The sequence below is a fragment of the Nelumbo nucifera genome, chromosome 1, assembly GCF_055504915.1.
Source record: "Nelumbo nucifera cultivar China Antique chromosome 1, China Antique-T2T, whole genome shotgun sequence".
NCBI classification, from domain to species: Eukaryota; Viridiplantae; Streptophyta; class Magnoliopsida; order Proteales; family Nelumbonaceae; genus Nelumbo; species Nelumbo nucifera.
Window position 1 is genome coordinate 192847551 of NC_142649.1, and position 71234 is coordinate 192918784.

A 71234-nucleotide genomic window follows, 5' to 3' on the forward strand; every position below is an offset into this window, starting at 1 on the left:
CTGCCTAGCTCCTTGGCGAGCTCTTTGGTGAGCTACCGAGGTCCTTGGCGAGCTCCTTGGTGAGCTACCGAGCTCGCGGGCTATGCCGTTATGGTTCATCGATGGGCATCTTATGGGTTGCCAAGTCGGCCAGGTCGGATCATGTGCCGGGCTGATCCAGGTCGGCCAGGTCACGCAGGCCGCGCGCAGGCCGCGTGCAGGCCACGCCAGGTCGGTGCCCCGGCGGGACACCGACTTGGTAAGTTGTTGCCTGGGTGTCACCTAGTTGTCACGAGGTGCCATGTGTCGCAATTTCACTGGAGGGCCAAATCTGCCCTCATCATTTTCCCCCCACTCCCGAGCTGAGAGTAACTTAGCGAAGGGAGTAGATTTCTTTTGGCTCGTAAGTCGACGAGCTAGTAAGTGTTGATCCAATTCCTTAGGCTTTGGGAGTTGCCTGTATGTGGCGAGCTGCTAGTAAGGATAGGGGGTTTCCGCCAGTTCTTAGGCTCTGGGGCAACTTATAGTTCACTTTTGCTGATTTTGCTCCTATTGAGGAAGCGACTGGATATTTAGCAATAGTGTGGCCCATAGGCTTTGGGAGTGACTCGTAGTCTACTCTTCTTTGACTTTTGCCCGTGCCAGAGAGGCAACCGGGTCTTAAGCAGTAATGTGGCTCGTAGGCTTTGGGAGTGTCTCGTAGTCTACTCTTTTTTGACTTTGCCCGTGCCGGAGAGGCGACCGGGTCTTAAGCAGTAATGTGGCCCGTAGGCTTTGCCTGTGAGGTGTCGAGCTATGATTGTGCTGCATCAGCTTCGTAATGCCAGTCACCCACTCCTACAAGAAGCTACTAGGAGCTCGACCTTCGGGGGCAGTACTACTAACTTTAGGTCGCCAGCTCACACGGGAGCCTTGGAAGGCTCGACCGGTAAGGGCGCCTATGTAGTCTGTTGGCCGCCAACTCCCGCGGAAGCCATGAAGAGTTCATCTTTGTAGGGCGGACCTTGCGGAGAGGACTGATGAGGCATTATCTGAATTGAAAGTAAGGTTGGTAGAGCTACTTAGTCTGTTAGCTCCCTGCATAATCTTTGAGTTCATAAAAAATGTAAACTATAAAGCGATAGCTTCAATTTCTAAAAAGTGAGGACTTAGCTTTGGTAAGATGAGAACTTAGCTTTTGTAGGATGAGAACTTAGCTTTTTGTAGCGTGTTCCCACAAACGGCACCAATTGATGTAACCGTTTTTGGTCACGTACCATTTTTTTGTGATGTAAAAATTTTTTTGGCTTAGTACCTCGTTATTTGACCCGGTGGTGACGTGCCTTGGTGATGAGCTACTTGGTGGCGAACTCCCTGGTGGAGAACTACCTGGTGGCGAGCTCCCTGGTGGAGAGCTACTTGGTGACGAACTGCTTGGTGACGAACTCCCTGGTGGAGAACCGCCTGGTGGCGAACTGCCTGGTGGCGAACTGCCTGGTGGCAAACTGACTGGTGGCAAACTGCCTGGTGGCGAACTGCCTGGTGGCGAGCTGCCTGGTGGCGAACTGCCTGGTGGCGAACTACCTGGTGGTGAGCTCCCTGGTGGCGAACTGCCTGGTGGCGAGCTCCCTGGTGGTGAACTCCCCGGGGGAGAACTGCCTGGTGGACTTGTCATTTGACCTGCTCCTTGGCGGCCTGCAACTCAGAGGATGATGGAGCTCCCTGGTGCGGCGCAACCCGACTGCCCTCTACATGAGGTGATTTCCTCTCCTTTGTAGGTGGCGGGAGCTGAGGGACCTGCGAGAACTGAATCAGAGGACCCGGGGGTATTTTCCCGACGGGGACTCTCCGATGCCTAAGTTAGCATTCTGATTACAGAGAGCTTGGAGAGAAATGAGAGAGCTAGAGAGGAGGGGTTACCAACCTTTTTTCCCTCCCTCTGGCTTTGGGGGTCGGAGTCCTTATATAGTGGTGTCCTCGCGGGTTAGGTGGGTGAAAAGCCTTCAAACAGTAAGACTCGTCATATCCCGTCAGAACCGGGGTACGGTGGTGAACTCCTCGAGGTTGTCAGACTAGCGCTTGTGTCAGGCGGCCAGGTCAGCGCCTGGGCCAGGTTGCCAGGTCGGCGCCTGTGTCAGTTGACAGGTCGGTGTCTGGGCCAGGTTGTCAGGTCGGCGCCTGTGTCAGTCGACGGGTCGGTGTCTGGGCCATGTCGTCAGGTTGGCACCTGCGTCAGTCAGCGGGTCGGTGTCTGGGCCAGGTTGTCAGGTCGGCGCCTGCGTCACTCGGCGGGTCAGTGTCTGGGCCAGTTGTCAGGCTGGAGATCTTTTTGCGATATGCCAAACTACTCTTCTGTACCGAGCTACCCTACAAGTGGCGAGCTGCCCGGGGGAGCTATGCCAAGCTCCTTGGGCTATGCCGAGCTGCTTGTGGCGAGCTTTGCCGAGCTGCCCGGCTCCTTGGTGGAGAGCTGCCTAGCTCCTTGGCGAGCTCTTTGGTGAGCTACCGAGCTCGCGGGGTATGCTGTTATGGTTCATCGGTGGGCGTCTTATGGGTTACCAGGTCGACTAGGTCGGATCATGTGCCGGGCTGATCTAGGTCGGCCAGGTCACGTAGGCCGCGTGCAGGCCGCGTGTAGGCCGCTCCCGGTCGGCCAGGTCGGTGCCCCGCCGGGGCACCGACTTGGTATGTTGTTGCCTGGGTATTGCCTAATTGTCACGAGGTGCCACGTGTCACAATCTCACTGGAGGGCCAAATCTACCCTCATCACCACCTCTGTATTTTGTAATATCAATTGTCTGATTGTCTCCAAGCTGTTAATTAACAAAGAAATGTAATGTTCCCCATGCCAAGTGATTTAATAAGGGCCCCCTCTCACGAGAAAATTGTATTGATGTCAGAAAGACTTCTACTCTACGGCCATATGCCATACTCTTTACCCCAGTAGAGCTATCCTCTGCACTATTTTACTGGGTTTGGAAACCTCAACTGACCTTTGGGCCCAGTTGGGTTGATAAGGCCACCCCTCCTGTTTGTCACCTCTAAGTTTCGGTTACAAGCTAACCACCTTTCTTTTTCACAAGAAATAACTTGGATCATCTGGTGCACTGAAGTTGTGTTTAATTGTAGTACAATTTTCATTTGTACTGGTGTAAATGTATGCAACTAAAAAAGGATTGGGTGTAAATTTAGATATATTTTTTTTTAGATTTGACATTATCTTATTTATTTGCAAGAATTACAACAGAGTAAAATGAAGTGACATCCACTTTAAATGAAAGAGATGAAGGTAGAAGGAGGCCGGGTTATCTATCTAGGAATAAGGTCTAATGCAAGATAATATGGTCATCAGTTTATATGAAAAAGAATTGAGGGAGGAGGAAGGTGGTATAAATATTGCATCAGTTTCTGTATATAAATTTGCATTGCATGTGAATAAAAGAAGACAAAAACAAATTTTATGTCAGGTAAAAATGTAAATCATGATTTGGGTGCAAATCCTGATTTAATTTTTCTTTCAAATTTCACCTTTTTTAATCGCAGTGTAAATGAAGTGAAGCAGAACAATGTAAACCTCAAAACAAAATTAAACCAGAATTTGCATTCCTTACATTTGCACTCTCATACATTTGTACTAATATAAATAAAATTGCACTAAAACCAAAAACAGCCTTAATATCATTTAAGGGGCACTCCTTTTTTGGATTTTGAGAGGGGGGAAAGTTGGTCAATGGGATTTTGGTTCCCATTGACCAAGAATCCCATGTTCATTTTTCAAATTAATGTGGGGATTAGGGAAAGTTTGTTTTCCTAGGTATCTCATCTACTAGGTGGATAAATAACTTTCCCACCTAGGAGGAACGTTGCTAGCACTTGAATAGGACAAAATGCCTTTTTTAATAATGAATTTTTATAATTAAAATGATTATTACCTTATTTACCTGAGAAATAAAAGAACATGAATAAATGTACTTATTCGGGTAAGTGTTTTCCAGAAAAAACTTATCCAAGTAAAATAACTTACCGAAAAACGAACTAGGCCTTAGAGGTATAAATAACTTGATTTCAATGCCATATTGCATATAATGAGGCCTGAATGCTAGAGGACGGGGTATTTGGTGATACGCCCTAATCCCCCCATAGGGGTCGTGGTTTCAATCTTGTTAGACCTAGATATGTTGTAAGTGGAGGTCATCAAAGTTAAAATTGATCATGCAATGTGTGGTTGCATTGGCTCCCCACTCCTTTCATCACTATTTTCAAAACCGGACCGGACCGGATGGTCAAACCGGAAAAACCAGGAATCGGTCACCTGATTGGTTCCGTTTTTCTCCAAAATCGCTTTTTCCCCTAGATTTGTTGATTTTGATCAGCAAATTGCTGAACCGGCCGGTTAATCATTCGAACCGTTCGAACAGTTCTGACCATTTTCCAATTATTTATTTATTTATTTATTGTCAGAATGGGCTTGGCCATTCGGACCAAATGGTTAGACCGTTCGAACCGATTACCGGACCTCTGACCGATACTCGTCATACGAGGCAATGTTCCCAATGCACAGTTGATCATACTATGTGAAGAGCCGATTGTACAGGAGATGTTCATAAATCGGGTCTGGGGCTGGACCCATGGACCCACTTTCTATCGGGTCCTTAAATAAATGAATCCAATTCTCTGAGAGTCTCAGGAGTCATGTCCAACATTTGTGGACCTAGACCCCACTAGCCAGGCCACCACCCTCGTTGGCCTCAGCAGTTATTAAGATCGGGAAGTGGTTCAGTTTACGTAAGTAGGCTAAGGGGGCATGTACTTGGTAGGCCAGTAGGCTGACTGGCTGACCATAATTGTGTACGGGTGAGGCGTTGAGCAGCTAAACCACCACCAATCATAAATGCCGATGCCAAGGGATTGGAATATTGGCACACTCCAATCCCAATGCACGACTTAACCAGCGTAGACGCTACGGGAATTACTGACGTCAATCAATGGTCCCACGGTTGCCCGTATTGATTAAGGTAGATTGTAGCGCAAGCTGTGCTATTGATTTGTTGTGGGCCTTGTGGCCCCGTCAAGACGAAGACGTCACTTCATCAAAATAATCCATTTGTAATTGTTTGCGGAACTGCTTTGATTCATTAAAGTATTAATGAATGGGAGATGGAGTCCGGCAAAATACCTTCCACCAGCCACCAAATAGTTCGAGTCCTGTTTGGTTTGCGTAATACATTTTCTTTAATCCCGTAGACATGTCAATGCATCAAATCTTTCATGAATACAGGTAAAAAGAAAGGAGTAGTTGACCCTGCAACCCATTAACCAATCTCGATAAGTACATGTCCGGCGGGATGGGGGGGTTTATGGTCAATCCAGGCCCAATGTTAAGATTTGTGACTAAGGCCCAAGTTTAACGTCAAGCCCGATTTTATTATAAGTTGATGTATTTGGGTTGGGTTTGTATATGGGGTGATCAATAAATTTACTCTAAAATGTATGTATACATATGTATAAATGGCTGAATTAGGTTCGAGCTATTTATGGGCTTTGCTTGGGCCTATTCCGAAAAATAAAAATATCTTAATTCTTGGACTTGAACCTACTTGGATGATCGAAAATCCAATTCTAATATGTATAAAATTTTGGGCTTGGTCAATTTGGGCTCAGGTTGGGCCCACCCAAGTTGTACCCCTAAAAAATATTAACATGTTTAGCAATATAATTGATGGTGCACAATTTGGTTGCTCTCTATTGGATGGCAGTTCGAACGTCTGTCTGCTTATGTGATCAGTCAAACTACAAGGAAATACTATCAGAGGAATCGGGGTGCTTTATCCGGTGTGAGCACTCCGATGCTTAAGTTAGCAAAGAGTATAGTAGCGAGCTTGAATGCCTGTGGGTAAGAGAGCTAGAGAGCTAAATTGTACGTACCTCGTGAGGTTGGAAGTGATGCCTTTATATAGGCGAGCTGCCGTAGGCCTCACAAAACATATTCGAGATCTCCAGCCTATGTTACCTGAAGTTCGTTTTTCACCCAAAGATGGACTTCGTGTGAGCTGATAGGGCTTATTGAGTTCGTCCGATCTGGGCAAAATAAGGATAAGGCTAGCTGATGTGCGATGCGATCCCGAAAAGGTTAGAGACAACTAACTAACTTCTAGAAGTGGGCTATGTGATACCTCGGCAGGTCGGGACACCACGAACTGCTCGGACCTCGGTGGTTAGGCGGGAAGGGTTAGAACTTCTAACCCTAAAGCCAAAGGGAGTAAGGGATTCAAATTGGGTTGGAATATAAAAGGAATTTTATTTTTTGTTTATTTTTTGTTTTTATTTAAAACATTGAAAATAAAAATGCTAACCTGCAAATCGCTGCCCGAGTTGAACGGTTTAGCAGTCCGATCGCTCGGGTTAGCGATTTTCTGACCTTTTCAACGTTTTTTAACAATTTCCGATTTTTAATAAAACCGAACTTGGGGGCTGACTGGTTACCGATTTTTCTGGTCCGGTTTTGAAAACCATGTATAATATTATAAATATATATACTGATTGATCTTACAACTTATGTTAGTATATTCTCTCTCTCTCTCTACAGACACAGTAATTGCTGAAAACGAACTATACCTAAACTATGCATTTCCAACAGGCCAGACAGTAACAATAATGGACCCAAGGGCTATTTGCTGCTATCAACCATGCCCTATTAACATGACCAGTAGGATTGATGTAGTTTGCATTTAGCCCAGTTAGGTGAGAAAGCACAGGCGCAGGCATCCCATGAATGAATTGGCCTTCCAAGCTCTCTACCTCTTTTACTCTTTTTACCAACTATAAAACATATAAATGCCTCATTTATTATGTTTTCCCCCAAATAAGCAACCACTCCCACCCTTCTCCATTTACCCTTTTCCTGTTAACATGCCTCAACGCTGTCTTCTTTGTCTCTCCCCCCCACTTACAACTTACAAACCCACAACAGAGAATCCAATAAATTCCAGTTAAAGCACCATGGGCCCCGGCCCATTGGCCCTACCAAACCCAGTACCAGCAAATTCCTTACAGAATCTAAGCCATTTCTTACATTAATAGACAAGGAAGCGACGCTGGAATGACCAAAATCTCCTTGTATCCCTACGTGTTTCCCTGTTTCCCAGTTTCATAGGTCACGTCACATCCGGCCTTTTCCGTTTTTGTCCCTTGCTAAAAAAAAAACGAATAAAACTGTCAAGGAGATGAATCATGAACGAAACTGCCATTTCAATTTTCATAGAAACAAGTCAAGGAACAGGGACGCTGCTTGTGAACGCCGATATCTCCGAGACTTATCCGGCAGAATTTCGCGTCCCGACACAGAGCTCCGTGCCCGAAACACGGCTCTTACCCTACAAGACAAACAAGCTCCTGCTCTTTACCCAAATGACGGTCTCGTCCTCCATCTGTTTGAATTTTTTTAAAAAAGCGATGGCTGCAATATACGGGATTCTAGGAAATACATAAGGGTTTAATCGTCAAGTGAAATTTAAGAGAGACGTTCGGATACCCCAATATCGTCACCATCAATTCAAATTTTCGGATTGTTGTAACATCGGGCGCTTTTATCTGTAAATATAAAAAAATCTAAGTTCACTTCCTCTCTCTGTCTGTCTGTCTCTCTTTCTCTCGCTCTGTCACCGTTCTTCTCACCTTCAATGCTGCTTTGCGTTCACCGAAATCTGCGCCGTTCACTTGGAGAAGTAATACTTTACATTTACCAGATTTAGGGCTATCAGATTAACTTTCAGAGCTTCAGAAGCTAACACCGAAGTATCTTCTGACCGAAAAAGATGTTATTTTAGAGAGTAAGGAATACATAGCTACTTGCTGTGGTTTCTTCGCCTGAACTGAGAGTCTGCGCACCGGTTGGCATTGGGAGAAAAGATGGACGAGGAAATGGAGGATATCCTTGAATTTGTGGTTGTCGAAATCGATCTTGATTACGAGTTTGATGCTTCTCGGTACTTCGATTTTAGTCGGGATGAAACGCTTGAGGAGACCCGGCAAGCAGAGCTGTGGTTCGAAACTGCTGGGAGTTATCCACCATCTCGTAATGTTTTCTCCATTCTTTCTCTTTCTGCAAATGTGGTTTTTTCTTCGTTTTTCCTTTTCTTTTTTCTACCATTATTCGAATAGTTTAGAGTGCTTCTGATGATGTGTTAACGTGACGCTTTGATTTTATTAAATGTTTGTTTTTGCTACTATTCGATTATTTTGAGTGTTATATGCGAAGTTTATCTATTTTCTTCAACGCGTATAAGTTGCTTACGTGCAAGGTTTTTCTTTTGGATGAGAAGTTTAGCTAATCTTGGAGAACGCAGTTTATTTGTGCCTAACTACAGAAAACTCACCATTCCTCCTTGGCCATAGACTACTGCTATCTTCAAAATAATTTTTTTTATTAGTTTTTGTAATTTATTGGATATAAAAATAAGTATCATTGGAATCTTGTTTCTTTTGTTTTAATTTCTGAGTCAGTGTTTGTTTTATACACTAGTTAGGGCTCATCAGTCTCGTTTGTTTCAGCTAGCTGCTCATTTAAGCTAGCTGGTCGGGAAATTGTCTGATTCTAAACATACATCTTGCTTTTCCATAAACTAGTGTGTTAGACCTGCCGAATGTACATGCTGTTGGGTTTCTTAAGCAGAAACTTTAGAACATGGAAAGATACTCCCCCCCCTGGGAAGAGACTAGCGAAGCCCAGTTGAGCACTCATATGGTCTCAATATACCATGTACCATCATTCGTAATCTTGTTATGTCTGATGTACCATCCATAGTAATTCTCTTGTTTTCTCTTTCAGATGCTCAGATTTTTTTCCACCTAGTTTGTTGTACATTTTTTTTTCTCATTCTCTCATTCTCTGGTTTCAGCTTTTATAGCAAAGTTGAATTTGACTGAGGATATCCTTGCGGAGAATGTAAACACCTCTCCAAAGTCTAAGCTGGAGGGAAATACAAATACTGTGACTAGTGGCTCAAATATTGGTACAGGTTCAGAATTTTATGAATGTAATGAAGATACTACAGGTATTTATACTGTTAATATTGTTTTTTTTTTGATAAATGTATTACTACTATTGTTATTACTGTCTTTAAACTTTTCAACTTTTAACCAGTTCAATCTAGATACCTTTTATTGAACTCCACCTGTGGAAATTGTCCTCTCATTGTCTTATTGAACCATAACTGAAGTGGTAGTTTCAGTGAATTTGCCATTGTGGTGTTGTGTTTATTTGCTATGGTATGTGCTCTATTATCGATGGAGAATTTTGTAAAATCTATAAATAACTCTACTACCTTTCCATATTGTTTTTCTGTCTTGAGATAATGATTAAGAGTTTGTTAAGTCATTTGAGTTTGAGGAGGTTCAACTGAAAACCAACTATTATAACTAACCTCACCTGAAAAAAGTTTGAAAAAAAAAGCAATAAAAAGATGAGAAGAAAGGTTAAGAAGTGTGCATTGCTTCGATGAGAAAGCATGGTCTACCTCCATCTTCATGGTATATATGTAGGGATCACATGTCACAATGAAGAGAACCTCTTCTTCAGAGAGCAGCAGTTTTGGTATACTTGCAAAGAACATAAGATTAAGGGATTTAATTGAAGTGCTATATAGTGAAGCTGGTGTTTGCATAACAGCATAGTTCAACCACTTAATAATAAGTTTATGGGATCCCAACGATACTCATGCAGCTAGCTCATGAGCCTTTGCTCTGTAACAATGTAAGTTTGAATACACCTGAAGGTTTGGAAACTTTATAACCAAAAACTACTGGGGTTGTTTCTAAGGTGAATGTACCTATGATTTTTATCCAAGTTTAAATTCAATTACTTGGTAGTTTTATATTTCCATGTTTCGTTGCCAGATCATGAATGCATGAATAGGGGAGTTGTCATCAACTTGCCAATTGGGGATTCACAAAATGCTCAAGATGAACAACAAGGTTTAACCATGGGTTCTCTCTCTCTCTCTCTCTCTCTCTCTCTCACTCACACACACACACACAATTCCTTGATTCGATGGGATTAATTTTGCATGAGGTTTTTCTGTTTATAATAACATGACATTTATGATAGAATATTTTTTGCACGAGAGCTGTTTTTATTCTTCATTTCATTATTAAGGTCTTCATTATGATGATAAGATCAATTGTCACCCTAGGCATTTCTGCTATAGCACACCCAATTTTAGAATTGCATGTTTTTAGCGTTCTTGTCTGGGTTTTACTTTTTAAGAGATATATCTCATTTATGGTCAGAATGTTCTCATCCATATTTTAAGAAATTTATCATGTCCTTTTTCCCTCTGCATGTGAATAAGTAAATTCATGTTGCTTTTGGTCCACATTCTTTTCTTTGTAGGATTGTCATTTTTTGATCACATGGCTAAAGATATTTCAAAAGCAAAAACGAAACCTCCTCTCAAGACTGCCTTACCCAGGGCCTCAACTTTGATGAAACCTACAGCAAGTCATCTGGCCAAGCAAAATCAACCACGAGAAGTTGGTGGTAGCCGATTTTTGAAAAGGTTTCTGTTTCTTTTTAATTCATTGAGTGCATCGTAATTACCCATAACTCATATTTTAGCATTTGAGCTGACTAGATCTGTTGAGTTAGTTTTTCAATTCTAACTTTCTGCAGTAATTGGTTAGTCTTGCATTTATACAAGGAGTCTTATGAAGGTCATTGTGCTTTCTGAGTCTCCTCAATATTTTGAAATCTTTGCTTTGAAGATGGATGATATTTTCCCCCAATATTCTTGCCTCAAAGCCTGTTTCTTCATCTCATTTTGTTACTTTCTTTCTTTCATTCCTTTGTTTTTAGGTCTTCAAAGCCTATGGTTAAATATAGTGATAAAAGCTTAGAGAATTATTCTGTGATTGAAAGTCAAGCTGCAAAAAGACAAAAACTTGAGGGAGGTCATTTAAACAAGGTAGGCTACTCTTTATATGTCCACCTCTGATTGGTTGTTGTTGTTGTTGTTACTCCATCTTTTCTCTTTCTTTCTCAAACATGACTTAATTTTCGTTTAATGGCTGATTTTTCTTATGCTGCATCTTTATATGGATTGGATTATTATTTTTGTTTTTTTTTTTCTTTTTTTAAGAATCTCACTTTTCAGTTATTAAAGACAGAGGCACAGATGTTGCGATGCATGAAAGTCTAGATTCTTGAGATCTTTTATGTATGAAGCTGGAAATATTCATTTAATTTTTATTTGCATTTTCGATCACAAGTTCATCATCTGAAATGGATTCATAAATACAAGTAAAATCATTTTATAGTTTCAAGAGATGAATTCATTGTAAAATTTTATAGTTTTAACAACATTTTAGATGCTGATTTTTTACATTAAGTTCTAAGGAAAATAACCTGATTTTCTGGCATACGACTTCCAATCACTCACCAAACCTTGTTATAATGTTGCTTAATTTGCAGATGATTATATAATTCTAGATTTAGACATGTTTTTGACTAATTGGAACTATGCTGCATACTTGCATTTCTCTTGGAACATTAAGGGTTAGTTTAAGATAGACAGAAGATTTTGTATATGCTTATTTTCTAATTTAGACCTTATGAGAGTTGAAGATTGGTAAAGAGCTTTTTTGTACTGGCTTCTTGTTCCAATCAGTAGAGCAGTGGGCGAAGAGGAGAGAAGGAGAAGAGAAGGGGAGAAGAGAGAAAGAGATTGAGAGAAAACTCAAACTCATACCGGTGGCGCCAGTATTTTTCTTATATATACTAGGGCGACCGTACAACTTAAAAGAGGAAGAAAAAGACCAAAATGCCACTTGTGGCATACACCAAATATTACATCACTTATGAATACTTAATTTTTTCTTTTATCCACACCTTTTTTTATCAGAAACACAGAAATGATTTCATTAATAAAAAGAAAGCATGGATACAAGAGGTTGTGAAAAAAAAGAAAGAACACAGCTATAGAAAAGCTGACCCAACCCAGTAATTACAATTGAGCCCAATACATATGAGTTCTTTGTACCCCTTGCTTAGCTAGACCATCTTCCAAGCTGTTGGCAGTTCTCCTCACCCACTTAACTTGGATTGTCATGTCCTTTGATAGCCATTTAAGTCGCCTGAATTCATTCCTCAAATGCCATGCCATCCCCTCCCCTTCCTTCAGCCATTTCACAACATTGAGTCACCCTCAATGATTAGTCTATCAATACCCAGCTCTTTTGCCTTCTCAATCCCATATACTGCAGCCAATAGTTTTGCTCTTGACATCACTTTGTTCAGAAGGTCCCGAGTATAAGGCTATGATGTTTCCTTCCTCATCCCTAATGACCCCCCCTATGCCTGAGGGACCTGGATTACCCAGACAACTCCCATAAAAAATTCAGTTTCTTCCAGCCACATATTGGGGGTCACTTCTCAACAGGTTTCTGTCTTCTAGACGATGAGGCAGCAATAACATCCTAGGCCCTATAAAAGTCTTCAACCTTAAAATCTGAAAAAAGTTTCAAACTTTTTGCCCAGTGTGCCATTCTTAGAGTTATGATTTCTACCAAGGCTTCCTTGATTCTTTCTCTTTCTTCAAATATTCTTGAGTTTCTTTCCTCCCAAACTGTCTATAGCACCACTGCTCTAGTACATCTCCCCAAGATCCTGCCCCTCCTTTTAGTGCAGCTAAAAACAGAAGGGCTAAAAAATCTTTCCAGCTTGCCAGGAGAAGACCATCTACATCCAAAAAGGAATAAAATCAATTCCAAATAAAGCTAACAAGAGGACAAAAGATTAGGAGATGAAAGGTAGTCTCACCACTTAACTTACATAGTACAGACCAGCTGGAGGACAAACACCAAGTTGGTCTTTTTCTTTGAAGCAAGTCAAAGGTATTAATACGACCAAGAAACACTTCCCAACAGAAAGCACTGATTTTTGGGGGAATGGGAAAGCACCAAGCTTCCTTTACTAGGAAAGAAGGAGAAGGGGAGGTGGCTACCAAAGAATTGAAGAAAGATTTAGAAGAAAACAATCCATCAGGATTAAGGCCCCAAACCCTAGAGTCCAAGCCACCTACTCCCATACACATTGAACTCAACAAGCCTAACAACTCAGATACAGTAGTTTTTTTTTTTTTTTTTTTTATTGGAAGACACACTAGGAATTTCAGATTCTCTATGGTTCCTGTTAAAGCCAAAGGTCTACACCATATTTCATGCTTTTAAGGTTCTTTTCCAATTGCACGTCATTTATCAAGAATATATATTTGCATGTTGCATAGGATGGATTGGTGCTTTACTGTAGGAGTATGTTATAATCAGCTATTTATTTTGCAAAGCAGATCACTGAAATCAAGCAGCAAACTAATTTAATACACAAAGCACCTAAAAAGGTGAGTAATCTGTCCCTACAAAAAGTATTTTAAATGTTTGATCCATATACTTCCATGTCTTGCATTTTCTACAGTTTGTACTTCAGGGTATCTTGCTGCATTAAAGTGTTTATAGTTCAGTTAATGTTTTTTATTTGACAAATTTCTGGATAGTCTGTCATCCAGGATGGGCTTTCTGATTGCAATGTGACACATGGTAGACTGAAGCTCACTATTCCACGAGAGCCTGAGCTTGAAACAGCTCAGAGGGCACAAAGGATAAGGTATTTTTCTTTTTTTTTTTTCTTTTTTTTTTTAACATTGACTTGGTGTGCAAAACATGACTTTTTTAACAAATGCTTGGAACTTGCTTTCCTATTTACATTTCAGGCGCAAAAACAGTACAATGTTGGGAGAAAATGTGAAGCCAATGGAACATACATTTAAAGCACGCCCTTTGAACAGAAAGGTTGGTGCTTAATGAGCATGCTGAGATTTTCTGGGTTTTTAAGACTTTTTTGTGATATATTTTCTTTTTGGTCATTGCAGATTCTTGAGGCTCCTTCCTTATTGTCCCATCAAAAGAGCATGCCACATTTACCTGAGTTTCAAGTAATTGAGATAGATAGTTGAAATTTGTTTCTTAATTTCTTTATTTTACCTGAGTTTCTAACTTTTTCCCATTGACACGTTTCTTTTAGGAGTTTCATTTAAAGACATCAGAAAGGGCAGCTCGATTTTCTTCTGCTGCTTCATCCTCACTTCCTTTCAACAAATCTACTCAGGTAGAGCACTGGATTTATTTTTATAGAACATTAGTCAATGTATGGATAGAATATTCTTATGTCATGTAGAGTACTTTTGTTTTTTTGTTTTCCTTTCAATTGGATACTTTAAAATATATGAGTAAATAATGGTCACTTTAAAACAATAAAATGCTTTATTACAATTTCCACTGTCTATTAATACAGTTCCTCCTGATTGTTGGAAGCTAATAGGTTTTTCACTGTAGGTGTTGCATAAGCTTAACACTTGTTCCATCATGCAAAATGACACCACTGACTCTAAAAGGTAGGAGAATCTGATTCTTATCTTTTTGCACCTCAACATTAAATAGTGAAATATGCTGTCCAGTGTCATCCAATAATGATCATGTTCATGAATGATTTCTCTGTATCTTTCATAGTGGCAGAATACACAATGTCTAAGTTACTTTCTCTACTGGCTCTTGAAGGCCTTTGTCTGAAGATATAAAGTTTATTTTTGTATTTAAAGTCCAATTGTTAAATCCTTTAACAAAAATTTTACTATATAGTCTGGTTGTTGAAGTTAGTGAGATATCATTCTTCCTTTAGTGGAAAGAGGTCATTGCTGATATGGATATAACTCATATTTCCTTATGTTTTTGTAATTAGTTATTAATTCCTTTATTGGTATTAGAATTTGAAGATATAAAGCTTGGTTAATTTGAAAAGACCAAGTATCTTTTTGTATTGCCATTTAATTCATGCACTAAACTTGCCAGTTCTGTTGATGTTGCCAGACCGGTTCCTGTGGGTGCCCCCAAAGAGGAACATGAATTGATGATCAATTTTAAAGCTCGACCTCTTAATAAGAAGGTAGGATCAAAAGTAGTATCTGAACCTTATTTTCTGATATATAATGCTAATGGTCACCAATCTGAAATTAATATTATATTTGAACACAGATATTTTCAAGTAAAGGAGAAATGGGTATCTTTAGGAATAATAAGAGGGAGGCTACAGTACCCATGGTAATCTGAGGAATGCATATTTGATTCTTATTGTGTTATTCATTTTTCATTGGAATATATAGAGATGTTCTCTTTTTTCATTCATATTACAATTTTCACTTCTTTACAGGAATTCAATTTTTCAACCACCAAGAGGTTTCAGCATCATCCCCCAATTGAACTATTTAGTAAGGTGGGATTTAAACTGTAAAATTCAAATCTGCTGCTATCATTGTTTTTATTATACCTTACCTCATACAAATAGTAAGCACTTTTTTGGTATTGTAAATTGAATTGTAGCAACCTGAATTTGTGGCTTGTTTGCCTTGGAATCATTTGTGGATGTCCATCCTGCATATGTTTTGGCTGACTTGTCCTTTTATTGGCATGAATTAAGCTGTCCCTGGCATCTGAGTTGCAACAGAATACTGTAGCGCAGCAGAAGTTACCTCAGTTTACTTCATTACCAACCAAGGTTTTCGTTAATAAACAGTTCAGTGGATTCTGTAAATGCATAATCACTATGAATTTTCATATTTTTACATCATATTTACATGAATGCCTGTTATTTGATGTAAGGGCTCAAAAGAGAACAGGCTGGAATCTTTCCAGAAAGAATATGGGGTAAGCTAGTGTAACAGTTCCCATAAGTTGTCAATATGTATGTCACTTTTTATAGTCTTTTGGGTTTCTTAAAACAAGTTTTCCTGCTTTGTCTTTTATCCCTGGTCAACTTGTTTCATTCTTTCAAATACCAATTTGTAGGTGTCACATGTAAGCAAAGAGAAATCACAGTGGTTGGTGGGAAAGCAGATTCAGTTTGGAGCTAGCAGGGAGATATCTGAAATTGGACTTCAATTCAACATGAGCAGGTATACCAATCCTGTCAATATAGAGAACTGAGATTTTTTTCCTCTTGTATGCGTGTTGTATCAAGTATCAACAGATCTCTTGCATGGATTTAATTTCAATGAACCCTTCTGGTTTATTGGCTAAAGGAAAGAAGAATGTTGTGGTTTGCTCCTTGTATTGAGGGATTTCATGGTACAACATAATTAAGATCTTTGAGATCCTTGTCCAAAGAAGTAAAAGAAATATATGTTTACAAAGATTGTATGGTTGCAGGTGATTCAATAATTACTTTTATGTTGATAAGTGTTTTACTCCATTCTAGTGAACAATGAATTTGATAGACTTTCCAACTAATCTAAGTTTCAGTTGCAGCTCCCAATTATCTCTCATGCTTGGTTGTTTTCATATAATATTTTTTCTTTTAACATACTTCTCTTTTATGTTCGGTATATTATCTGCTAACAGAAGTTCCCTCACTCTCTTTTTCACGGTTTCACCTTTAGTGCTACTAGTAGGTATTATGATACACCTGCAAATATTTATGTTGTCTCTAGTCTTAATTAATTTCAATATGCTTACACTGAAAATAATTAGTAAGTCTGTTCCTAAATCTGGAGGTGGAGAGAAAACCTAAGCACATGCCTATATTTCAATCACCTACAAACCTTACTAACTCAAAAGGAAAATGATTTTATATTCTTTAATTTTATTTCCTTTGATATGGTCCATAGGGGTTTTCACGTCCTGAATACCTTGAGAAGTTTTTTCGTGCTCCTTTATTGTTTGAATATCATTTTTGCTTGGGCAGATTAGATATAGATATATATGCAAAAGAATTCAAGAACAAACAGTATATACTCTAATACTCAAGATTGTTGGCAAATATAGTGGCTACTAAGTTTGTAAGTAACATTTTGATTACTAATTTGAACCTGTTTGGCTAATTCTGTGACATTTTAACAATCATCTTGGAGAACTATGAAAATAGTAGAGTGACATACTATGTGGCTAATTAGCCTGATATATTGATATCTTGTACCAGTGTGCTAGGTATGTGCATAGGTGGTATCTGGATATCAGTTATAATAGTATCCAATACAACACTGGATACTGTGTAGACACTTCCACAGTATATTTTGTAGCATTAACTTCCATATGATATGTAAAATGGTTTGTTCTAATAAATCATACTATAAAAATCTATATTAAAAGTTTAACCAAGTTTGGCAAGAAACAAGTGTTAAGAAATGACACGTTGCTTCAAAAGTTAAATACTTAAATATTAAAGTATGATATAAACACCTTGAATCAGGTACTTGTATGTACCCATATTTTGTTTTCTTTCTTTGCATCAATCTTCTTTTTCTTTCCTTCTTTTTTTTTTTTTTCATTTGGTGGCTTCAAGTGGCTTGTTGGTAAAAATAAGTTGTTCTTTATTGTACTTTTGTATGTGATTAAAAGAATGTATCTAAGGTGCAGTTTTATATTACATGGAGAGAGATTTTACTTGACAACCCAGTTTTTTCATGAATGCAATCTTACCCGTATGACAGTGTTTGTTTGTCTGTCTGCCAACCGATGCTCAAAATCCTTTTGGATATCCATTCTATGAGATTGATTCATAATATTTTCAGGACAACCTGGATGAGGCATATGTTCTCAACAGTTGCAACTTGCAATATCACTAGGCAATCATTACTAATGTAAATAGAAACTAACTAATACTGGGAATTACCAGATTATCAATATTGTAAATAGGAAATCATAGTAATGTATTTATCTATGTTCTCAAAACTTGTTTGTAAAATACACATATTTGGTCCCACTGTGCCTAAACCTACCCTTTTCACCCTAAGAAAAGGCATAGATAGTTTTAAGAGATAAATAAGATGTACAATGTAAGGCTTGTGGCCATAGTTTAATTAGTTGATAATGGTGCTTTGTCCATCTTGGCAGCCCGAAAGAAATAATGTACAATATCATTGATTGTGAAGGAAATATGTGGAAAGGAGTCAGGCATGTAGGGACCTAGAAGCATTCCAGGCATTATGATGGTAAATGATGATAATTTCTCATCGTTTCCAACATTTAGTGAACTTTGTCAACTACTGAAAACAGTATGATAATTTGTTAACACATTTAAATTCCTATCACTGGTTTTTTGATTAGTGATTCCTAACAATGATTTGACACCATCAGTTGTTTATGACTAATCGGGAACATAAATGTTGAAAAAGCAGCGGCATTTGCTAAAGATATCTGTACATACTGTTTTCTGTTTCCTTGGTATGACTTGACACTAACACAAATTTGAGTTGTAAATATTGTGAATGTCGGGGGCTATTTTTTGTATCAACCACCAAAATGTCTTGGATGGAAAGATAGAGAGCATGCACACCAAATATTTAGGGACATACCCCAGAAAGAATACGTGGGGATCCAACGCCGGTGGACAAAAGAACAACTCAGACCCTATGCATGTATTTATACCAGTACAAAACCTGGTCTGGAGGTTACTGCCTTTCCCTCTGGTTCAACAACTCAGCAGTCAGCTGTCCAGGTCAATGGATCAATCCATTATGTCATCACTATAAAAACATGAAAAAATTAAAATAATGCCAAAACTGTGTTGAGCAGATCATATGATTCAATGGTTCAACTGTCTGGATTGTAATAACTAATAATAGAAATTGACTTCAACCAAGTTTATAACCAGGTTACTGGTCTGACTGGCCAAGTCAATAATGGGTCAATGGTTCAACAATGATGTATATTTGTGTTCCTCCAGAACATGACAATCTGTTTTGATTTGATCCATGATTTTATATGTATGCAGTAGTAACCATGTTTGAATTTAATATTTATGGGAAAATAAACTTAGTTGATAATTTATCAAAATAAATAAATAAACTAAGTTGATAGTCCCCTTTCCCTTTCAATGATGTTATTGTTGATCCTGAATTAGTGCTTGGCCTCGGAATTGTCACAGGAGTTTGGGCATCCGGTGAGGGTAAAGAAGACACTTTCTTAAATGATATCCTGCAACAGACCAGGTTTCAGAGTTTAAGCTTTTTCCATGCATACCAGTGGATATTGACGTGTTCCTGGTTTTAACAATGTGGAGGTTTTCCTGTTGTCTGTTATAGGGGCCTTGATGGTTTTTAATTTAACTGGGCTTCACATTGAATTTTTGTTCTCCTGACTTCCCAAGTTTCATACAGGTGCAGAATCTCCTCAGTAATTTCTTTCCATAGTTCAAGAAGGAAATACTAGAGGCATTGTTCATTCAGAAATCAATAAAATGAAAAGGGCTAGATTTGTACAGCTGACATGGCCTCAAGTCTTTGAACCACAGTATTTTTTTTCTTTTCTTTTAACGTATCTTACAACATAACTGTAAAATGTCAGAGAAACCACATGTAATGGTAACCCTTGATGTATAGCTCATCTTTCTGTATCATGAAGTTTTCAATATCAACAAAGGTCTTAAATTGCAGTCTTTTACCAGAATATCTGAACTGATAATTTATAAAACTCAAGAACTACACTTGAATATCAAATTATAAAACCTTATCATGCGTGCCCAGTTGCACCCTTCACAGCAAGGATGACTTGGGGGAGTAATCAACCATGCTTGTGCAATCCTTCAAACAATGAGTTCCACATCTTTGGTTAAAAAGAAGGAACCTACCATTCTTAATAAAAGGGGTGTCCAGTAGAATTATGTGTGTTAGACTATCAGTTTATGGCTCAAAATTTGGCGGAATATACATGAAACCCATATTCATGAATCATGACAAGTATTACATGACTTTGTCCTCTCAATACAATCACACACAGAACATACTCCATCATAATGTAATTTTGTCCTAGACTTTTGCCTCTCCATTGAAATCTTTGTTTGCCACCTTCTGCTTGGTGATTGAAGAAACCAAGGATAGAGGACTCTGCTTGGTCCAGCGCCTTATGTCGTAGGCCCTTTTGGAGGGCTTCTTCTCTTTTCCATAAGCTTTACCAGTGTAATTCCTCTTCTTTGTTATGGCGATGGCAAGGTCATTGGGAAATAAAGAGTGCCAAACAAAGGCATGAAGAAGAGTGGAGATGAACAGCACAGACACCATTGTTGAAGACATGAATGATAGAGTAAGTGCAAGGCCCTTACTCAGGAGACCGGGAACCTGCTCTGCATACTTGATAGTTGCCAATGATGCGGTTGTCATGGGGAAGGTATAAGACCACCAAGCCACCGAAAACCTGAAAATTTTAACAGTAAGTTAATTAGGCATATTTTCTATCCTCAAATAAGTAGAGATGGAACCCTTAAATGGGAAAAGAAAAGGAAAAAAAAAAGCAGCAGCTTACCTGAAACCCCAGAAGAAATTGAGCCGTACCACAAGAGAAACATAGAGAAATAATGCAATGAAGTAGCAAGTCCTTGACAATCCATCAAACTCACCATATATAGTCTCCCATGCGATGCTTGCTGCTGAAGGAGCTGCTATAAACATGGAATAAACTGGGTGTAGTTCCTTGGGCAATGCCTCGCTTGTTGGCAACCTCTGATACAATGTCACAAAAACCACAAGGTAATGTGAGAAGCCTACAGCCCACAAGAACTTAGCAGGTTCCTGCCACCCAACCTTGGAGGCCAAGATTGCACCAACGAAGTTCCCGACCACTGATAGATGTGAAGATGGATTTGCTACTTTGCAGAGACGCCTCTTGCCTCCTGATAGCCACTGGCCATAGATCTTGAGTTCGAGAAGGAATATGGGTGCCATGAAGGCACACCATATGGCGGGGTGCAGTCGTCCAGGTGCTAATCTGGGTGGTGCACCAATGGCAAGAAACATGCATACAATCCAAGGGGCGAAGAAGAAATTGATACGGACTGGGTGGAAGTATTCCCTCCGGACAGCTTCAAAGTAGAATGCGCACTTGAGCGCATATGTGATGGAGACAGAGAGGAGGGCAGCAAGGGCCAGGAGCCAGAGGAAGAGGTTGATGAGTGGAGTAATGTGCAGGAATTTTGTAGCTGGGCTTGTTGCCAGGTTGCGCCACAGGATTGCTTGACTGCTCAGGCCAAGACAGATACCGAAACAGCCGATTGGGAACCGGAGGAGGAAAGGCCATTTCTCATCTTTGGGGAGGAGAATGTCTTCATAGTCCTGCACAAAGATTGCTTTCAGTTGCTACCATGGTTGCCAATCTGATTATTGTAAGGTTTTACTGTTCCATACTAATTAGAAATTCTCTAGTTTTAAAGGGCTCACTGGTTCCAGGAAAAAAAACACAAATCCAAGTCACAGAGTTTCAGCTAAACCAACAACTGGAGTGAGGGATTAAAAGACATGAGAAGAATCTTTGTTTCAAAATTCAAACAGATGTTTCAGGACCCACATCTGCTGGGTCTGGTGGGCCTAAGGCAATCAGGAGAAAGAATAAGCCTGATTGAATAATCATAACCATCTGATCCATGGACTCTAACAAATTTCATGTTTATACCATCACCAATTTTAATCATAACCATTTGATCCATGGACTCTAACCAATTCCATGTTTATACCATCACCAATTTTAAGATATAAAACATTAGCTAAAAGAAGACCAGGAGTGAGGGAGCTACAGAGAGTTTGATCTTTTATGCAAAGAAGATACACTAATGTCGTTCACTTACCTTGACTTGGTCGAGTTCAGGTCCTCTCAGGGCAGCAAAATATCTCCCCGCAGGAACGCTTCTGTTTACAGACTCATCAAGGTCTACTGATATGTCAGGCTTCTGAAAATCCGTCTCACCTTCTTTTCTCAAAGGCAACATCGAATTTTGCTTGTGAATAGCTGATTTTGTCCTGAAGATATTGAAGTCTCCTTTCTTTCCATCCCCACCAACTCTAGTATCTGAAGCGAAACCTCCAAAGCTTCGACCACTCCTTGCAAGCACCCGCCTATCATCCTTAAGCGCAGCGAACCCCGTCTCTAGCGAGACCTGTCGACTGAAACTCTTCTGAGGCCTCCATGGCTCCCGGAATTTAATGGGCTGGTTTAATCGCTTCCCGACCTTGTGGCCTATCCTTGTAGTTTCCTCATTACCTTCTTGTTTTTCTTCAGGAAATACTTGATGAACATCTATGACACGGTCCCCATTATAAGAGCTCGGAGAACTTGATCTCTTGGCCATTTTTTTCTTCTTACTAACACGAAGGAAAAGAAGACAAAAGTTTCTTAGTCTCTTATATAGCTGCATGTATATGTGATATTTATTCCCGTGTTTGTGTGTGTGTTTCTTTCTGTATTTTCCATAGAAAAAGAATCACGAGAAGGAAGATTTGCTTCTTTTGGGGGGGGGGGGGGGGGTTGGTTGGTTGGTTGGTTGTTAGACTTATTTCTTTTCTGTAAAGGAGGGTCTGTTTGAGGAGCATCTCGTGAACAAGTTGAAATGTTTGTGGTGTACAAGGCTAGAAGTTGTTGTATTAGTTCTTGGGTTGAACCCAACTTGAATTTCACGGGTGCAGTTTGATGATACTTTTTTTTTTTTTTACATACTAGTAATTAAGCACGTGAGATATTTTCCTTCATATTAATTATTTGAATTTTACAGATAGAAATTGAAAATTAACAAAAGTAACAATATGATTAAAAATAAATTTAAATATTTATAGTAATGCGTGCATGTATTGCATGTGGTAATTTTAAATTACAATAACAATTATTATTATTATTATTATTACTATTATTATTATTAAATTTGGTATTCCATTTGTCATAAATAGAAATAATTTTTATTTTAACAATTATTTTATTTAATATGACGAATATATACATTAGAAATATTCTCAAATGTTTTTGACAAAATTTTATACTTTTTCATTTTTTGTGTTCTATCTTTTTTTAAATATTTATTATTCAATTATGACATCATGATTTTCCTTAAAAAGTTGGATCGTTGACCCACCATCTAGATAATAAAATAGCTTTGCTTTCAAATCAATTTTAAATTATATATTTTATCTACATTATATAAATAATTTTTACTTATTACACTGAATTTTTACTTATCACATAATTAATATATAATTTTTTATATATTCTTTTGATTACTTGTACTTTTTTATCTTTTTTAAAAATTTGTTATTGAACTATCATATCATTGATTGATTATTTTGACCCAAACCACTAACCCACCACCCAAAAATGAAAATGATCGATTTCTAGGATTACATTAAATTTTGTATTACATTTCCATCATTGACAATCTCTTATACTTAATACTTATTTTTTTTATTTTACTAAAAACTACTTATTTTTGTTCAATATATTGAATGCATAATATTAGAGATGCACCCAATATTTTATTTTTGTACAAATATAACATTAGGTATGTGCCCAAAATTTTCTATATTTTTTGTGATTCTTTGTATTTTCTACTTTAAAAAATTTTATTATTTGACTATAACATCATTTCATCTCTAGGTTGATTGTAAATTTGGCATTCCATTTTCATTATTAATATATCTTAAATATATTAAATATATGACATTATTTTCATCATTTTAAAATATATCTTAAATATAGGATCTAATGAGAGAATATATAGGAAAATAGTTTTATTTCTAATTTGTTTTAAATTTTACATTCCATTTCCATATTGATAAAAATTTCTTATTTATAATACTTATTATTGTTTAATATGTCAAACATATGATGTTAAAAATGTTCCCAATTTTTTCTTTAATTTCTATATTCTTTTAATTTTATATATTTTTGAATTTTATTATTTAATTATAATATGAATTTTTATTTTGACAAATATTTTTATTTAATATGATGAATATAGAACACTAGAAATGTTCTCAAAATTTTGTACTTTTTTTTCATTTTGTGTTCTATCTTTTTTTTTAATAGTTTTTTGTTCAACTACGACATCATGAGTATCTTTGAAAAGTTGAATCATTGACGCACCATGTAGATAAGAAAAAGTAGCTTTGCTTTCGAGTGACACTTAATTTATGTTTGACATAATTAAGATATAACTTTTTATCTGTTCTTTTGATTACTTACACTTTTTTTTTCTTTTTAAAGATTTATTATTTAACTATCATGTCATCGATTAATCTATTTGACCCAAACCACTAACATACCACCTAAAAAGAAAAATAGTTTGATTTCTTGGTCAACACTAAATTATGTATTACATTTCCATCATTGATAAAATCATTTTTAGGTATAATACTTATTTTTTGTCAATATAATGAATGTATAATATTAGAAATTCACCCAATATATCTTTTTTTATAAATATATAACAACAAAAAGGTGCTCCAATTTTTTTCTAATTTTTCTTTATTTTTGTGATTCTTTGTATTTTTAATTTCTAAATATTTTCTTATTTTATTATGCCATCATTTCATTTCTGGGTTGATTTTAGATTTGACATTTCATTTTCATCATTAATAAACTTACTTCTTACATATAATAATTATTTTTGTTTAGTATAATGAATATATAATTTAGAGATATACCCAATTCTTTTTTCTTTTTTGTATTTTGATATTTTATTTGTTTTTTATTTACTATTTAATGATGGCATTATTAGTTAACCCATTGGCCCAAATGGTTAAATTACATATCCACCACCAAGAGGGAAGAAAATGGTTTTGTTTTCAAATTATTTTTTAAAATATTTATTTTTATGCTATTAAAATTAATACTGTAGATTTAATTAGTAGAATTTAATGATGAGATCTTAAATATATGATTTAATAAGAGAATATACCTTAAATATGAGATTTAATGAGAGAGAGTATGAAAAATAGTTTTATTTCAATTGGTTTTAAATTTTATAATCCATTTCCATCATTAATTAAAACATTTCTTATTTATCATACTTATTATTGTTTAATATGTTGAATATATTATGATAAAAGTGTCCCCGAATTTTTTAATTTCTATATTTTTGTAATTTATCTATTTTTGAATTTTATTATTTAATTGTGGGAACATGGATTGACCCATTTGACTCAAAATGGTTTAATTTCTTACTACCACCTAGATGAAAACATTATTTTTTTGGTATATTTTAAAAGTATAAATTTTTTTGTTATTGAAATTATTAATTTATTATGTATGGATTTAATTAATAGAATTTAATGAGGAAAAGAAACAAAAATGACTTAAATATATGATTAAATGAAGGTAAATGCAAGTTAATAACTTAAATGTTGGATTTAATGAGAGGGAATTCAATGCATTGAATATCTTAATATTACATTTTTCAGCTCATTTAATATCAACAACTGATTACCCTATTTATCCTCTTGTTTTATCAATAAATTTAAATATAAAGGGGTAAATTTTGCCTTAAGAAAATTCCAGAAATATTTTTATGGCTATTCGTGCTTTTTAAAGTAGTATAGATTTGATGATACCTGATATGGTATATAAAGAAAACTACGGAAACCATGGTCATGAGAAACAGTTTGATGCCTTGTCCAGACTTCAAGTTGTGATTATGATACATGGTGGCAATTTAATAAGTGGACACTGAATCGAGGAAGAGCCCTTTTCAGTGTCAGATTGGAATATACCTAATTCTGCATTTGCATTCTCACATGTCTCCCATCTGACACCAATCCATTGAGGGGTGTGAATTGGTCCAATCCGATCTAATCCAATGTGAATCCATTATAAATGGACCAGGTCCAATCCAATCCAATGAATGTTTTGGACCAATTTGGACTGGTCATATCAATGTCTAAACTGTTCAATTTGTTCAAATTCATTTTGATTTAGATTGATTTCAATCTAAACCCGGTCTATTGCCACATATATTTTTATCTTATATCAATCGGCCAAATGTTGGCTTAATCCAATCCAATATAAATTTGTTATAGTTGGATCAAGTCCAATCCAATCTAATAAATATTTTAGAACGGATTGATCCAATCCAATATATCTTGTTGGTCTATCTAATCCATCAAAATTGATCTTGGACTGAACAAATCCAATCCAAAACCGCTCCATTGACACCCTTAAATCCATTGGTGAGAAGTTCACCTGATAAGAAGGGCCCAGTTTACGGTCTTATGTTATGGATGCACGTATCATGAAAGACTAATGGCCGTTATTAAACGAATCTTCAATTGTCGCAGTTGTTTTCCCTCCTTTGGTTTATCAACTAGGGTAAGAAATAGAAGATTCGCGCATTTTCTTTTTTAGTTATGCATTTTTGGCATCTCCCTAACCATTGAATAGAAGCATGGGAAGCATAAGAACAAGGGTTCAACTTTGAGAAGTGACATTTGTCCAGAAGAAGAACCAAAAGTCACAAGAGGATATGGCTGGTTCCAGCATGGCTTTTAAAAATGAACCGGTGACCGAATCGGTCAGGGGTCTGGTTATTGGTTCGAAAGGTCCAACCGTTTGACCTGAATGGCTGGCCCGTTCTAACAAAAAAATAAAAAAAAATGGTCAAAACAATTCGAACAATTAACCGGCTGATTCAGCGATCTACTAACCAAAATCAACGGTTTTAGAGTAAAATGGAAACAGTCGGGTGACCGATTCCTGATTTTTCCAGTCCGATTTTGAAAACCATGGGTACCAGTATTGGGCAATGGTCCATTTAATTGTTGTTTGATCCTGAAAGGAGTTGAATTTGGACCATGTTAAAATTTGGATACATTTCTGCGAGAAAGTTCTTTCCCCTTCTCGAAAAGCTAGGTGAGAATCTAACTTTTACGGAAAACTGTTCTGTAATTTGTTTTATCTAGATAAATAGCTATTCTATATTTAATAATGGTTCAGAGGAAATGCTTATAAGTTTCTATCATTACAAGTGTAGTTTATGAAAGAAAATTCAATATTATATTAAAATATGTAATGAGTCCTAAGATTATATTGGAGAACTCCTGTTTGTTCCATAAGAATAAACATATAACTATGGCTATAAAAGAAGTTTATTATCAAGATAAATCCAATTATACTCAAATAAGGAGAAGATATCAACTACTAACTTGTGGGTAAAAGAATGATAGTTAAGAAACTATGAGTTGGATACAAAGCAAAGAATGATACGAACCTTGGCATCAACAATGATAGTTAAGAAACTATGAGTTGGCTACAAAGAGCAAAGAATGATAGTTAAGAAACTATGAGTTGGCTAGGATACGAACCTTGGCATCAAGAGCCATAGTTTCTTTCAAGGAGTTTAGTTAGCTGGGCAAGGTCAACGGTCAGCCAAATGGAGTGCTGGACGGTTACTTGGTTTATTTTGCAACACTCCTTAAAATGACCTGAAGAGGAAATCTAGCATACAAGTTAGGAAACTCTGACCGAGTGAATGAATACTTGTAAAACAAACACACACCTCCAATCAAATTCATGACTGACAATTTAAATTTTTAAGTTTAAATCTTTTGAATCAATCTACCAAACTGAAAATTGACCTAAACTGATACAACACAAGTTGGTTGGTTTTCATTACTGGTCAGTTGGTTTTGGGAGAATTTCTATAAAATCTAATCTCTGATAAATAACAATAGTTTAATCTTCAATAATTATGGGAGAATTTCTATATTTCATAGTCTAAAATATTTTATGTCATAAATTTATTTTTTAATAATGTCACTATAATTTTTAATTTAAATTTAATTTTTTAAGTTTAAATCTTTTGAACTGATCGACTAAACTGAAAATTGACCCAAATTGATACAACCCGAAATAGTTGGTTTTCACTAATGGTCAGTCGGTTTTGGGTGACCAACTCCCCAACCTGACCAAGTAGATTTGGTTGGCCAAACAACCTACAACCAAACTGAACCAATCTGTGAACACTCCTAATTTCAGCTAAATTAATAGTCTAATCTTCGATAAATAACAATAGTTTAATCTTCAATAATTATTGAAAATTTATAACCAAAATACACAATTATTGAAAATATATTGATAATGGAAATACAATAAAAAACAACAAAAATACAATAAATACTAAAAAATATATTAAATTAATCAATAAACAGTGTAATCTCAAATAATAGTTTAATCTATAATAAATATTAATCAATAAATTATAACAAAAATACAATAAATATAGTAAGTACAATAAATTAAACTTAAAAAATTAAATTAAAGTAGTTTAATCTCCAATAATTATTGAAAATTTTCTATTAAATAATAAAACAAAAATAGATTTATACATAAATATTGAAATATAATTATCACAACAAACAATTACTTAAAATATAATAAATGTTAATTTTAGTATAGATAAATATATAATATAGATTAAGATTTTAAAATATTTATTAATAAATATTAATTTTTTAAAAGTTATTTTCTATAATTATTAATTGATATAAGTGAAATTAGTTATTTACAATATTATTTAACTATTTAAATAATATCATTATTTAAATTTTAAAATATTAATTATTTATTGAATTTAATTATCCATAAAATTATAATTTATAATATTATTACATAATTTTGTTATTAACTTTTTAAAATTTTAAATTATTATTAATTTGAATATTATGTTATAACTAGTAGGGACCCGTGCGATGCACAGGTTTTGTTAACTGAAAGCTAGGTTGTTCATCAAACCGGTGAAATCGACCAACACGACCCAACTCGACTCAAGTTGGTCAATTTTCTAGTATTTTCGTGGGTTTCAGTTCAGCAATTTCCCAACCTAACCAAATCGAGTCAATTTTAGTTTGGCCATTTGTAAATTGACAAAAACCAAACCGATCATATATATATAATTTTTAATAATATCACTATGGTTTTTAAATTTAATTTTTTAAGTTTAAATCTTTTGAACCAACCAACCAAACCAAAAATTGACACAAACAATATAATCCGAATTGACTTTTTTTCACTAATGGTTGGTTGGTTTTCAATGACCAATTCCCAAACCTGGCTAGGTCAATTTGGTTGGCCAAACAACCTACAAATGAATCGAACCAATTTTGTTGGTTTCATAAATTATTTCATAATTATTTATTAAAATAATAATAATGGATTGTTATTTAAATAAATATGAAACAATTTCTAATAGATTAGTTTCCTAATTTTTTTAATAATTATTTAGTTGAATAATAATAATGGGCTATTATTTAAATTGTTTTGGAGAATATTTTTTCATAGATTGATTTCCTAATTTTTCAATTATTATTTATTTTAAAAGTTGGATTTTTAGTTAAAGAGTTTCCCTTAATTATTTGATAATTGTAACCTATAATTATTGATTTTATAGAAATTAGTAAATTACACCAATTAGTAATATCTTTTATGAATAAAGAATTATTGTAAAAATTTAATTAAAATTTATTAAATTACAATGATTAATGTAAATTACACTAAACATTAAAAATGTGAACATTTATTAATTAACCAATGGTTAGTTTTCACTAATGGTTTGGGTAACGGAGCAAGGAGAGGACAACTAACATGGCAAGCTCTACTTTAGTATATGTATGGATAGATGGATAGATTATTTTTCTAGTTTTAAGAAATTTTTTAAATTTATTACATAATTTCTTTATTTTAAATATTTAAAATCTAGTTATGTTAAATATTCTATTAGTAAAAATATTTGGTTGCTTAAATATTTAATTTTTTTGTTATTTGAATTTTATTTATTTTAAAGTTACTACATAATATTAAATATTTTGTTATATAATTATTTATCTATTTTTAATATTTTGTTATTTAAGATATTTAGTTATTGAAATATTTAAATAATATTTTATTTTTTAATGTTACTTTTTTACTATTTGAATATTAATTTGAGTAGTCCAAAAAACCATAATTTGTGTTGTTAGTACATAATTTCAAGATGAATTTTATAAAAATATAAAATTATTAATAATATGAATATTATTAAATCTATTATAATTATTTTTGTGTTTTTAATAAATATTTTAAAGTTATTATATAATTTCATTAGAATATTTAAATGAAATTTTTTATTTTTTTAATTCAAACTTTCTTTAAATAGAAATAGACTAGTGGGGCTGTGGGGAGAGGATAAATAGTTATTAGAGATAATTTAGGAGAAAAACTCTCTACTAAATTTTAGGGGATAAAATCGATAAATGAGAATTAGAGATAATTTAGGAGAAAGTGGGGGATGTAGTTGAGGAGAAATTTTAGGATAGGATGTTATTTAGGTTATTGGGAACATGTGTGTCTATGGGGAGAGAGAGAAAGAGAGCAATAGAGATTTTAGGTAAATTTTTATGAGTCCGAATTTCCTACACAATCCTTCATGAAGACCTTCCTGTACATCAAATCAAAGAGTGCCATGTCATTACTCTCATACTAAAATTTCACTGTACAAATTAGAATAACAGATGTTTCAAAACGTCTTCTCTATTTTTCATATATTAAAATTTTAAAATAAATAAAAAATACTGGTTAGGGTTTCTTTTTCCTATTTCATTCAAAAAAAAACAGAAAATTAAACAATCAAGACCACCTTGACTTCCGATTTCCAAGAATTAAATGCATGAAAGTTGAGACGATTCTCTAACTTATAACCAACTAGAATAAACAATCGAGGTAAAATATTTAATTGATCTTTCTCAGTCGATTTTAGCAACATGAGAGAACCATCATCTTCACAAATCTCATGCCTATAACTTATAACCAACTAGAATAAACAACATGAGAGAGAACCACCATCGATCTCCTGGGAGTTAACAAGAGTACCTAGATATAGAGTTAGTTGCAGATACGCCACTAACCTTTTGATGGGTATCGGTGGGAGCGATCGAAGATGATGGCTCTCTCACGTTGCTAAAATCTCCAACCGTCCGGGTCAACAACAATTCGAAAACCATGGTATATATAAAGAAAAACTTCCCGGTGGAGATGTTGTTGCTCTAACAAAAATTTGACATCGAAACATTATAAAGATGCATGGATTCTAAATGACAAGTGGTGATAAATTCTCTGTTCTTTTGGATCTTTTATTGTCTATCTACAACAGAGAAAGGTCAATTAATTACTTTACCTTGATTGTTGATTCCAATTGGTTATCATTTGGAGAATCGTCTCAGCTTTCACGCATTTAATTCCTGGAAATTGGAAGTCAAGGCAAAACTCTTATTCTCGATTGTTGATTCCAGTTGGTTATCAATCACAAAATCGTCTCAACTTTCATGCGTTTAATTCTTGGAAATCAGAAGTCAAGGCGGAACTCTTATTCTTGATTGAAACGTCTGTTATTCTAATTTGCACATGTGAAATTTTAGTATGAGAGAGTACTGACATGGCACTCTTTAATTTGATGTATAGAAAGGGTTTTAGGAAAATTTGTGCAAAAAATCCACTCAATTTTTATGGGGAAGAAGAGCATGGATTGCTCCAAGAAATGCACTTTGACAATGGGCTGGAAATAAACCATCGGTGATACATCCCATAAGATACCATTTGGGCGCCCTATCGCCATGGTAGTATGGAGCTCACATCGTCTGTCCCCAGACCAATGAAATGTTGCCACGTCACCTTTTACTTTTGAAACTCAAATTTCACAACATCTAGAGTTAACATCAATTTGGATTCTAAAAAACAATAAATTTTAGGATAAATTTCTTAAACTACCCTTATGGTTTAACTAATTGACTAAGTGTACCCTTACTGTTTGAAAATTGATTTACGCTACCCTTACTGTTTCTGACAATTGACTAACTCTACCCCTGTCGTTAGCATCCATTAAGACTCCGTCACGATCTATGCACATGTGACCCCATGTGACTTATAATTTTTTTTAAACCCAATATTACCCTCATAGCACCACTCTCTCTCCAATCTAAGCCCACCCCCTTGGCCTCTGTCTCTCTCTCCATTCTCCTCTGCCTCTGTTCTCTCTCCCTTTCTCTCTTCCTCTATTTCTCTCTTTCTCTCATTTTATACTTTCGTTACTAGCTTGGCATTCATCAGATCCACAACATTCTAATTCAAAATACCTCGTTTTCATTTCCTCCAACTTTGTTTTAACATTTGAATTTTCATTTTGCATTGTTAGTGTTAGTCTTTGGTTATCTGTCGTGTTCAGATCCGCCACAGCGGCGGCGATAATGAAAGAGGATGCAGAGGAGAGGAGGAGAAAAAAAGAAGAAGAGAAAGTGTGAGAGAAGAGAAAATTATCGTCGCATCTTCTGGTTCTAGCAGAGGTCGACGATGAAACTGTCACAGTAAAAAGAGGAATGAACAGAGAGAGAAATGGGAGAGAATGGCAGGAGGCAATCTATTAGCTTATATATCTCTATTAACCTAGTTTAATTTGCTATAATGGAAATTTTCTTCTTAATGTTGTTTATTATCAACATTTGCAAATAAATATGAACGAATTATCTGAATATACACAAATCAGTATCTATTTAAACTGTGAACTACATCACCTTGGAAAGATGATTGTAGTTCCTATAGACAACGCACAGTGGCATTTTATGAAACGGGGTTCTTTGAAGGAGTTACAGGAAATATGTTTTCACAACCACAAACAACTGACTATTGATGTTGATCATTACTTGGAGGAAAGCTTGTATCTAGGCAAAGAGATGACTTTGGAAGTATCAGGAGACTACACTAGAGCCACCCTCTTATCCCGCCAAGTGGCTGGTTCGATTCCTTTCTCCTCTAACAAATTACCAGACATCTTAAATTGGTTCTCAGTTGAGCCCGGATCAATACAAGCAGAGGCCATGGAGGAGACAATCACGGCTTGCAAGAAGACTGAAGATGATGATGAAGCAATGCATTGTGCAACATTGAACAAACTTTGATTAAAACCAAGCCAAATAAGAAAGGTTGAAGATGAGAATAAACTTCATTCTCGTTCATCGAATATTTCTGTTGTACAAATCCTTATATACAGAAAACTGTTGTAACTAACCTGCCAGCTCATGCAACAGCTCATGCAGGGAATAATTCTAGAATATGGATAGGTCATTAGATAAAAACTAACTCTCTAACTAACTATGAGCTATGCTAGGCTAAGATAAGGTACATCATACACAATATACATATCATAACATCCCCCCTCAAGTTGGTACTTGGTGAAAATCAACCAAGCCCAACTTGGATAGCAAATAAGAAAATTGTGGACTGGAGAGGCCTTTAGTAAAGATGTCAGCCACCTGGTGCTTCGTTGAAACATGTTGAAGACTGATAAAACCCTTCTTGAAGTTATCTCGGACTAAGTGATAGTCGATATCGAGATGTTTGGTGCGTTCGTGGAAGACAGGGTTTGCTGCAATATGCATGGCAGATTGATTATCACACTAGAGAGTGATTGGCAGTTGGAAAGAAATACGAAAATCAGCAAGAATGTATGAAATCCAAAGCAATTCGTAGATGGTGGAGGCCAAGCTGCGATACTCTATCTCTGCTGATGATCGAGATACCGTGGTTTGCTTCTTTGTTTTCCATGATATTAAGGTAGAACCTAGATAGATGCAGTATCTAGTAAGTGATCTTCTGCTCTATGGACAAGAAGCCCAGTCTGAATCTAAATATGCTTCCACAACAAGAGAGTTATTTGCTGGATAAAAAAAGACCTGTTGATGGACATCCCTTTAAGTATTGAAGAAGATGAATGGCAGCATCCCAGTGAGGTTGACATGGAGAATTAACGTGCTGACTGAGTTGTTGTACAACAAAAGTGATGTCTAGCCTTCTAAGGCTTAAATAAAGTAGTCGACCAACTAGTCTTCGATACTTGTCAGGTTCAGCAAGTGGTGTCCCTTTATCAGCAAATAATTTTGGTCTTTAGGAAATGGAGTGGAAGCTGGCTTTTCCCCAAGTAATCCTGCATCAATTATGATATCCAAAATATATTTTCGTTGACAAATGTAAGTGCCAGTATTTCCTCTTGCAATTTCAAGTCCAAGGAAATACTTGGCATGTCCCAAGTCCTTGATGGTAAAAGCAGCATCTAGGAAACTTTTGACATCAAGAATTTTATCTTCACATGTTCCAGTAATAAAGACATCGTCCACATAAACAATGAGTGTCAGGAAATAAGAACCAGTAGATAGAATAAACAAACAGTGATTAGAGGTTGATTGAACAAAACCATACCGTTTCAAATGAGCACAAAACTTTGAATTCCACTGTCTTGATGCCTGTTTTAACCTGTATAGAGATCTTTAAAGCTTGCGAACCTTCCCATTTGCAGCTTTAGAATATCTTTGAGGAGGCACCATACATACTTCTTCATCAAGATGCCCATGTAGGAATGCATTGTTAATATCCAGCTGATGAATAGGCCAATTCTTTGCTGTAGCAATAGCAAGAAAAATTCTAACAGTAACTAGTTTAGCTATTGGTGAAAAACTGTCAAAATAGTCAATCCCTTCCACTTGATCATATCCCTTTGCAACTAGCCTAGCTTTAAACCTCTCAACACTTTCATTAGCATTCAATTTAGTTTTGTAAACCCATTTGGATCTTATAGCCTTCTTTCCTTGTGTTAGTTCTGTTATTTCCCAAGTTTGATTTTGCTCAAGAGTTTGCAATTCCCTATTCATTGCCTTAACCCAATCTGCATTTATACTAGCTTCCCTATATGATCTTGGCTCTTGAATGCTAGACACATTAGCTAAAAAGGATAAATATGCACTGTTAAAACAAGAAGATTTAATAAAAGGAAAAGTTGGAGGTGAATATTGGGAACGGTCGTGTGATATCTGAGACCTTTAAAACTGATCAAAAATTCTGGCAGTAGGCGATGTGTTAGCAGTAGCCATATTTGTTTCAAAGTCATTGAGCCAAATTGGTTTCTGTTTAGGCCTAATGCTACGCCTAGGAACCAAGGTTGATTGGGTAGTGCTTTGATCAGGTGCAATAGGAGAAGGTGGAATTGGCTCAATATCATTTTGTTATGAAATTTCAGGAGTGAGATCATTTAGTTGAATTTCTGGTTCTGTGGGTTGATCAAGCTGAGGAGTATTAAGTATATCATTTGTTTCTGTCACAATTGGAAGGGGTAATGCATCAGTGTGTTCTAAAGACTTGCTAAAAGGGAATATAGATTCATGAAAGACAATGTCCCTAGTAACATAGACTTTATGTGATTCAACATCATATGCTTGAAAAGCCTTTTTACCTTAACTGTAGCCAATAAAATTACATTTGAAACTCCTTGTTTCAAACTTATCCTTATGAGGAGAAGTATTTGCTACATAACACAAACATCCAAACACTCTTAAGTGTTTGTAATCCGGTTTCTTGTTATGTAAAATCTCAAAAAGTGTTTTCCATCCTAAAATAGAACTAGGAAGTCTTTATGATGTATGTAGCCATTAAAATTGAATGGCCCCAAAATTTCTTGGGCAAATTTGATTGAAACATCAAAGAGCGTGCCACTTAAAGTAAATGTTTGTGCTTTCTTTCTACTATCCCATTCTATTGGGGTGTATATGCACAACTCTTTTGATGCAAAATCCCATTATCAAGTAAAACCTTTTGAAATTCTTTATTGACAAATTCAGTGCTATTGTCTGTCCTTACAGACTTTATTCTTTTATCAAATTGAGTGGTAACCATAGTATGAAAATTAATAAAAGCAGTGAGTGTATGCATTTTATTTGGCAGCAAATAGGTCCATGTTGCCCTGCTGAAATCATCTACAATTGTTAGCACATAGCGTGCACCAGATAAGGAAGGCTGTCTATAAGGTCCCCATAAATCCAAGTGTATTAACTCAAAAGGTGTTGATTCATGGTTTTGATTTGTAGCAAATATCACACACAGGTAAAGGATGATTCATGGTTTTCTTACACTGATCTAGATGTTTTAAAGCAACAACTGATGCATGCCCAAGCCTTTTGTGTCAGAGAGATAAAGGTAAACAAGATGATGTATTAGCAAATAAAGAACCTGAATTGTCAAATACATCACGTTTAGGAATCTTAGTTTCAGTCTGCAAAATAGAAATTGCCTTTGGTTTACAATGATCTTCAAAATGATCAAAACAAAACTTGTCTAGAATATATAGGTTTCCTACTAGCTTGCCTACAACCAAGATCTTCTCAGCCCATTGGTCCTGCAATATACACTGGTTAGGCTTAAAAATGAATTTGATATTTACTGATTTAGCAAGCTTGTTAACAGAAAGCAAGTTGAACTTGAAGGTTGGAATATGTAAAACTTCTGTTAAGTTCAATCTGGAATTCAAAGGCACATTTCCAATATGTTTAACAAATTGAATGGTTCCATCTGGTAAGTAAACAGGTATGATTTGTTTTACTAGTTTGGGGTTTTCAATCAATTTGATATCAGTGTACATGTGGTTTGAAGCACCTATGTCTATAATCCAGGTTCTAGATTTCAATAGTAAGTTAGCATTAAAAGCAGAAGCCAAGGCAAATTCATAAGAAAAAATGTTACCTGCAAAATCATTGAGATGAGCAAAATTGACATGTACTCCACTTTCTGCTGTCATTTTGCCTTTCAGTAATTTCATCAATTCTTGCTGTACCAAATTAGCAATAGAACTCTGTTTGTCTGATTTTTTGTCCTCACTGTCATCCTCAATATTCAGTGGAGTATCCACCATGTTAGCCACATTTCTACCTGACCCTTTCCCTCCTTTCAAATCTTTATACCAATCCGGGTAGCCATGTAATTTAAAACAAGTTTCCTTAACATGACCATTCATGTTACAGTGACTGCAATGCTTATTGGCCTTGTCTACTCTTTTATTGTTCCCTCTTCCACTGCCCTCTTCTTTCTTAACAGATTCCATCCCTTCTTTCTTGTAGAATTGAGTTTTAGCCAACAAAGCATTTGATTCAATATTGTCATTGTAAGAACCATGAACTTCCCTTTGTTTTTCAACACGCAAGACCATTAAATAAGCTTTGTTAATAGAATGATGTGGATTCATAACTAAAATCTGATTTCTGATATTATCATAGGTATTGTTTAAACCCATTAAGAATTGCATCAGCTTATTAAAACCATTAATATCTGAAACAGATCTTGCAGCTCCACAGGTGCATATAGGAAAGGGCATAAGGCATGCTAATTCATCCCACAGCTTATGTAACTTAGTATAATATTTCACGATAGACATAGTACCTTGAGAGATTGTGTTGATTTCCCTTTGAATCTGATAGAGTAATGGCCCATTTGATTCTCCAAATTTCTCTTTGATTACTTCCCAGAGTTCCTTTGTTGTTGTGGTGTATAAGAAGGCTTCAACAATTTCTTTAGAGATGGAATTAAGTATCCATGAAGTCACCATGCAGTTCACTCTGTTCCACTGAGCTAATTCCGGTGCTCCTTCTTCAGGTTTAACACATTCCCCTATTACAGAACCCAGTTTAAGCTTTGCACCCAAAGCTATCTTCATCGACCTGCTCCATGCAAGATAATTATTTCCATTTAACAAAGCAGTTACTAGGACCATTCCTGGATGATCTGAACTCTGCACCACAAGTGGATCTCCATTGTTGCCATATAAGAGCTCCCTTGTAACTCTAGCAGTAGTATTTGCAACCCGAGCCGCAGGAGTAAGAGTAATTTCTTGCTCCTCTTCCATCGTTCTTTACCACCAGTAAGTAAAAAATACTTGAATAAAAGAAATCAATATCAGATCAAGAGCTCTGATACCATGAACAAACTTTGATTAAAACCAAGCCAAATAAGAAAGGTTGAAGATGAGAAGAAACTTCATTCTCGTTCATCGAATATTTCTGCTATACAAATCCTTATATACAGAAAACTATTGTAACTAACCTACCAGCTCATGCAAAACAGCTCATGCAGGGAATAATTCTAAAATATGGACATCTCATTAGCTAAAAACTAACTCTCTAACTAACTATGAGCTATGCTAGGCTAAGATAAGGTACATCATACACAATATACATATCATAACAAACATCGTTAGAGTCGATGATAGATTGGAGCATTTCAAAGCTGGGGAAGAACATCACCACAGTGGGGACAGAAGTAGATGGAGAGAATGGACACAAGAAGCACTTCACCATCTCTAGATCTTCATCAGGCATAAAGCAAATGGCTGAAGGAAAGCAAGTGGTGTGCCATGGCATGACATACCCATACACAATATACATATCATAACAAACATCGTTAGAGTCGATGATAGATTGGAGCATTTCAAAGCTAGGGAAGAACATCACCACAGTGGGGACAGAAGTAGATGGAGAGAATGGACACAAGAAGCACTTCACCATCTCTAAATCTTCATCAGGCATAAAGCAAATGGCTGAAGGAAATCAAGTGGTGTGCCATGGCATGACATACCCATACACTGTCTAACCATTCGAAGAGGGGTCATCGCCGCCGCCGAAGCGAGAAGGCAATCTAATCCAAAAAAGCTTGATCTGCGCCAGACGGCTCCTCCGATAATCCAATTCGAGGGTTTACTCTCATTTACACCAAATCCATTGATAGAGAGAGACCCCTGTTCAAGTTTTTCCTTTTAAATGAATCCACTGCTTAAGGAACTACAACAACTTCATCTTCTTCTGATCCTTTTCTTCGATTCAATCAAAAGGACCACCTGCAAAATAAGGACCAACTACTGTTGAGCATTCAGAGCCTCTCCTCGGGGAAACTTTGGCCATATCTACAACACCACCATTAGAGCTTTGATCTGAAGACGCTTTTGAAGCTATTCGTTGATTTTTTTTTCAACTTCTTCCTCTGTCAATGTTTCCTTATAACTCACTGCAAAAGCGACACAAAAAAGGGTGTTAAGAAAACACAAAAAAAACTCACCGACCTCCATCAGTCCTTTGCCGGACCTTCGCTGCTCGATATTTGTAACGACCGCCCTTGGTGGCGATGGCAGCGTCGATGGATGGCGCTCCTCCCTCTTCTCTTTCGATTTTGAGTGTTAAAATTAGAGACAAAAATGTAACTTCACATAGGGTAAAACGGGCATTTGATCTTTTCCATTCAAGGGTACACTTAGTTTTCAAATAATAAGGATGCATGTAGTCAAAATTAACTAAACCATAAGCATAGTTTAAAAAATTTACCCTAAATTTTATTATCCCGCTCAAGTGTCTACCTACCCTTTCATGTCTCTCATAAACTCTTCTTTTCTTCTTCCCTCCTCATTGCCATTACAACCACCGCAGCCCCTCGGCCGTATTTCTTCCTCCTTTGCTTTAGATTTAAGATTACCAGTAGAGCAACCCTACTTCAGAGTTCAGACTTATGGTCAAGAGCACTAAGCCCCGAACCAGAATTTTGGTCCTTATCAATGATAATGAGATTTAATAAACAATAAACTCCAAATAACCACCACAAACAATGTTTTTTCCATATAAGATATGAATCAATTTTTAGTATTTATTGTGAACTCTCCTGGAAGGTCGTTTTAATATTTATTTATGAAACATTCACTGTTAAGGGGAATTCTGAAGATGAAAATTTCACTAAACAGATGTTCCATGTCCACATGCATGAAAACATGTGAAAGGGTTTAGTGGATACCTTCTTTTCTTCTAGATCGGTAGGTGTGCACGGATGTAATCCATCAATTCATAACCAAGAAAATGAAATCCAGAATAATCTACAAAGACGTCACCAACCCCACTAGGCAAGAGACCCTACAAAAAGTAAGAATGAATCGGAGTTTCAATGAAGATCTCTCCCTAAGTAGTAGTAAGGGCAGAGGGACGAACTAGAGTTGGGGCTTGCAACAGGACACATGGATTTGAACTCCTCTGGCAGTCACAACCACACATGCATCGAAAAACTAATAACTTTCAACAGCTGGCAACAAATGAGAAAATGGTCCAATGTGAGTGGGTGGAGATGAATTAGATCAGGGACATAAATACTAGTCAATATAGTGGAATAGGATCTCCTGAGCGATTGCAGCAGTTGAAACTCTCCAAATAGACATGGATATGCTTGCAGCCTCGCTACTAATTGCTAGAAGAAATAGGTAAATTAAGTGACCTTCACATCAATTCAATGCTTGGTAAGGTGCAACAATTACGGGGTGGAGGATCGTACAGGTTGAACAGAGTGACTGACTACCAGCATTTAGGCTACCAGGGCACTAAACAAACCCAAATTGAACTTACCCTGCAGACGTCTAATGGTTCAATTTCAAACTCCATCCCGTAATTGCTTTACAGCTCTTGACTTCAGTAGTCAATGCATATGGCAACCATATAGGCTTGGATTGTTATATTCTACGAACTCTGTAACAGAACAGATATCAAATTCTCAACAAACAAATTTAGGCTTGGATTGCTGATTTGCTGCCAAAAATATAGTTTCTTTTCTTGAGGAAATCACAATACCAACCGTAGATTTTAGGGATAATACAAAGATTATGGAAATTGACTATGTACGGTATAAGGAAGAAAATAAAAGCCAATTCCTTCATTCATTCTTCTTTTTCAAGTTCTATCCTATTTTTGGTGGGGTTTCGGTTCGGGCAATAACCATCACAACTGTAGCAAAAATACCTTCCTGCGGTGCTCAAAAATCCATGTTTGGCAAAAAAAATATTAGTCTGTGGTATGCACCAGTTGAAGCAAAATTTGGTGCCTATATCGTTGAAGTATCAGGATAAGAGGATCATAACAGGGTAGTCTTTGATATAACTTCGCCAAACTTCATAAACCACTGAGCATCAGATGAACAATTGTCCTGTTGTCCTTGTTGCTGGTGATGGTGTTGTTTCCCTTCTTTGTTTACTACAAACTGTGCATAATTGATTAGTTTTGGAGATAACGTACATGACTTGGAGGGTGGAGGTGGCAACAAGGAAACCAGCACTCGTGCAACCTCATGCATGGTCGGTCTCTCAGAGGGGTTTCGTTTCGTGCAGAGCAAGGCAAGTTGGAATGTCTTCCTAACGAGGCCCATATCCATGCATGTCACAGAAACCTCCGGATCGACTACCTCCATCACTGTGTTATCATCTGCTTTCGACAGTATCTGAAGACAAACATTTGAATGATGATATGAAACAAAAAGCAAACAAAGAAAACTACTTGAAATGCCGGTTAAAATTCAGATGATTAGATCTACAAACCAGTTGATGTAAATTGGATTCGTTGTCTACAGCCTTCTTCCCAGTGAGCAGCTCGAGAAGAACAATCCCAAAGCTGTAAACATCTGACTTTTCGTTCAGGCGGGACGTGCGTGCATACTCTGGATCTATGTATCCAATTGTACCCATCACAAAAGTTGAGGAATGGGTCTTCGCTGATGAAATGCATTTGGCAATTCCAAAATCAGAGAGATGTGCATCGAAGTTCTCATCAAGAAGTATATTTGAGGACTTGACATCTCTGTGAATGACCCTAGGGTTGCAGTCATGGTGAAGGTATGCAAGTCCTTGAGCAGCTCCAACTGCTATTTTCAACCTGGTGTCCCAGTCAAGCTTAACCTTCTTTGATGGCCCTGCAAGCGCATAATTCCATCATTGATACACAATTGGTTGGGTGGGGGTGGAGGAAAGAACCTTTACAAAGAAAATAGAAAGGAAGCCAACCAACCATGAAGAAGACCCCAAAGGGAACCGTTCTCCATGTAATCGTAGAACAGGAGGTTTCCATGTGGCGAAAGTGAATAGCCGTGTAAAGTAACAAGGTTTCTGTGTTTGATGCTACCAATGGTTTCAAGTTCAGTCTCAAATTCTCGCAAATTGTGCGGGTACTGATTGTAGAGTCGCTTGATGGCAATGGACTTGGAGTTCTTAAGAACACACTTGTACACTGTGCTTGAAGCACCATAGCCAATTATGTACTTCTCACTCAGATCCTCCGTAATCCTCATAATGTCTTCATAGGTGTGAAGAGCCATGTCCGTGTGGAGAATTACTAGCTTCGGTGGGCCTGGTAATAGAGGTAATACAAATATATAATCAGAATAAAGGCTACCCAAAGTGGTAACAAAATAGAACTAGAAAGTTGTATCCTTGAAATACACATACCTTGCACCATTTTGTTTGATTCCTTAATGAAGTCCCTTTGTTGGCTGGATCTGTATATCACAACTAAAGCCATCGACAGTAGCGTCAGACAGCCCATGGTTATACATACAATTGCAGCTCTGGAGAAGATGGCTGTAACAGAAGATAAAAGGTCTTCTCAACTCAACCAGCCATAACATCCTAAACGATGGACACGAGTAAAAAAAAGATGATTTGTACAATAGACGACTATGATTCATCGATGTTCTACCTTTGGATTCCTGAGCATATGGTCCACAGGATGACCCCAACCAGTTGCGACATAACAATGGATTTCCCAAGAAACTGACCAAGACAAAACAACATGCCAAAATTAAACATGTCACCAAGCATAAAGAAAAAAGTAATTTTAGAATAAATAATACCTTTCTGGGGGAAACCTAGTAAAATTTTTTATCGCTGGAATATCTCCTGATAAATTGTTGAACGAGACATTCCTGCATCTTACGATGATCAGTAAAGAAAAAGTTGGCCAAAAACCAGAAAAGAAATGGACAAGGAACTTACATCTCTACTAGGCTAAAACAGTTGATCAACTGAGTTGGGATTTCCCCATGAAGGTTGTTATTATTCAGAATACTGAAAAAAAAAAACCAAATAGGAAATATTGGAGTTCCTGAAACAAATGAGATTGTGTTTTAATGTAGTAAATAATTGGATAGAAACTTACAGGGAAACAATATTTTGCAACTGACCCAACTCTTCAGGGATCCTTCCAGACAGCTTGTTGAAGGACATGTCACTGAAGGAGTTCAATGTGATGTGGTAAGTACAAAGGATGCATATCTGACTGGCTACCCGGTAAAAAGAAACAACTAGAAAGGGCAGAACTAGATCAGCTATACTCAAGGTTCAAAGTATCGTTACGTACGGGCCGATACGTATCATTCCGGGACCCTTCCGATACACCCCTACAGTGGGTGTATCGGGGGTCTGACTGGTTCAGGGGATGGAGGGGTCCTAGACTGGCTCCCCTGAACCAGTTTTGAAAAAAAAATAAAAAAAGGTAAAAAAACGAGTATCGAAACGCCTGATACGCCCCTACCGGCGTATCTGGCGTATCGATATTTTGAACCTTGGCTATACTAACATGACTTGCACACTCCTGAGGTTTCCAAATTCTACTGGAACAGGTCCATTGAGACAATTCTTGCTCAAATTCCTACACAGTAGATAATGACTGTTAAGATACATAATACTTTTCCAAACGGGTCATACAACACACTTTATCAAACTAGTTCAACATTTACAGGGTAAGAAGGTGCTCCAAGTCACCAATCAAAGCTGGAACTGGTCCTGAAAAATCATTGCTGGACAGATCCCTGGATAATGTGAAAGAAACAACTTTATAAAATGAGGTTTTAATAGAGGAAACATAAAAGAAATGGAAAATAGACTATGCAACTTGACTTACAGAGTATCAAGATTGATAATTCGTCCCAACTGAACAGGTATTTTGCCTTTGAAGTTGTTAGATGAAAGATTCCTAAAATGGAAATTTTCAAGTTTAGGAAAGTGCAAATGCCATTTAATTCGACAGAGATAGGCCATTCAAATCTTACAGGTATGTCAGGCTCCCTAGATTGCGAAAACCAGATGGGATGGGGCCACTCAATCTATTACCATGCACATTACTGCACAAAAAGGAAATGCAATACATATTCGGGTTCATTTGTCCAATTTTAATTCACAATTGTTGAAGTGAGATTTTGAAAGCTCACAATTGGTTTAGTGCCGTGCAAAAGCTGATGTTTTGTGGAATGGGGCCTTCTAGATTGTTATTTGCCAGATTCCTGCATCACAATGATGTACAAGGATTCTGTTAATTTACTCTATCATTAAGGAAACAACTAAAGAGAGAACCCACTTAAGATAACACTAGAAACTTACAGTTCAAACAGTCCCCCCAACTTCCCAAGCTCTGCCGGAATTCCACCAACTAGCTCATTGTTGTTCAACTGCCTGAACATCAGACGGATGGGGCCTCTATTATACATGTACAAATAAAACAGAACCACATATCCAGAGACAATCATGCAGAAGAGCTCTCACAAATAGCTAAGTTTTGACATATTCCCTAGCTCGGGTGGAATTGGACCAGTAAGCTTGTTGCCATGTAGGTACCTGGCAGATCATCATCATCAACAAGATGTATCATGGGTGTAAAACAAAAAAATAAGGAATGTTACAGATATACCACTTTGGTTATAGATCTCACAATTTGCCAGTATAAGAGAGATTGCCAAGTATCGGAGGAATTGGGCCAACTAGTTCATTCTCACTTAAATCCCTAAAAGACAGAAAAATATCACCATCAGTTTTCTTCCTAACGGATAAAACAATGATAGGACAATAAGACATTGTAGCATGTCACTCACAATACAGCTAGAGCCTGCATTAGACCAATAACTTCTGGAATCCTCCCTGTGAGCTTATTACCTTGAAGCGACCTGGAATGAGAAAAGACTGATCAAAGAATACACAATGCGCATGCTCTCAGAACAAGATCACACAATAAAACAAATTTGACAAAACACCAAGGGCTAATTGACTAAAATAATAAGAAGACATACAGGGTGGCCACTTGCAGGAAACCAATATTGTAGGGAATTTCCCCTGTGATCTGGTTATACGAGATATCCCTGAAGTTTAACCATGAAATTTTTATTATAAAGGGGGCATAAAGGGCAAGAAATGTAAGATTATAATTCGTTGAGAAACATACAGGACTTCAAAACTCGTGCAGTTTCCAATGCTATCAGGGATCTTTCCAGTCAGGTTATTCCCCCTCACGTCGCTGTGAAGAAAAACCAAGATATGTTAATAACAAATACAATTATGAGATGGAAAATTATCAGGAAAAGTGAAGAAATGGTTTTGCTCACAAGAACCATAGGCCAGTCAATTGGCACATATCAGGGGACAATGCTCCTGTCAAGGAGTTGCCACGTAACCCCCTACAAGTAGATCATGACACAAGATAATAAAGTAAAATATTCTATGCACGTCAAAAAGAAATAAAAGAGTCGAATAAATTAAATAATCGGGTCTAGATGCTCACAGATATTGAAGTACTTCATTCCAATAGATTAGCCTTGGTATTTCACCAGTAAGCTGATTATGAGCAAGATCCCTGAAAAAGAATCAGTTCGAACATGATAACGAGTACATATAACAAGTCCAACGGTGAAATATCAGCCCACAACTGCTAGAGATCTTTATTTGAGAAGTTAAAAAGACTAAAATTGCAGACACTGTAAAATAAGGCTGAAGTCAACTTACAAGGTCTTCAGATTTGGTAGCTGAGACAGAGTAGAAGGAATGGGTCCAGTCAACTGATTGTTCTTCAAAGTCCTATATTGAAGGATTAGCCCATAGAACCGTGAAACTCAATGGCTCTTTATGGAATTAAACAAAAGATATGTAGCCTGGATTAACTTACAAATCTTCGAGTTGCTTAAGTTTGGATAATGAGAAGGGTATATCACCATAAAAAGAATTATCAGATAAATCCCTGCTCACGAGAAAAGCACCTACTTATGAATGTGCGTATTTATTAACACCAATACACCATACAACTATAGGTCAAAACTGGAAAAGAGGTAGTGAAAGAAACATCAGGTATGAGAAATTACAGAGTTTTAAGAGAAACACAGTTGCCAATCTCATCTGGAATTTGGCCGATTAATCGATTCCCTTTCAAATCTCTGCTCGTTAAACAAAGAAAAAGCTATGGACCGTGAACGTACGGAAGGAACAATGCCAGAAAGAAATAGGAAAAGAAAACAAATGGACGTACGTTGCCTGTAAATTCCTCAGGTCTCCAATGGCGGGCGATATTTCCCCACCCAGGTTCAAATTCGATAAATTCCTAGGTAGAGAGTTCCACTAATCAAGTCAGAGATAAGGTTGTATAAACAATGAAGAAACATAATACTTGAGCAGCAGACCTACAGAGAGACAACAGAGAATGTGACATTGTCGCAAGACACGCCTCGCCAAGAACAGTAATCCTCGTTGCGCGCATCGTCCCAATCGAGGAGTACGTTAGCTACATTACTAAAGGACGCCTTAATCGACATGAGGGCATTTCCTGCACCAAAGGAAATGTTTGGTATCGATGGCGATTATTTGAGTACAGAAAGGCATTATATTATTATTTTTTAAAACAAAAATTACAAAATCGAAGAAGAAAAGGCAGAAGAAGCCCTAACCAACATGAATAAAATACAGAGTTCGAAACATGAATAATTGAAGCTTCGGAGAAATAAAAATGGGAACCTCCGCAAACAAGAAAACAAGCTTCATAGCATGCACATTTCCAAAGCTTTTTGTTTCTTTATTTTTATTTTTGCATTTTAGTTTTGTTTATGCTACTTGGGAACAGACAACGGAGTCGGAGACGAAGACGACGGTTAAATGACTCAACAAATATGCCACACCTCAAAAGCAACGCAATGCAGCTACGAAAGAATCTCAATGTTTCTAAATTTGAGAAACAGAGGTGGAGGTGGTGGTGTAGCCAAGGCAGAAACGAAACAATAAGGAATCAATGAAAGATACCCCTACCTTCGTCGGAGAGTGGTGAAGCAACCTGGAGGAGAAGCGATAGCGTAACCAGCGCTATGGATAGAATAAGATTTTCCCCCTTGTGCGACAAAGATCTTTTCTCCATTGTGGAACCAAAAACAAGCGAAAAAGATAGAAGGAGAGTTAAAAATGATAACTCTCCTTAGTTTTCAATACATGCAAGGACAGTTCCTCAGTGAGAAGATCTCCATTTCCATCTAACAGAGAGAATCTGTGTGTTTGTCTGTGATCAGCTGAAAACAGGCTTTTCGCGTGACCTGTAAAGAAGGAGATAGACACGGAGAGAGAGAGAGAGAGAGAGAGAGAGAGAGAGAGCATAAAAACAGTAAACGGCGGTGGGGCGAAGTGAAGAGTGATTGATGAGAGAGAGAACGGTGAAGAGGAAGCCGTCGTTCGTACCTCTGTTGGCCGAAGTAGTGTGACTGTGACACTGAAGCTGTGAGGTTTGCTTGAAGAGGAGGGAAGACGGTAGAATTGCGTTTTCAGATTTCTGATCATGCGGGAGCGGTCACGCTGACCCTGAGCGAGCAATCAGTGTGAATCCTACCATACGTCACGCATTTAAAAAGTATGTTAAGATTTGGACCAATCATAAATAACACGACAGGACAGCGATTGCACCAGTTAGTATTTAGCGTGATCGCTCCCGCCTGTTGAATTATGATACTTTTCGCTCTGGCGTTTATCGTACGGCGGACGAAAGAGGAGATCAAACTTCAAAAGAGGTGGGTAGGTTGGGAGTCACGAAAACGGCAAAACAAGATACGGTGTGCCAGCATGTAAAGTTCTTCTAAACAATTTGAAAAATGTATAAACTGGGTGACAATCAACAGCTCTGATCCTTCAGTGGATCGTCCATGAGTATAAAATGGTATTTGGGGAATATTTGTATGTCCTGAGTAAAGGAAAGTCATAAATTTTTGGGAGAAATACGGATACATACGATGCAAAATTTTGAATTCCAACCCCCCCCCCTCTCCCCTGTAAACTACATCCTACCCGTAAATTTGGATCCAACGAGATATTATTGTATTTGTACCGTTACTATGCACTCAAGTGGAGAGAGAGTTTTACTTTTTAGCCATTCGAGGTAAATTGTTTGTTTCCTAATAAATGTTATGACACGTGTCGTAGTAAAACAGTGTTAGAATTTACAGTAAGAAAAATAGGCACAGTCGACAATTCCTGCACAGTGGGCCTGTGGCCGCCGTAATTTCGCCGCTTCCTTCAGTAATTGCCGGTTTATCTTTATGTCTCTTTCTCTAATCTTTTTCTTCTCAAATCTCAGTTGATAGCGTAAGAGTAGTGTTATTGTAGGCTGTCCTCTTTTTTATCAGTTGAACAATTTGACGGTGGGGGATTTGTCAAAATCGATGGATTAAAATTTTTTAATCATTTTAATAAGATAATTTGATACATTGCATCTTAATTCCATTAGATAAAAAGTGAGAATCATAATATTTGACTTGCTGACGACATTCGCAAAGCGACTGCCGAGATCAACTTCCATCAGGGCAAACCTGTGCCCATATTATTCTAACAGCTTTTTTCAATCTTGCAATACAAAAACCTCCTCTAAAAATTACAATCATAAAAAATTTCTCCTATACTTTCATTTTAGTAAAAGCTTACCCTCTATTTTTCATAAAATTAATAAATACTTTCCTTTCACCAATGACTAAAACGGAAAACGTTAAAAAGATTCTCATTTTTCAAAATACCTATTTTACCCTTTTTCGAACACTGTTCATTCTCTTCCCCGTTCGAACCCAAAAGTAGCGGCAACGGCAACACAGGTGACAGCGGTCCAGAAAGAGCAATGCACTTCCAATGAAAACAGAACAGATTACCAATCAGTCCAGATTATCTTGTAATGGACGGCATTGCATTTCTTTTTCAAACTTTTCCCAACAGGAAAGGGAATGAGTGGCGTTTCGTTTTGATATGTAATGGATAATAAATATTGGATAGAGGGTTTTCGCTATCGTTAGCCGCAGAGGGCTTTGCAAAGCCTGGCCAATGGCCTACCACGGACAATTGACTTTCCGGGCATAGAGAATAACTTCTCAGTTCCACGGTTGTGCCTTTACATAGTAAAACCAGCATTACCATTCATTTTAGTACAACCTTACTAGTTTTTGCTACTATGCACCAAACAAACTGAGAGAGATTATCAGACAACAAGGAGAGAAAGAGAAGGAACTTACTGTAACCGAAGTTGGCGAGGCTACCACAAGGGACGTAATCGTAGATGACGAGTTTCTCCTCGAAACCCCAGTAGAACCCTCGTATGCGCACCAGATTGGGATGGCGCAATTTAGCTATAAGTTTGACCCAATTCTCGAAATCTCTGTATCACTCTATACCACTCTCACCGATCCTTCGCACCGCCAGCGTCGTCCCGTCCTCCAGCACGGCCTTGTATACTATGCTCGAACTAGTCGCTCCTAATACATAAGTCGATGCTTTCAGTAGAGTCTCCAGCTCCAACTCCGTTTCTCCGTCTATAGTTATAAGAGACCCTCCCTTCTGTTATTGCTGCTTTTTCTGTTGTTCATCACCCACCTTTTCCTCTTCGTCTTCATCACTATTAGTACTCGTCATCTCAGACGTCTCTTCGCCGTCATCATTTTTCTTTCCCAGGCACCAGCACGTCTTTGGTTCTGTTGATGACAAAGGCCAGATATCTTTCTCGTCCATTTTGTCTTTCTTCTCTGCGCTTCCTGTACTACTGACCACCTTCTTCCTTCTCTTCCTTATTTGGTAAACATAATAGAATATCATAGCCAGAACTCCGATACCAGCCAAATCCCCAAAGATGATGCCTGCAATAATTGTTCCTAGTCTGAGACCCCTCTACCTTCGTTGTTGAGTCCCATTCATCGTTCCAGATGACCCAGCTACAGGTGTCGAGTCTATGGTGTTTGGAATAGTTGCAAATGCAGGAGGAGAAGTAATTTCAGAGACATTGGGTGGAGCAGAAAGAACATAAGTCACGACACGTAGGTTCTTCAGTGGCTTCCCTAATAGATCCGGGTTTCCAGCGAACGTTTTCTAATTGACAAAAGCTACATTTTTCGGGATTTCTCCTGTGAGATTATTGAACGAGAGGTCAAGCGTGACATTTTCCTGGGATTTGCTTCCCAAATTCTAGTGGAATCCTTCCGACGAGCGAGAGGTTCAAGTAACGGAGCCTGACTCCACTGAAATCTAGCAGCAACGACCCGTTAATCAGATCGGAAGACAGATCTAAAACTTGAACGGCTTCGAACACACTTGGAATATCGCTAGAGAAGTAATTGTTGCTCAAGGAAACGATAGTAAGATTTCGAAGAGCAGTGAGGTTCTAAGGAATCTTTCCCGCCAGGGCATTAGCAGAAAGGTTAAGAAACTCAAGGTTCTTCAGCCCTCCGATTGTCTCTGGTAATGCGCCTGAAAGAACAAGCCAACTAACTAGAAGAAGAAGAAAATGAGAGAAAGGGAGAGAGGGAGGAAGGGAATGGCTAAGGGGGGTGCTGCCGCCGCTGCTCTGCTTCTGGGTTCGAACAGGGAAGGGGAGGAATAATGCCTTTTCGATTGATTTATGTTGAGGGGGAGAGGGACAATAGGAAAGAGAGATTGAGAGGGAGAGAATGGCAGAAAGAGAGAGGTTTCACATGAAGCATCGCCGCTACTGAACAGGGGCGATGGAAGGGGATAATGCCAGAAGAAGAACAAGAAGAACGGAAAAGAACAAGAAACCGAAGAAGATAAGAGAAGAGGAAGAGATCAGATTTAGAGGGGTGCAAACGCTGCCTCTGCTGTTGGGTTCGAACGGAGAAGAAGATGAACAGTGTTCGAGAAAAGGGTAAAATAGGTATTTAAAAAAAAATCATCTCTTTAACGTTTTTCGTCTTGGTCATCGATGAAAGGGAAGTATTTGTTAATTTTATCAAAAATAGAAGGGGGATTTTTGTTAAAATAAAGTTATAGGGAAAGTTTTTTATGATTATCAAAACTTTTAGGAAAGGTTTTTTGTATTTTATTCTAAAATAAAGTATATAAATAAAAAAATATTCTTAATGCAATAGTAAAAGCTGCTTGAACGAGTTTTGCCCTAACTGAAGCCGAATTAACGGCTATCATATGCATCAGTCGCATGCGGTGAGGCGGCTAAGGAACGGGATCCGTTCCTCACACAGAGCGCCTTACATGCACATCTATGGCGCAGCCCGGTTATGAGCTGTTCCTCAAAGACCGCGAGTTTATGGTGATCATGAGCCCAAGGGTATTGACCTAAGGGAAGGCTAAAAACCAAGCTATCAGGAACACGAAAGCGAGCTATAAGGTACTTTAGCCTATCAGAAGTTAGGGTGGAAGGACCGAAGTCATCTGGGTCTCGAGTCCGGGAAGAAGATGGGGCCTCCGTCCTAGAGGACAAACCCTCTTCCTGAACCTCGGTCTCCCCGAGCCGAGATGGCTCAACTACGGGAGCAAAAGCTTCCACTAAAGACAGAAGAGGGGAGTCACCCTACGGCAAGCTGACCTCCCCAACAGGGGCCGCGGATTGCACCACGACACCCTCAACCTCGCTAGAACTACCTAAAAGTCTGTCTATGCTAGAACTGGACATGATTAAAAAACAAAGGAAGAACAGGAAAACACGGACTCACCGAAAGGAAGGTTGACCTCGGAAAACAAAAGAAGAACGAGTTGAAGGATACTGACACGACCTCAGAACATACTTGTGAACTTATGGCGAGAAAAATGAGTCGCGGTCCCCCTATTTATAGCCATTGTACCGAAGAATCAACGGTCAAGATCAGAGCAATCTAACGACTCTTAAGAAAACTGACTGCACGACCCTCGAGGTCGAAATTAGTTTAGCGCATTTTTTGGCGTCCGCAGAATTTGTAGATCGCGTGACAACCGTGTGTAAACCGCACGCGACCTGGGTTATTCTTGGTTGAGCCGAGCAGCCGAACTGGTCTGACCGATGACCTATATGACAAAGCAGCCTGGACTTCGAGCTGAATCCACTTGTCACATCATGAACTCCTCGCACCAGGTCAAGACCCCTAGCTCGGGGAGTGGGGGGCAATTGATGAAGGGAAATTTGGCCCAACCTCGTAACAGGGAGACACGTGGACGTGACTCGGCATAAGTGACAACTCAGCATGATTAGATCGGCGCGTGGACATGACTAGACACAAATGACAGCTCAGCATGACCAGTTCGCTACAAAGCAACCTCGGATCGAGCTCGGATAGCTGGGCCCACCTCGAAAAGAGTTCACCTCGGGACAAGCCTACCTCGATGCAAGATCATCTCAGTATTAAGGCGCTTTGGCATTCAGAGCAAGACGGATCTGAAGAACACGAGCTCAGGCAGCTCGCCACTATGCAGCTCACCACCAAGTAGCCCGGCACTTCATAGGCAGCTCACTACCTAGTTAGGTCGACCTCCGCGTGACAACCCCGATGAGCTCACCACCGTACCCTGCATCTTACGGGATTGTACCTTAACGGCTATATTAGCTCACCCACTCACCGATTCAGGCGGAGATGGGCAACCTTACCGGTTGGTGGCATTATCCCCACCTAACACGAAAGCGGATCTCATCACAGCGAGGATCCAGGAACTGCTCCACCAAACCCGTAGGGACTTCAGTATATAAAGACCTCACCCCCGAGGGGCGAATGTATGATGTGTTATCTTTGCTCTCTAGCTCTCTAATTCTTTGATATCATCTTCAAGCTCTCTAATACGTGCTAACTTAGCCATCGAAGTGTTCCCGCCGGGTAAGCCACCCCGGGATCTCTGATTCATCTCTTGCAGGTTACTCAGTCTCTGTCGTTGTTGGCAGCCAGATCGTCTCCAACAGGGAGTAGCCGGATTACGCCACATCACTTTCTTACTTAATTTGTAGGTTTGCAGAGGTGTGGGAAGAGCTGCAGGTAGAGGTGGATAAACTATTTGAGGCTTGATTTGAAGAAAGGCACATTCTCCGAGGAGGAGGAGAAGATGATAATTGGAGTTCGCATCTCCGCCCGTCGCCTCACATTTAATCGTCGATGCCAGAGAAGGAATTGAATCCGAGCTCGGGCGGAGGGGAATAGAACGGATCAGGCACAATTTAAGGTTGAAGGGTCAGGATTGGACTCGTTTTAGGGCTAACGGGACAACGTGGAACCAATTCAAATCAACCCTATAGAAGATTGCACCCCACAACGTTCCACGGCATATCTCCGTGTATTGGAGATGAGAACTCCCTCTCCACTGCACCCATGGGCCATAAATGATGCTCGATGCAGTCGCGTCCCTTTACCATTGTCCTTCCGTCGGGTTATCCTAATTCGATTTGCTTATCAATAAATAAAATAAAAAAAGCATTTTTCATTGTTGCCCAATTCTGTCTTGTATCCAAAAGTAAAATATTTATCCAAATGAAAGCTTAAAATAAATTGAGTAAATAAATATAACATAAATTAATAAAAAGTTTAATTAATTTATAAAATCGAATAAATAAATGAACCGTCATTCTCCCAATTTTTTATTAAAATTGTTTATTTTATTTTCCCCATTGAATGGACCACCACCACACCAGAAAGAGAACAAAAAAGCACACGAGATTTGGCTTTACCCGCTTTCCTTATGGGGATTTTGTTAATGGTTAATTCAGTGCAGGATGGGTTTTTTTGTTATTGAAATTTGAGCCCAGATGAGATGTCATCACCTTTTTCAGACAATGATGAGATGAGATGGTGAATTTAGCCCTCCAATGATATTGTGACACATGGCACTTTGGAATAATTAGGTGACACCCGGAATCATTTAGGCGACAACTTGCTTTAGCCAAGTTGATGGTGTCCCACCTGGCGGCCTAGCTCAGGCGCAACCTAGCGGCCTGGCCTAGGCGCGACCTGGCGGCAAACTAGCGGCCTGGCACAAGCGCAAACTGGTGGCCTGGCCCAAGGGGGGCCTGGCGGCCTAGCCCAGGCGTGACCTGGCGGCCTGGCCCTGGTGCCGAACCGGCGGCCTGGCCCTGGCACCGAACCGGTGGCCAGGCACAAGCGTCAACTTGGCGGCCAGGCACAGGCGTCAACTTGGCGGCCTGGCACAAGCACCGACCTAGCGACCTGCGAGACATGCTCGCCAACAAATTCGGCATGCATATCCTAACACTCCCACGATCCTTAGAAATTGGCCCACATGCCGAACGATCTGGAGGGTGGTTAACGTGCATGGTGGTTGCCTCAGGGAAACTCAAACCACTTAGACGACTTCTCGGAAATCTTGGATGCAGTGTGTGAAGTCCACACCAAACAATGCCTATATAAAGGCACCAACCCCAATGGCATAGGGGGGCAAGTAAGCATATTCTAGTTTCCATTTTTTATGAACTGACTTAAGCATTGGAGCGACCTCGCCGGGTTAGCCAAAAATTGATTCATCAATTGGCGCCGGGGAAACGCTACAAAAAGCTAATTTCTCATCCTCTGAAAGGTTAAGTCATCTTCTTCTAGAAAGCTAAGTTCTCACCTTTTAGAAACTAAAAACTCTCACTTTCTAGATTCCATTTTTTATGAATTCAAAGACTATGCAGGAAGTTGATGGCCAACAGATTAAGCAGCTCTACCAACTTTATTTCAACTCGGATAAAGCCTCATCAGTCCTCTTCGCGAGGTACCCTTACAAAGATGAGCTCTTCGTGGCTTCCGCGGGAGTAGGCGGCCAACAGACTGCATGGACACCCTTGCCAATCGAGCCTTCCAAGGCTCCCGTGCGAGCTGGTCACCTAAAGTCAGTAGTGCTGCCCCCGTAGGTCAAGCTCCTAGCAGCTTCTTGTAGGAGTGGGTAACCGACATCACTAACGAGGCTGGTGCAACGCAGCCGTAGCTCTAAGGTGTCGAGCTGATAAAAGACCTCGGCACCACATAAGACTCAGTCGCTTCTTTGGCATGGGCAAAACAAAAAATCAAGGAAAGTGGACTACGAGTCGCTCCCAGAGCCTAAGGGCTAAAGTGCCAAACTGGCAAAGACTTCGGCACCACATAAGACCCAGTCGCCTCTTCGGCATGGGCAAAATCAAGGGTAAGGAGAGTGGACTGCGAGTTGCTCCCAGAGCCTAGGGAATTGAATCGACACTTACGAACTCATCGAATTTGTCATTCTAGGCCAAAAGGAGCAATCTACTCCCTTCGCCAAGTTACTTTCAGCTCGGGAGTGGGGGGGGGGCAAATGATGAGGGTGGATTTGGCCCTCCAATGATATTGTGACACATGGCACCTCGAAACAAGTAGGTGACACCCGGAACCACTTAGGCAACAACTTGCCTTAGCCAAGTTGATGGTGTCCCACCTGACGGCCTGGCCTAGGCGCGACTTGGCGGCCTGGCCCTGGTGCGACCTGGCGGCTTGGCCTAGGCGCAACCTGGCAGTTTGGCATAGGTGCCGATCTAGCGGCCTGGCCCAGGCGCGACCTGGCGGCCTGGCCCTGGCGTGGCCTGGCCCAGGTGTCGAACTGGCGGCATGGCATAGGCGCCGACCTGGCGGCCTGGCACAGGCGCCGACCTAGCGACCTGGCACAAGTGCTGACCTAGCAACCTAGCACAGGCACCGACCTGGTAACCTACGAGACGTGCTCGCCGACAAATTCGGCATGCATATCCTAACACTCCCACGATCCTTGGAAGTTGGCCCACGTGCCGAATGATCCGGAGGGTGGTCAACATGCATGGCGGTTGCCTCAGGGAATCTCGGACCACTTAGACTTCTCGGAAATCTCGGATGCGGTGCATGAAGCCCACGCCAAACAATGCCTATATAAAGGCACCAACCCCAATGGCATAGGGGGGCAAGTAAGCATATTCTAGCTCTCATACTTTGTGATTTTTAGTTCGTAGTCTACTATGAGAGTACTGACCTAAGCATCGGAGCGACCTCGCCAGGTTAGCCACCCCGAGTCCTCTAACATTGATTCATTGCAGGTCTCTAAAGAACTACGAAGCTCAACAATCAATCCAGCTCGCTACCAGGCAGCTCGGCCCTCTGGTCAGCTCAGCAACTAATAGGTAGCTCGGCCCTCTGGTCAGCTCGTCACCTAACTTGCCTAGCTCGGCCCAGTCAGTTCGACACCTAACCTGCCCAGCTCGGCCCAGTTAACTCGGCACCTAATCTGCCCCCAGCTCGGCCTGATCAGCTCGGCATCTAGGTCCTCATCCAATAAAAGTTCACTTCAACCTCTGAATTATCGACCACTTGGAAGCAGACCAAATGACGAGGTACTTAACACAAAAAATTGATACATCACCAAAAAATTGATTCATCAGATGATATTACTTTTAACATAACCAAGAAATAGGCCCATTACTATTGAGTGGAATCATCTCCTTGTCTGGTCTAATATATTAGGGACACGTGTCATTCTTAATGAAAGTCTGCACACAAACACACGGTTGGCACCGCCACACCGAACGAGGGAAATTATCCAGAAAGAACTGAGGACAGGGAAAAGCAATAGATACGGGTGGATCGGATCGTAAGAATTGGATGAATGAAGAGGGAGAAAGGGAGGCCCACGGCTATAAATAACGTAATAAATGGGGATTGATTGAACACATTAGAAGACCCGTGACTCCTAACTTCTATAATTATTATTTTGTTTATTGTATATCCCAATTCGGAGCTACCAATCTTATCTCTTATGATTGTATCTTATATACATATATTTAATATGAAATAATATATTTATTTTTGCTTCATGCGATACACAACACAACGGGAATATATATATATAAAAGATAGATAGATAGGTATATTTAATTCGCCATTGATTTGATTTATTGAATCGTTTGAACGTTTGAACCATAGTTTTCGAATCGTGGTTGATTCGGATGGTCAGACCGTTCGGCTTGGGAATTGTTTAGGTAATTGATTTTGTTTTATCCTGAATCCGGTGTCTAGCAAAAAACTGTTGAATCGGTCAACGACTCATTAATCCAGGTGATTGAACTATTGATCTGTCGACCCGTTTAACGGGTTTTGGTCATTTTTTATTTTTATTTTTTGGTTTTTGCTGTCAAAACGGGTTGTTCGTTTGAACCAGACAATCGAATCGTTGACCTAGAAATCAGTAGGTAGAACGGTTTCATTTTTGGGTCATTTTTTAAAAACCATAGTTTGAACTATCACCCGACCAGGATTCTGGGTCTGGCCCAGTTAAAACCCGTTAAATAGTCAAAATCATTGACTTGGTCAATAACCATTTGACCCGGCTGGCCAGTTTAACCGTTGACTCATTCAACTTGATCACCGGATCGCGGATTGCACACTCAATGCATGGAAACTTTCAGAAGCCATAACTTTGAATTTTGATGCACACTCAATGCATGCAAACTTGCCCCACTACTTTCATGAAAAAAAATCCATTTTTTGGCCTCAAATTGCAATTTTTAATATTTTTATAAATAAATAAAATAAAAACTGAATTAAAAACATAAGTTAAATATAATAATACATATAACATATCTAAAACATAATTATACATTATTTATTGATAAAACATATATTTATACACACACACATATATATATATATACATACATACATACACATTATATTTAAATTTGAATCGGATTGTATCCATTGAATATTTAATGGATTCAAGTTGAATTTAGATTCTAATTGGATATTAAATAATATAAATAAATTACATTAAAAATGATCATAGTATTATATATTATTAATAAAATGAACTAAAAAATACTTTCATATTATATTTTATAAACAAAATAATTTGAAAATTTCTTGTATAAAACATAAACTTATAACAATTTAGTGAAAAATACAAGATTCAGACAAACTTTAATGATAGATATAACAATAATTTTTTAAGTATACATGAGTGTATATATATATATATATATATCAAACCAAATTAGATAGGGGTTTATTCATATTTGGTCCAATTATAAACGAATTGAATTCAAATTCAAAGTCAGATGATCGAATACCATTTACAACCCTATATTATTATAATATATGAATATATCTTCTATTTTATAATATTATATCTAATATAATGTACACAAATGGGAAGCTTGGCCATGATCACTTGACGGTTTGGAGAGAGTTTAATATATATATATATATATATATATATATTAAAGTAACGAAATCAGGCCAAAGTCTCTTCATGTGGCTCTCCTCTATTTAGAGACCTATACATCAAATATCAAGTTTGGAGCTACTTAGAAACGTGACCATACAATATATAAATCACGTACCTATTTTTCAGCAAATAAAAACCTTTCATTCATTTTTCAGCAAACAAAAACCTTCCAACCTAAATTGTAGGAAGAAGAGACACATGGCCACTAACTTGCAAACTAACAAAGCCCAAAGCCAACTATTGTAACCCAACTACCATAGAGAGACATGGCCATCTCTTATTTTTTCTTCTCTTACTGCTTTTACATACGTGTGAATTGTAATTTTTCGGACGTAAAAAGTGGTCTATCCAATCCTAAAACAAGCAGAAAATGCGAATCAACTACCCAAGACTGCAATTGAGAGACTGAGAAAACCAGAGCCTCTACGAGAACCAGACCTCCGCACTGAGAAACACATCCTCTGGAAGAAGTAGAGACTACCTCCACACTGAGAAACGTACAATCTGTACAAGAACCAGATCCATCCTTGATCAGGTTAGTTGGTTTCCTAATACATGCTTTGATTTTACATTTTATAGTTTACTATTCGAGTTTGTAATACATTCTCTTCTCTATAATGGTTCATGTATTCTGTTGTATTAGAAGTTCAACGTAGATTAATGTGTAGGTGTTTAGAATGCAAAACCATTTTTGGGTTATCGGCAGTGGTCAGAAATGTTTTACAGTCGCTGGTCGCTGTTGAGCTTAGATGAGATCGCTGACCACCGACGATCATTTATATGTAGATGACGGTGGCCGGGACCATCATACCATCCATGTGGATGAAGCCGCTGGTGGTCAAGTTTTAGCAAGACAATGGATGTTTTTTTTTTAAATACAGGCGACCACTGGGTCTTCATTAGTATCTAATGAGATCACTGACCACCGGTGACCGGGAGGCTCATACGATGGTGTTTATCAAGCCGCCGGTGGTCGAGTTTCAGCCAGGGGATATTTTTTTAATACAGGTGACCACTGGCTCTTCATATATATCTGATGAGATCACCGACCACCGGTGATTATTTACGTTTGGCCGCCGGTGACCGAGAGACTCATACGGTGGCATTTATCAAGCCGCCGGTGGTCGAGTTTCAGCCAGACAGGGGATGTTTTTTTTAATACAGGCGACCACCGACTCTTCATATATATCTGATGAGATCACCGATCACCGGAGATCATGTACATTGGGTCGCCGGTGGCCGGGAGGCTTATTTGACGGTGTTTATGAAGCCGCCGGTGGTCGAGTTTTGGCTGTGATCACCCAACATTCGCATATTGGATTCGGGTTAAGAAGGTGACAGTATATGGGTAGTTCGGGTCGGGTCTGACCCGATGTTGAAGTCTTTCTTAATTTTGTGAGAGTGCTACTTATTAGCGACTCGGTTCGGTTTAACCAATCTAATGTATTTAAGTCGCTCCAATTTCCAACAGACCGCGGTTTTAGTGTTTTTCTGATAATTTATTAAATTGGTTGGCTTTAAACCAAACGCAGTTTAATTATGTACTTATATTTAATTACTGATAATTAACAAGGATGTTAATAATAATTAACATTAATTAATTCGGTTTGCTTTTAAACCAAACCCTGTTTAATTAAATACTGATAATTAATAACAAGTACTTATATTTAATTATTGATAATTAATAACAATGTTAATAATAATTAACAATAGTTAATTCCGTTTGTTTTTAAACCAAACCTGGTTTAATTAAATACTGATAATTAATAACAATGCTATAATGATTATTTAATATTCATATTAATTAATAATAGTTATTCAATATTCATATGAATTAATAATAATTAAATGATAATTATATCAATAATGTTAATTATTAATATTATTATTCTCAGTTAATAATTATTAATATATTATTAACATTTCTGATTTTATAATTGATGTAACCGTTTCTGGTCATGTACCAATTTTTTGTGATGTATAAATTTTTTGGCTAAGTACCTCATTATTTGACCCGGTGGTGACGTGCCTTAGTGATGAGCTACTTGGTGGCGAACTCCTTGGTGGAGAACTACCTGGTGGTGAGCTCTCTGGTGGAGAGCTACTTGGTGACAAACTGCTTGGTTGCGAACTCCCTAGTGGAGAACTGCCTGGTGACGCTCCCTGGTGGCGAACTGCCTGGTGGCGAACTGCCTGGTGGTGAACTGTCTGGTGGCGAACTGCCTAGTGGACTCATCATTTGACCTGCTCCTAGGCGGCCTGCAACTCAGAGGATGGTGGAGCTCCCTGGTGCAGCGCAACCCGACTGCCCTCTGCATGAGGTGATTTCCTCTCCTTTGTAGGCGGCGGAAGCTGAGGGACCTGCGAGAACCAAATCAGAGGACCCGAGGGTATTTTCCTGGCAGGGACTCTCCGATGTCTAAGTTAGCATTCTGATTACAGAGAGCTTGGAGAGAAATGAGAGAACTAGAGAGCAGGGGTTACCATCATTTTTTCCCTCCTCCCTCCCCTTTGGGGGGTGAGGTCTTTATATACCGGAGTCCTCGCGGGTTAGGTGGGTGAAAAGCCTCCAAGCGGTAAGACTCGTCACATCCCATCAGAACTGGGGTACGGTGCTGAACTCCTCGAGGTCGTCAGGCTGGCACTTGTGTCAGGGGGCAGGTCGGTGCCTGGGCCAGGTTGTCAAGGCGGCGCCTGCGTCAGTCGGCGGGTCGGTGTCTGGGCCAGGTTGTCAGGTCGACGCCTGTGTCAGCCGACGAGTCGGTGTCTGGGCCAGGTTGTCAGGTTGGCGCCTATGTCAGTTGGCGGGTCGGTGTCTGAGCCAGGTTGTCAGGCAGGAGATATTCCTGCGGTACTTGGGGACGAACTGCTTAGTGGCGAGCTGCCTATGCAATGCCGAGTTGTCTAAGTTGCCAGGCTAAGGGTGAGCTGCCTATGGCGAGCTGCCTGTGGCTAGCTGCATGTGGCGAGCTGCCTGTGGCGAGCTGCCTATGGCGAGCTTCCTGTGGCGAGCTGCCTATGGCGAGCTTCCTGTGGCGAGCTCGAGCTGCTTAGTGGCGAGATGCCTAGGGCGAGCTGCCTATGGCGAGCTGCCTGTGGCAAGCTGCTTATGGCGAGTTGCCTATGGCGAGTTGCCTATGGTGAGCTGCTTATGGCGAGTTGCCTATGGCGAGCTGCCTGTGGCAAGTTGCTTATGGCAAGCTGCTTATGGTGAGCTGCCTATGGCAAGTTGCCTATGGCGAGTTGCTTATGGCGAGCTGCCTATGGCGAGCTGCTTGTGGCAAGCTGCTTATGGCGAGTTGCCTATGGCGAGCTGCCTATGGTGAGCTGTCTAATTGTCAAGAGGCTACACTTAGTTGGCATGAGGTGCCAGGTGTCACAATTTCACTGGAGGGCCAAATCTGCCCTCATCAATTGCCCCCCACTCCCGAGCTGAGAGTAACTCAGCGAAGGGAGTAGATTTCTTTTGGCCCGGAAGTCAACGAGCTAGTAAGTGCCGATCCAATTCCTTAGGCTTCGGGAGCTGCCTGTATGTGGCGAGCTGCCAGTAAGGCGAAGGGGTCTCCGCCAGTTCAGTAGTGTAGCCCTTAGGCTCTGGGGCGATTTATAGTTCACTTTTGCTGATTTTGCTCCTACTGAGGAGGCGACTGGATATTTAGCAATAGTGTGGCTCGTAGGCTTTGGGAGTGACTTGTAGTCTACTCTTCTTTGACTTTTGCCCGTGCCGGAGAGGCAACCGGGTTTTAAGCAGTAATGTGGCCCGTAGGCTTTGGGAGTGGCTCGTAGTCTACTCTTTTTTGACTTTGCCCGTGCCGGAGAGGCGACCGGGTCTTAAGCAATAATGTGGCCCGTAGGCTTTGCCTGTGAGGTGTCGAGCTATGATTGTGCTACATCAGCTTCGTAATGCCGGTCACCCACTCCTACAAGAAGCTACTAGGAGCTCAACCTTTGGGGGCAGCACTACTAACTTTAGGTCGCCAGCTCACACGGGAGCTTTGGAAGGCTCGACCGGTAAGGGTGCCTATGTAGTCTGTTGACCGCCAACTCCCGTAGAAGCCACGAAGAGATGTGTAGGAGGGACCTTGCAGAGAGGACTGATGAGGCATTATCTTAATTGAAAGTAAGGTTGGTAGAGCTACTTAGTCTGTTAACTCCCTGCATAATCTTTGAGTTCATAAAAAACTGTAAACTATAAAGCGATAGCTTCAATTTCTAAAAAGTGAGGACTTAGCTTTGGTAAGATGAGAACTTAGCTTTTGTAGGATGAGAACTTAGCTTTTTGTAGCGTGTTACCACAGACGGCGCCAATTGATGTAACCGTTTCTGGTCACGTACCAATTTTTTGGCTAAGTACCTCGTTATTTGACCCGGTGGTGACGTGCCTTGGTGATGAGCTACTTGGTGGCGAACTCCTTGGTGGAGAACTACCTGGTGGCGAGCTCCCTGGTGGAGAGCTACTTGGTGACGAACTGCTTGGTGGCGAACTCCCTGGTGGAGAACTGCCTGGTGGCGAACTACCTGGTGGCGAATTGCCTAGTGGTGAACTGCCTGGTGGCGAACTGCCTGGGGGAGACTCGTCACATCCCATCAGAACCGGGGTACGGTGCTGAACTCCTCGAGGTCGTCAGGCTGGCGCTTGTGTCAGGCAGCCAGGTCGGCGCCTGGGCCAGGTTGTCAGGGCGGCGCCTGCGTCAGTCGGCGGGTCGGTGTCTAGGCCAGGTTGTCAGGTCGGCGCCTGTGTCAGCCGGCGGGTCGGTGTCTGGGCCAGGTTGTCAGGTTGGCGCCTGTGTCAACCGGCGGGTCGGTGTCTAGGCCAGGTTGTCAGGTCGGCGCCTGTGTCAGTCGGCGGGTCGGTGTCTGGGCCAGGTTGTCAGGCAGGAGATATTCCTGCGATACTTGGGGATGAACTGCTTAGTGGCGAGCTGCCTATGCAATGCCGAGTTGTCTAAGTTGCCAGGCTAAGGGTGAGCTGCCTGTGGCGAGCTGCCTATGCAATGCCGAGTTGTCTAAGTTGCCAGGCTAAGGGTGAGCTGCCTGTGGCGAGCTGCCTATGACGAGCTGCCTGTGGCTAGCTGCATGTGGCGAGCTGCCTGTGGCGAGTTGCCTGTGGCGAGCTGCCTGTGGCGAGCTCGAGTTGCTTAGTGGCGAGCTGCCTAGGGCGAGCTGCCTATGGCGAGTTGCCTGTGGCAAGCTGCTTATGGTGAGTTGCCTATGGCGAGCTGCTTATGGCGAGCTGCCTATGGCGAGCTGCCTGTGGCAAGTTGCCTATGGCGAGCTGCTTATGGCGAGCTGCCTATAGCAAGTTGCCTATGGCGAGCTGCTTATGGCGAACTGCCTATGGTGAGCTGCCTGTGGCAAGCTGCTTATGGCGAGTTGCCTATGGCGAGCTGCCTATGGTGAGCTGTCTAATTGTCAAGAGGCTACACTTAATTGGCATGAGGTGCCAGGTGTCACAATTTCACTGGAGGGCCAAATCTGCCCTCATCAATAATCATTAATATTAAAATTATAATTTCTCAGTTAAATGACATTTTTTTTTTCTTTCTTAATTGTTCATACAGCTTTCATTACACTTTTTCCTTTATTATAAATTCATTATTATTTAGAAAATTATTACTTATCTATTGAGGAGTATGAATACATATAATTGCAATATCAAATAATTTTAAGTTTGAAAACTTAGTATATTCAAAATCTGATGATCAATATATAAATAATTTTAATTATTCATTTCCCTGTACTTAGTACGGGGTCATTCACATACGTACCTAACAATAACTATATATATTAAAGGATGGTTTTCTTTTCTTTACATTTACACTAATTTTGATATTATTAGTAATTTTTAGCAATAAGTAGTTATTAATGTTTTCAGTAATTTTGATCAATTATTACTGAAAAACTAATAATTAATTACAATATTAATAAATATAAATTTCACAATTAAAATTTATTGATAAAATTTCGTTGGAAAATTCATTTTAGTAAAATTAAATTTATATCTTTAACATTGACATTAGTTTTCATATTATCAATAATTTTTTAGTAATAAGTAGTTATTGATATTTATAGTAATTTTGGTCAATTTATTAATAAAAGAACCACTTTCGGTCATTTATTGTTTTCAATATTATTATTACCATTACTGCTATTAAAATCAGTAATTTTAATATTATAATTATTTCTATGATTAATATTCAGATTCATTAATAATCTTAATTACCAATTTATAATTACTAACATTATCGATATATAATGAAGATTATTTAATATCAGTAATTATAATTAATAATATTATTTTTAGCAGATAATATATTATTAACATTATTGGTTTTCAAATCATTAATATTAATGTCTATCTTATAATATTAGTAATATCAGTAATTATTCCAGTAATAATTGGGATATAACCATTTTATATTTATATTAATTATTTTATAAATATATAATTAGTGCTAATTATTTACATTATTATTATTATAAGTAATTATAATTAATACTATTATTATAAAAGCAATTATTATTTTATTAATTAACCAAAAAATTAATTATTACAAATTATTTACTTAATATACACAAATTAAGTGCATACATAATAAGAATATATTGTTACTTAATTTAGTTTACGATCATTGTCAATACTCATTAATAGTTAGAATTACAGTCGTTATTAATAAAAAAAATACTTTATTAATTACAAACTTGATTTAACTTTTAGGAAGCAACCTAATTTAACATTTAAAAAGAAATAGCTCAAAATAGAATTATTAGATAAATAGTAAATACCAAATAAAGTGGGTTATTGCTTACCAATAAGATCTCATTTAATATCTTAAATCGAATAAAAAAACATAAATTAATAGTGGGTTTCAAATAATTGGTCGGAATAGATTGCCAATTATAAAGATACAAGACCCATATTAATTTTTGATAACTGAATAGTAAACTTCAAACTAAATTATAAACACATTTAGTTACCCGTACTTAATACGGGGTCATTCACTAGTTGAGTTTTAATTGAGTTTGAGAATTTTAACTATATCATGCTTGAATTCATTAAATTTGGCAAACACTGTATCCAACACCCCTTAAACCCCAAATATATATAGTGAAGTCAATGGGTCAGATTTGGTTTAGATCAGGTAAACCTGATCCTAACCCAACCAGTAGATCGTTATGAACAACAACGATGGGGTGTATAATTGGGTAAAATGGGTTTGACCCGAGAAGACACCATTAGTATTTGACGCTCATACTTTTAATCTTAATCTTGCATTAAAACTACTTATTTGTAAAATTGACACATTTTGGGCATTGTAAATGATAATATTATAAAAGACTTAAATTTAACCTAAGTTTTTTCAAATCAAATGGACTTAAATATACATTATACCCAACAGACCAAATTAGAGTAGCAACCACCTTCTACATTCCTCCCTCCGCTCTCTTTTCCTTAGGTTCAAGATGATGAAGAAAACTTAAGGCATGATTTAATTCCAGATTTAGAAGGCTAAAATAAGATGGGGGTTGGTCACATTAATCCGTTAACAAACAAAATAAGTGTTAAACCCTAAAGAGAAAAATAAAGTATTAAACCCAATAAAACATTATTTTAGTTTGTATTAATGTTCAGAGTTCACGGGTCAGCTGTTCAACCGAAGGTCGATTCATAATATACATACAACATTCACTTTAATTTTATATCTTGTCAGATGGACGCTGATTGAACCAAAAGCATTTTTTAATTTCGTAGCTCATATGGTATCTAATTAATTTCTTTAATTTCGAGAAATCCCATTCCCACCCCCTGACCCATCTGTCTTCAATTGTGCAAGCATTCAGCGTCCACTTTCTTCCCTCTCAGTCCATGGCTAAAGGTCAGACACCAAGAAGAGCAATAGATTCTTACACAACAATCAAAGGCACCAACAAGATCATCATCAGAGGTAGGCACGCCCCATCAGAGAAGGACTCTTGAATTTTTCTTCATTGTCAAAGATTTCAGATATTCGCCTTCTCCCTTTCCATTTGTGAATTTTTGCTTAACCTTTGCACTCTTCATTGTAGTTTGGGACTGCATTTTGATGAGGCATTCGGACTCATTGAAACCCCATTACGTCGCCAAAGTGTAGAAGATTTAATTAGACAATAGAGGGAACGGAAGGTACGGGTACAGTGGTACTACCGGCCAGAAGAGTTGATCGGAGGCTAGTGGTAGTTTCACAGAGCCATGGAGGTGTTAACATTGTAATCTCCGGAATGATAAGAACCAACACCTCAATCTTTGGACAGACATTGAGAAGAAGGCTCAAATCTAAACCTAAGATATTGACATAACTTAATGACAGAGATTTCAGGCATAGGAATTTCTGGTAAGTTATTTTAACATCTGTGATAACATTGTAATCTCCGGAATGATAAGAATCAACACCTCAATCTTTGGACAGACATTGAGAAGAAGGCTCAAATCTAAACCTAAGATATTGACATAACTTAATGACAGATTTCAGGCATAGGAATTTCTGATAAGTTATTTTAACATCTGTGATAGAATTATGAGCCAATACCAAACACTTATAGTTTCTACCTACCACACTTTTCGAAAATGTTAACATTTGGGATTGTCCAGACATTATAGAGCAAATGACATAAGGTTTCCTGAGTATACATAAGTTAGGCAAGGATTAGCTGAGAATTCATCCACATCATAGCACTATAAACCATTTGTATGGAATACTATTTGGGTTATAAGGATCTCCAATCTATTGGCCAGTCAATGGAGTTGAATGAAAGTGTGTGAAGGTGATTCCAACAGGCTTCTCACCACTTCCGGTAAGTTGTAGATGCAATTACCACATCTCTAGCAGCTCCAAGCCTGGATAGTATGTTTCCAATGACTTCCACAAGAATATTCTTCATAATAAAAATAGTAACCAAATAAAATTTGTGATATGCTATGCTCTTTTAGGTTCACAAATGAGCATAATTTTCCGACAAATGTGGAGTGGCATTGTGGTCGCAGAACCATTCACTGGACCTGCCACAATTTTATAATTCACAATTTCACTGAGTATGGGTTTAACCGTTGCTCACAAAAAGGTAATATGGGGTTTTTAAAAAATTTTATATATCATGTGGTGTCACGTATATACGGATTGTGATGGAATACTAATAGACACTAAGGGCAAGTGTAAAACTAGTTAATTGTCAAAAAAACTAAAGAATACTTTAAGACAATATGCAAATAATAGAGATAGAATTAATTGATTTCCTAAACTATAGAGGTATTTTAAAAAATTTGCCCTAAATTGAAATGTCAAAAGATAAAAGACATAATTACTCTCATCGAACATCTCACAAATTGAAAAACTAAAAATAAAAGTAACAACAGGATGTCTAATTTATCGTTCTTGATCAAACAACTTTCAACAAAAAAAGAACAAATGGGGTGATGTATACCATACCCCTTTTATATGTACACCCCACAAACGCTCACATGCACATATTAGCATGCAATGGGGAACATTTCCTGAAATTGTCAGTGGGAAATAATCCCAGTACAGGGTTGGGATATGCTATAGGACATCTGTGGGGCGCCATTAGTGGGGTGCAGATGTGAATTCTGCTAAATGAGCTGATCATAGATTTCGGTTGAAATTGAATAAGTGGGGTGGTTTGGAATGGAGACTCTCATTTTCTTCATGTTCAACTTTTCTCAGGACCTCCAAACCATTTTAACTTATGTTTTCATCCTCTTTAACTAGAGGAGCATTGGTGACGAAAAAACCGTTAGTTGTTTTTTGGTTCTTAATTGGGGAGGAAGAAAATGAAGATGGATAAAATAAGATTTTTAGAATATTAAAAGAGGTTCATAAAGCAGGAAAATCCATTAGTTCAGCCCAATTAAGCCTATTTGAAAATTTTAAGTAAGTTTAAATCAATTGAATTTATGAGAACCCGTGGTATGTTTTACCATTAAAAAGATACAGGTATTAAACTTTGTAAGATACCAGTTCTATTAATTAAATTGGTTAAAAACAACTAAAAATTAGAATATGCAAGGTTAAAATCATAGATATATCTAATATGCATGAACATGCATATTGGGTGTTTCAAATTCATATCATTTTTTTTCCTGATTTAGTTTCTTTTTTAAATTTGGTCAGGGTCGGACTCAGGTAGGCCTATCCCTTGGAAATGGGTTAAACCCTAAAAACCCTTTATTTGGTATATCAAGGCCTTGATGATATGATACGAAAATTTTATATCATGGTTTTCAAAATCGGACCAGATCGGACAGTCGGACTGGAAAAACCAGGAACCGGTCAGGTGACCAGTTCCGGTTTTCTCTAAAATCGGAATCTCCACAAAAATGGTTGATTTTGGTCAGCAAATCATTAAACCGGGCGATTAACTATTCGAACCTTTCGAACCGTTTTGACCTATTTTCATTTTTTTAATTTTTTTGTCAGAACAGCCAACCATTCAGTTTGAACGATTGGACTGTTCGACCCGATAACCAGACCCCTGACCAGTTCGGTCTTTGGATTGATTTTAAAAACCATGCTTTATACCTTGAAATACTGAAACGGTTACATCATTTCCGACGATTCCACCCGATCCTTTGACCGTCCTAAGCGTGGCTAAGTGAATTCTTCTTATTTCAATTTTCAGCCTGAGCCTTGAGATATTAAGATGCACTTTGTATCATGGTCGATTCATTTCATATAAAGAGAGAAATTCATAGAGCTGGCTAACTTCGCATTATTTAATTATATTTTAGCAAGAAAGCCATTTTTAATAATGGGGCTGGGTAATTTGAGTTCAGTCCAAACTCGAATTCGGCTTCAATCAGGGCAAAGCCCGTTCAAGCAGCCTTTATTGCCTTATATTAAGAATAACTCCATACTTACATACTTTATTTTATGGGAAGATATTTCCAATGCAAGGTTAAAAAAGGCTGTTAGAACGATATGGGCACAGGTTTGCTTTGATGGAAGCCGATCTTTCCAAACTTATACTGTGATGGTCTAACAGAAAAGATTCTCGGTTTAGAGAGGGTTGGAGATAAATACATTTAGAGATTTAATAAATAAATTATCAGGTAGAATGAACTGTAAAAAGACCTAAAAAAACCCTTAGAAATGGCATATATTCTCAAAATCTAGTCTTCCAACAAAGCAAACAGCGTATAGATAGGAACAAAAGCTAGAACTAGATGACTCAACGTCAACAACGGACACAAACACACAACCAGGAATAGCAAGAATCAAAACCACCCCTTAGTTTTACCCTGATTCTTAAACATCCCCTGAAAATATGATTCTTTTATATTTTGATGATATTATATTGAAAAGGGAAATCTATGACACGGGAAAGACATAGTAAGAAAGAGTTTTGACCAATTACCTCAAAATTTTGTTTGTCACCTCTTTTATGACACCGGGTGATCATAGGCGAGGTTGAGTTGGATTTTATTGAGCTTTTTTTTCTCTTGACTTGGCAAAATTGAGAAAGAGATAGCCGATGGGTTATCGCACAAATCATGGGGCAGCCCTTCCCCAAAATACCAAATCACCACTTCATTCCAATAGGCGTTTTTTATTGCTCTATGTTCAGTGAATCCGCTTTTAAATGGAGTTTTCGGATACCAAATAGAAAAATCAACAACCGAACCAAACATGTGGATCAAACCCAAACACTATAAAACCCAAATGAGAAATATGAGCACGAATAGAACAAAAATGCAAAACCCAAATGAGAAATATGAGAATGAACAGAACAAATGCAAAACCCAAATGATAGGACAGAGCTTGAACTGGCGATGGACAGAGACAAGGAGTTTGAGGAGAAATGCGAATGGACAGAAGGTATACTCTGATGAATGAAAAAAGAACTCTAGACCTCCGGTGATTGAACAGAAGGTAGAACTTTACACCTTCGACGACAAGGTTGATTCTCCGGTGACTGGTTACACAGGTAGACTTCCGATGACTGGGAAAGGAAGACAAGGCATTCGACCTTGAACAGCTGAAAACGTAGAAGAAAATGTTTTAGGATTCGTTAAAAGAGGAGAAACATTTTATCAATTCAAATATAATACACATTGGATGCCACATCATGTTACCGTTGGCAACAACAAGCTCCAAAATGAGAAAACGTCAAATTCAGCATTTCCCCAGACCATGCCTTCTCAATTTCTAAGGCGTAGTTTGGGGCAACATTTTTTATGGAAAAACGGTTCCAAACATATTACCATTTTCTGGAGCTACGCTTTTTCCAACGTGACATTGATGTGCCACCATTTTCTGGAGCAACGACATCGATGTCAAACATCACCAATGTCTTTCAAGTCCAACTGCAAAACCTCAGGGTATGTTCCAAGTCTTTCACCCTACTTATTTACAGGCTTGATAGAATATGCTAAATTTTAAATTAAATATATGACAATAATTTCAGGAAAAATTCATAATTGTTTTAAATAAATTCATTAAAAAATTTAGGATTTCCATCAAGAAGTGTAATCGAATTCAAATCAAATCAATCAATATCCAAATTCAAATTTGATTAGAAAGTTTAATATCCAATGAATACTGAATTAACACTCTGAATAAATAATTAAATATTCGACTCAATTTGAATTTGACAAATTAATTGTTTTATGTAATAAATATTTATATATATGAATTAACTAAAATATTTAAATCAATTGAACTTAAATATTTATTAAATCTGATCATGTCATATTTGAATTTGATGCGATTACATCAAATCTCAAATTTGAAATATCGTTGACACTCTACTTCCATTTTGGTCATTACCAAATACCACAACTTTCCAAAAAAATCATCAAAATTAAAATCATGCAGTAAGAAATCAAACTTCACAAACTACAGCGCAAATTTAAGGACTTAGTGGAACAAAGAAACCTTGCTAAAAAAAGCATCCATTGCACAACTCGTGTCCATGCTAAGAAGAGTTGAACATCTATCTAATTTTGGGATGCATACAACAATTAGATACGAAGAGGATACAGTTCAACAGACAGCGACATCATATTTTTGACCAATTTATCAAATATATGTAGAGCATGACTCGGAAAAATTCAGCTTCATCTTCAGGTAGATAGTTGATTATGACACTGGATCAGCATTGTGCCAGCCCTTCGTGCAAGGAGGTATGTCCATGAACTCATCAAATTCTTTCACATGAACATCACAGCATTTCCACTGCAAATCATGAGAGAAGGGAATGCATCAATATTCTTTAAGTAACAGAAGAACATAATAGAGGAACTAAAAAAATAAGAGGCTATGGTAAATGCAGAACAAAATCAAAAGGAGAAAAAGTATTACCCCTCTCATCCGATCATGAAAAATAGCAGGTCCAGGGTGGTAACTGCATGCGCTATCGTGGTTATCCTTTTCTTTGAAGGTCTTACCACATCCCTTATTTTTGCATGTCTGCGGCTGATTCAGATCAATAATCTTCTTTGCTGGAGCTGGAGGATATTTTTCAACGTCTGAATTGATCTCAGCAGGCGGGACTGCATCATTAACAGCTGGTTTCAGATTGC

At 38.2% G+C, this 71234-nt stretch overlaps 5 protein-coding genes and 1 pseudogene across 12 annotated transcripts in view; 2 read left to right on the forward strand and 4 right to left on the reverse strand.

The window, feature by feature from the left end:
- Positions 1–7732: 7732 nt before the first annotated feature.
- LOC104611874 (Cell cycle regulated microtubule associated protein) lies at positions 7733–19437 on the forward strand. Of its 5 annotated transcripts, none has more exons than XR_016080855.1 (18): positions 7733–8032; positions 8856–9011; positions 9853–9930; positions 10349–10514; positions 10811–10919; positions 13299–13349; positions 13503–13612; positions 13719–13797; positions 13878–13940; positions 14030–14113; positions 14341–14399; positions 14872–14947; positions 15037–15102; positions 15212–15274; positions 15479–15573; positions 15661–15705; positions 15847–15953; positions 18923–19437. XR_016080855.1 is itself a non-coding variant. In XM_088895724.1 (18 exons), exons 1-17 carry the CDS (start codon positions 7867–7869, stop codon positions 15909–15911), a joined length of 1521 nt encoding a protein of 506 aa, XP_088751850.1. In that variant the 5' UTR covers positions 7733–7866; the 3' UTR covers positions 15912–15953; positions 18923–19437. The 5 variants fall into 5 exon arrangements, 3 of the variants coding, with proteins under 3 accessions (XP_088751850.1, XP_010277432.1, XP_088751849.1); XR_016080856.1 differs by having other exon boundaries at positions 15479–15556; positions 15671–15705; XM_088895724.1 differs by having other exon boundaries at positions 15671–15705.
- A 252-nt stretch (positions 19438–19689) lies between these two features.
- OZS1 (C4-dicarboxylate transporter/malic acid transport protein) lies at positions 19690–22227 on the reverse strand. The gene is made up of 3 exons (XM_010279134.2): positions 21611–22227; positions 20296–21101; positions 19690–20187 (listed from the first exon to the last, which is right to left on the reverse strand). The coding sequence occupies exons 1-3, from the start codon at positions 22175–22177 to the stop codon at positions 19803–19805; spliced, it is 1758 nt and encodes a 585-aa protein (XP_010277436.2). The 5' UTR covers positions 22178–22227; the 3' UTR covers positions 19690–19802.
- Positions 22228–32279: 10052 nt separating this feature from the next.
- Positions 32280–38229, forward strand: LOC148804296 (BURP domain protein RD22-like). The gene is made up of 2 exons (XM_088900429.1): positions 32280–32707; positions 38037–38229. The coding sequence occupies exons 1-2, from the start codon at positions 32280–32282 to the stop codon at positions 38227–38229; spliced, it is 621 nt and encodes a 206-aa protein (XP_088756555.1).
- LOC104611878 (LRR receptor-like serine/threonine-protein kinase ERL1) lies at positions 32756–48869 on the reverse strand. Of its 3 annotated transcripts, XM_010279137.3 has the most exons (30): positions 46907–47046; positions 46487–46764; positions 45872–46010; positions 45717–45788; positions 45553–45624; positions 45360–45431; positions 45200–45271; positions 44979–45050; positions 44803–44874; positions 44643–44714; positions 44491–44559; positions 44296–44367; positions 44136–44207; positions 43970–44041; positions 43808–43879; positions 43639–43710; positions 43480–43551; positions 43332–43403; positions 43168–43239; positions 43008–43079; positions 42588–42659; positions 42425–42496; positions 42283–42354; positions 42129–42202; positions 41879–42010; positions 41442–41780; positions 40976–41346; positions 34021–40878; positions 33498–33748; positions 32756–33385 (listed from the first exon to the last, which is right to left on the reverse strand). In XM_010279137.3, the coding sequence occupies exons 2-28, from the start codon at positions 46590–46592 to the stop codon at positions 40516–40518; spliced, it is 2961 nt and encodes a 986-aa protein (XP_010277439.1). In that variant the 5' UTR covers positions 46593–46764; positions 46907–47046; the 3' UTR covers positions 32756–33385; positions 33498–33748; positions 34021–40515. The 3 variants fall into 3 exon arrangements, with proteins under 3 accessions (XP_010277439.1, XP_010277443.1, XP_010277442.1); XM_010279141.3 differs by lacking the exons at positions 46487–46764; positions 46907–47046 and adding an exon at positions 48715–48869; XM_010279140.3 differs by lacking the exon at positions 46487–46764 and having other exon boundaries at positions 46907–47033.
- A 33-nt stretch (positions 48870–48902) lies between these two features.
- On the reverse strand, positions 48903–50159 carry LOC148804297 (uncharacterized; annotated as a pseudogene).
- Positions 50160–70380: 20221 nt separating this feature from the next.
- The window catches only part of PBS2 (cysteine and histidine-rich domain-containing protein RAR1), a 17981-nt gene continuing 17127 nt past the window's right edge, over positions 70381–71234 (reverse strand). For both annotated transcript variants that reach the window (XM_088895726.1, XM_088895725.1), the window contains 2 exons: positions 71014–71234; positions 70381–70887 (listed from right to left, as the gene is read on the reverse strand). The exon at positions 71014–71234 is cut by the window's right edge and continues 18 nt beyond it. In XM_088895726.1, the coding sequence (XP_088751852.1) occupies positions 70792–70887; positions 71014–71234 (317 nt within the window). In that variant the 3' untranslated portion in view covers positions 70381–70791. The remainder of the gene's footprint in view (positions 70888–71013) is intronic.

Coding starts and splice junctions, on each gene's coding strand:
- LOC104611874 (XM_010279130.2), top strand. CDS start 7,867: ATGGACGAGGAAATGGAGGATATCCTTGAATTTGTGGTTGTCGAAATC. Junction 14,948..15,036: donor CTCGACCTCTTAATAAGAAG/GTAGGATCAAAA, acceptor ATTTGAACACAG/ATATTTTCAAGTAAAGGAGA. Junction 15,275..15,478: donor CAATTGAACTATTTAGTAAG/GTGGGATTTAAA, acceptor GCATGAATTAAG/CTGTCCCTGGCATCTGAGTT.
- OZS1 (XM_010279134.2), bottom strand. CDS start 22,177: ATGCAGCTATATAAGAGACTAAGAAACTTTTGTCTTCTTTTCCTTCGT. Junction 21,102..21,610: donor CTGAACTCGACCAAGTCAAG/GTAAGTGAACGA, acceptor ATCTTTGTGCAG/GACTATGAAGACATTCTCCT. Junction 20,188..20,295: donor AATTTCTTCTGGGGTTTCAG/GTAAGCTGCTGC, acceptor TAAAATTTTCAG/GTTTTCGGTGGCTTGGTGGT.
- LOC148804296 (XM_088900429.1), top strand. CDS start 32,280: ATGAACGAATTATCTGAATATACACAAATCAGTATCTATTTAAACTGT. Junction 32,708..38,036: donor GAAGCAATGCATTGTGCAAC/ATTGAACAAACT, acceptor ATCATAACAAAC/ATCGTTAGAGTCGATGATAG.
- LOC104611878 (XM_010279137.3), bottom strand. CDS start 46,592: ATGGAGAAAAGATCTTTGTCGCACAAGGGGGAAAATCTTATTCTATCC. Junction 45,272..45,359: donor CTTAAGCAACTCGAAGATTT/GTAAGTTAATCC, acceptor CCTTCAATATAG/GACTTTGAAGAACAATCAGT. Junction 43,404..43,479: donor CTAGGGAGCCTGACATACCT/GTAAGATTTGAA, acceptor TTTCCATTTTAG/GAATCTTTCATCTAACAACT.